This window comes from Drosophila virilis, chromosome 2 (genome assembly GCF_030788295.1).
Source record: "Drosophila virilis strain 15010-1051.87 chromosome 2, Dvir_AGI_RSII-ME, whole genome shotgun sequence".
NCBI lineage: Eukaryota > Metazoa > Arthropoda > Insecta > Diptera > Drosophilidae > Drosophila > Drosophila virilis.
This window is the reverse complement of record NC_091544.1, coordinates 18,696,377-18,765,542: the sequence shown is the minus strand read 5'-3', so window position 1 is coordinate 18,765,542 and position 69,166 is coordinate 18,696,377. Positions and strand designations below refer to the sequence as shown.

Here is a 69,166-nt window from a genome sequence, read left to right as displayed (position 1 = left end):
GCACTTTATTATTTTAATGGCTGGCATTAATTATTTGTGGTACATTATGAGCAATTTGTTTAATTTACGAACACCACAGCAGCAACCACAGCAACAACATCATCAGCAACAACATGGGCAGCAGCGGCAATCAGTTCAGCATTTGCTGTTTCCTGTCTGATGTTTGCTTGCGTTTTGCTTCTGCTTTCGCCTGGCAAATTGTATAATGAAAATGTCAATCAATTTTTCCACGATTTGCCACCAAAGTATATGCCATGCTGATGTCCGCCGCCCAGCAGCCACACTCACACACAAGCACAAACACATACAGCTGCCTGTCACACTCAATGCCAATTGCAAATTGAGTTCATCTGCTGGCGGCAAATATTGACATGACAGACACATTTTTATTTTATTTTATTTGCATTTTTATTTCACTCTTTGCTTATGCTGTACTTTTTCCACCTCTCCTATATTTACCCATCTTTTTTTTTCAATTTTAGACGTAGTCTTTGCTTTAGCTTGCTGTTCAAGCTCAACCCCTCAGCATGTTGTTGCCATTTTTATTTCCTCATATCGTTTTGCCACTGCCTGCTCCTGACGTCTCTTTCAGTGACTTTCTACCCATGCTTGCGCCAGTCTCAGCATCCGCCTTTGTGCCTGGGTAGGTGACTCAAATGACATATTAATTTCCAAAGGGGAAACGAAATAATATATAAATGAAGTTGTCGCCCTGAGCTAAAGCTGGTAACGGGCAACCCACTTAGGCAGACAATCACATGCAAATAGCTGGCGAAATCTAAATAAATATGATCTGGTAAATCAACGCCTTTGTATTGGCCCGGGGGCGTGTCTACGTTGTAAGGGCTTACACATGCCATTACCCATACGCCGCGTATGCCAGATATTTGCGCAGCCATGCAATTTATTTGGCTAAGAAATTAATATACCTACACCCATATATTTTAGGGAATTTTGTGTATTTGATGAAGTTGCCGCCAGGCACAGATCTGGCGGAAGATAATGCTGTCAGCGCTCGACAAGACAAGGCAACCCAAGTGCCAGTCCCCATGCGCCTTCATCAATCATCCTTCGATAAGCGCGCCTCCACGTGGGCTCGCCAAGAAGCTAAAAAGCTGGCGAATTATGGACTAAGGGGCTGGCGGAATCGCCTTTAGTCAGCGGTACCTACGGTATGTACAGACCTCAATTGAAAAGCATTTTCAAAAGCATAATAACGATAAATATTTTATTGTAATGTGCTTTGCAATGTTTACAAGCAGGCTGGGTTTTCAGCACGTGCGAGGGCAGTTTGGAAAATTTCAGCTTAAAATTGTCTTCACACAAACCTGAGTTCTATTGTTTACCATTTTTGGTTCCATTTCCTCTCAAGTTTCCCATGTTGCTCCTGTAACTGCTTAAACAGCATGTATTGCCATTATATTCCACGGCTGTGGCAGATTCTCCTGCTGCTTTTGCTACAGCATCTGGGTTACAATGCAGGGCGCTCAATTTGCAGTCGCAGTCAACTGCGACTGCGACAGCAACTGCGGCAGCAGCATCAGCGGCGGCGTCGCTTTCACGCTGTTGCGCGCGCTTACGGGCAACACTTAATCGGCTTCCGGGGATATTTGGGATTTGGGGCGGAAACACATTTTGTGTCAAGACTCAGCGAAAGATGCCACTTTTCCTTCTTTTTCTTCTTATGCTTTTCTATTTTAGTAACGGTTTTGTTAGCTGCTTTTCATTTTAGGCATTTTTCTTTGGCAGCCCCTTGTCCTTTGTTTTGCGACAATTTGCAGCTTGTTTTTTTCTTATCCGTACTTAAAATTTACAACAAAAGCAGGCATCCTAAAATGAACTACTTAGTTTTAGCTGTTGTTTTTCATTTTCTGTTTCAATTTTTTTTCTGCCTACAGCTGCTTGAGGCAAGCATTGCTACAATGAAGCCAATTCGTAGAGCCCACAGCCAGCGGCCAGGCCAGCCGCACACATAAATATGTATATATTTTCCTTTCATTCCTTTAGCTGCCAGGAAGTACGTGCTAATGGCTCAAAAGCAAATGACACAAAACACGAGCATGAAATACGCCAAAAGTCAGCCATGAGAGAGCTCACCAGCATTCTCATAAACACATATAAATATTTGTGTGTGTGAGTTTGTAAGTGCCACGCCCTATACTAATAAACGCCGCAGGCTGTTGCTTACTTACACACAAACATACAGATACATGTGTGCCCATTGAAAAATGTCGAGTATCTGGCACAGTTCACAAAAGGAACAGCAGGCTCCATACTTGTGTGCCTTTATCTGGTAATTCGCTGCTAATGGCTCTTTTGTGTGCACTCCCACAATTGCCGTTAGCTTAGTAAGAATACCAACGACAGTCGACCAGCCCTTAACCCCCCGGTCAGTGCCATATTTCTAGTCATTTTTTCTAATATTTATGATTTTTGAAATGCCAAAGCGCACTTGGCACTCGGCATATTTAATACCCTCAATAAGTATTTGGATACTTTGGAAATGGATGCAAAATTTGCAGAAATATTTACAAAGATTACTGAACATTTTTCTAAAATCTAGAATAAAGAAAATTTATAGTCCCATGATAAAATGGATAAGTATTATATATGTTAAATATTGATAAGTTTTTGTGCTGCATCCAAATATTGTTTTTTTTTTTACTATGTTATTTAACATAAGATTATTCTAATTAAGATTCGCATAATAATTATTTGACCGCCTGCATCTCCTTCGTATACACCATATAGAGTATTTCTTCTTCGGCCTGCCCAACTCTGTGTGTTCCTTTGTATTGTCTATTATTGTTATTGGCATATTTTTAGTAAGATCTCAAAATATTGATTGAACAAAAAATGCTCCATTTCCAATATATATATATAAATATTTATATATAGATAAATATATATTGATAAATATTTCTTCAAGCTCCTTTTACTAGAATCGTTCACTGCATGCACAATCGCCACCCAATCAAGAAATGCCTTGCAATGTTCTGATATAATCACAGATAGACCACGTGGAACTAGTCGCTGCATCAGGCTGGCAAGAGTTTAATAACCCACGTAACAATTAATAATCTCATAAATTAAACGAAAGCGTCCTTTTAAAAGGGCGCATTCATCATATTGGTATTATCGTATGTGCATGGGACATTAATTAATCAGCGCATCGAAATGAAATAATTTATGGCATAACGCAGATAAATAGCTGCCAGAATTCTGATTGTTCACTTTGTGAATCGAATTGAAAAAGAAAGCCTTCAGAGTAGACTATAAAGATAATTTAATATTTGAACAGATCAAAACATTTAAATGCTCTTCAATAACAATTTTAATGTACAAAACTGGAATTTGTTACGCTAAATAATTTTAATCTAATAGCAAAAGAGCCATTTAACATTCTTTTGAGAGCCTAAGTCTCTAGTTATGTTTTTAAAGGGTAGGTACAAAACTTTTGTAAATAAGATAACAAATGTTAAACAGTTGAGCTGCAATAAATTGCATGTACTCCTGCCATGCTCTACGCAATGTTAAGCCTACAAAATGCTGAAACTCGACGTACATTTTTATTTTGTATGCAATTTACAAATGTAATTTAAATGGCACCATGGAGCAAGGGGGTAACAGGGTGGTGGATAGGAACGCAAGCCGTTGAAATGATGGCGCTTATCGATGCACATGAAGCGAATGCAAAGTACTTTTAAATAATCAACAGGAAAGGGCAACACAAATATTCGCAATCAGGTCCATGAGTGTGTGCGTGCATTGGAGGACGTGCCGACGGGAAAAACTTTTGAAAAAATAAATTTGATTATTAAAGGGTAATCAAAAATTAACTTAATTAACGACACAAAAATGGCGTTGAAAATTTGATTGAAAATTGTTTTGTTTTGCTGGCACCTCCCTGTTGGCAAAATGGTAATAAAAATCAAAAATAACGTATACGTAATATGTATGCGCCACAGACACGGCAATCAAGGCCATTCAACGAGAAGTGCACGCACCACATGTGTGTGTGTGTGTGTTTGTTATCTGTGTGCGTCTCATGCATAAAAATTACATATTACAAGATATTAGTGTGAAAATTGATATAAAAATCAATGTAGCAACGGGAACGACAACGACAACGATGGCGACAACTTTAAAGGGTCACAGACGCAGTGTTGTAAAACGACCTGGCGTGTGTATTGTCAGTGTTGACATAAACATTAAATTTGATGGCCGGCCGTATGCCGCTGTTGTTGTGTTGATGCTGGTATTTCGCTGTAGGTCGTGCCGCATACTTCCACTTTAGTTTTCATGTCGTGAATTAACGAGCAGGTTGCTACGCCCACGCCTACACGCTCAATATAAATTAGTTGCGATTCGCCACCTACACGCAGAACGACAGCAGAGTGAGTGCGTGGACATGTCTTGAGGCAGATCCTCTGGGGAAATAAAACGTATTTTTATGATGCTGCCATACAAGTGGCACACTTTGCATGCAACAGAGCCAAGGATGGCGACCCATAAAGGGAGTCAGCTCTACGACAAATAGCGCTACTAAATGGGCACGGATTATAATGACACACAAAAAACACATACACACACAAACACACACCCAGAGACGTCGTCAGGCCGTTAAAAGTAAGCAAAACTAGCCGTGAAGTAGGCAGAGCCAAAGGCAACCAAAGTCAACGTCAGCCGCACCAATAAATGTTAGTTTTTATGATCCTGACGTCGGCGTCAAGCAGAAGTTGTACAGATATAAGCGAGAGGACCTTCAGCTATGTGGTACGTCTGTCAGACTTTCTGGTTAGTTGGTTGACTTTCGCTAGGTCCAGCTGGGGCATTGAAATAGTTTTTGGTCTGGCACACATCAATGTCAATTGATTACAACCCTTTTAACCCGCCATCTGCCCACCAAAGGCACCACAGCACCATCAGAATTGCAGGCTAAGTGTTTTGTGTTTGACCAGCATCGTCGCTGTTGCTCCCATTTCATTTGAAAACAAGTCGAGCGTGCTGCACAGGCTCTGATTTTTTTTTACACTCTTAGCGAGGGTATCGTAGCTATGATAAGTATTTGTACTATTAACTTAAAGAACTTTTAGCTAAAAATACTATAATGCCTTAAAGCGCCAAGAACTAAAATATATTTTGCTAATTTGAATAAATGAGGACAATTGACATTCTTAAAATTCTGCAAGAATTGAATTTGAGCCTCACCACGGATTGCTTGTTGAGCAATTTCCAGTTTCCAGAAGCTTAGAAAATAAATGCAGAAACTTACAATGTTTGCAAATATAACGCAATAATAACGTAGGTATCAACGCTTAGCCTTGTTATTTGCTCAACCTTTTTTCGATTTTGTCAAAATTACTTTTTACAGCACGAGATACCGATGTTTTTAACAAATCGAGCAATGTCTATCGAAATATCAAAAATGAATATTTCGGTTCCGATATACTTTTATATAACTTATTTGATGCATCTTAACAAATATTCATATATGAAATTCCAAAAGCCATTGAATGAATTAGGAAAACAATATTGTAAACATGCCAATTATTTGTAAGGGTAATCCTGCTTCGATATTCTGACGAAACATGTTTGTTCTCGTGCTTTTTGTTTGTTGCATTGCGCCACGGGATGCCTAAATAATTGAGCAGTTAATCGCACCAAATTGCTTGAATAAAATTCTCTAGCTTTGGTCCGTTCTCGTTTATTTTTATTTTATTTAATTTTTTTTCGTGTAGCTCACGAGTCGACTTACAGCGCGTGCTATTGATTTGTGTGCTTATTGAATTATGTAAATGTTTTAGAAATTGCCAATGCAGAATTGTCCTGCATAAGCCAAAAAAAGGGGCAAGTGAGTAGCTCATTCAAGGCCTCAAGTGTGTCCAAATTATCTAAAGTGAAAGTCAATTGATTGGCTTACATTCAGCAGTTTTCTTTCACATAGTTCAATCAATTTTAGGGGCTTCTTTATCTTCTAAAGCCGATTAGTCAACACATTTAACTATGACAGTTACTGGCCTGAAATTCGATGGGATTTCACTTGTCAAACATGGATTCTAGGATTTGCCAAGAACATTCAAGTATGTGCTCTCATGATGTGCTTGATTTTATTTTATTGAACTGCCTGTGCATTTGCTTAGCAATTGAGTGGAAGTAACCGCCAAAAGTTGCTTGGCTTTAAAAATGATTCAATTTGCTTGGTAAATATTCGATGTAGCTGCATATTTCATAGTATAAAGGTTCTGGGGCAAGAAGCAGTGAACCGAAGTCGACTATCGGAAACCCTATACCACTGACATCAAGTATAAAGTTTTACCTCAGATTATAAATTTATTCGGTTAAATGCGATAAGGGGAATTTTATATATTACTTCAAAAGAATCCGGTTCGACACTGATGTTAAAGATTTGACGGATGAGGGACAGCTTTGAAAATTGAATCTGAATTTGGATTTAAGTTTGGAAACTATCTTTTAACGATTCATACATAAGCGGGCATTTCCCGGCCATGCTCTAGGCAAGCATGGTACTTTATATTGGATGTATAACTTTCTCACCCCTACTATCTGAAAGTGCCATCGTATAAATTTTCAAGAGTTGGACTCAACGGATTCCAGCAATATAGTCCTGTAGTAAGAATTTTGAAGCCGACTCTTGAAGCTACAAAATGTTTGACCCCCATTTAATCCAAGGAGAAATGGATTTCCTGAAGAGCGTGAAACAACCCCCAATTGAATTTGAATTTAAAGATCTTAGAAAATGTGATTCATCTCCCAATTTCATGTATAGAGTTATATGATTTAATTTAGCAGAAATCAGAACATTTATATAAATGGGTAGACATATGAGGAGCACAGCCTCTTTCAATGCTCACTGAAAAATTTCATGATGCAGGGTATAACAAATATGTTCAATATGTTTACTCCATCACAGAGTCAGGTTTCGATACGATAAGCTTCCCCGCTGCATTACACGCACATTTGAAGTGTGTGGGTGCAAGTTCAACCCGATCCAGTGGCTCATCACCTGCTCAGTTTACGCACTCAGCAAAGCCAATCACGTTCTATGTGCCAAATCCCAAATATAGCCTGATGCTCTTCTGTGCAGCAGCTACGGCAATTCAATTGAAGTTGAAAATCCAACGCGTATTTGTTTTTCAATGATGGCTGATTATTGAAAATCTAAATTCCGATGGCTGCTAGCTATAATGATGATGACGTTCATGCTGACGAGTTTGCAGGCGGGCGCTGCAGCTGTGGGCATGTTGATCCTGTGGGGTGCCGCTTTTCGGTCATAAAGTTAAGCTTAGCTCAAATGCGTGGCGGGGATTTTATTTGAGGAGTCAATGAAGTTGGTTGATTGGAAAATACCTGCAGGTGATTGCTTCGCATTCTTATTTATGAACTATACTTATGCATTGCCATCTATTGAGAGCATTTCACTGAGCAAATGACACAAACATGCACATGCACGAGATGCACTTTCCTTATGCCATTTTAATTAAAAACTCTGCACGCTGCCAAGTACGCCAAGTACAAGTACATTTTTTGCTTCGGCTTTTCCTTTCGCTGATCTGTTGAATGCTGTGACAGGCTGATTAGATTTCCGTTTAAATTGCCTTCAGAATCAACTGCGCGATTCGACTAGAAATGAACAGCTATATGGCTTTGTTATTATTTCCTTCAGCGTTGAGCGTAAAGAAAACTTCAGCTCCGGCACATAATTTGAAATTCGTGTCATTTATGAGGCAGGCAACGAGCGTGCGTTGAGCTCTCACCGCCTAAGTTGAGTTGTAAAGCGCTCGAGATGTTGCATTTTAACATTTATACACATACAGCCCAATAAGATTACGGCAACAGCCACATTACACTGGAAACAAAAAACGTGTACAATTATTGAGATACAATAAATAAATGCTTAACATTTTTTTTTACAAATCTTTTAACATGATTTTGAGATAGTTAAAAAATATTGTACAGGTGGTAGCAAATCAGATTTCAGTTAACTTTTTGAATTACTTGCAATATTTATTCATTACCAAGTGGAAGCAAAATAGGGCAAATTGAACTTAATATAAGAGAAATTATACTTTATAACAAATAAACCTACAACTTCACATAGTTCCAATTTGCTTCTAATATCGCTTATGGCATTTGGTAAATTTCTTTCAACTATCAACGAAAATTGATCAGTGTATGAATGTTGTCAGCGCTCGCTTCGGTCGCTCTCTTCCGCTGCTCATATGTGGCCATGATGAACTGCACGAGACAATGTTGGAATTTTTATTAACCATCAAAAATCCGCGTGCTGTCTCTCCCTTTCCATATTTCCCTTTCTTTGGGTCCTGCTCTCTGTGATTATACCGCACCTACGCCCTTACCAAGAGTCGCACAACGCAAGTTAAGTTAAGTTCCGGCCACGATGGTTGGTTGGCGTGCAGCACGCACATTGCAAGAGATTATCTCATGCAACGCGCATTCCAAACACACACACAGACATACACACCCACACACTGACAAAGAAGCAGCTTCAGCTGCAGCTCAGAGGCGCCGCAGCAATCAACGTGCCTTGGCAGTCATCATAATGGCAACAAAGCGCGGCCAGGACATTACAAGGCGAAGGGAGATGGGAGCTGAGCTTGGAGGTGGAAGGATGCAGGCACTTGTGGTCTTAATATAAAAATCACTTTGTGTGTTGTGTTTGCCGCGCTGCTGCGTTGTGCGCTGCTTTGCATTTCTAAGCAGCCCCGCCTGTCAGGCAGGGGAATCAGGCAGACAGGCAGGCAAGCAGGCCGCCCGCCAGGCAGTGAACAACATTGTTGACGTTGTGGCAAATGTGTAAGGGATGCGGATACAAGAGACGGGGCAAAAAGTGCATTGCAATTGCTTTTGTTTTGTGCCGCAACGGAAGCGGAAGTGGCATACAGCTACAACTAGCTGCAACAGCTACAACAACAACAACAATAACAACTACGATAGAAACATGTTCATCAGGCTCTTGGCTGCCTGCATACGTTCGGGTTTGGGCCGCTTGCACATTATACAAAAGCCTCACTAAATTGAGAGAGGTGCACCACTCGCCCTCTGACAATACCAAAGGTCAACGAAGCGAATGCGTAATGTCATAAACAGCTGCCGCAATCAGAATCACAGCAGCAGTCCGAAAGTCGACCGAGATATTTTAAGGCCCAGTGCAGTCAAGCAAAAATGTCGCCAAGCCACAGACAATATAAAAACTCGCACTCACCCCTCTAACTTGCGTTTTCTCTTTATCTATCACGCTGTCTATGTACTGGCAGCCTTTTCTTTTACTTTGCCATTTGTTCGTCGCCGCCTTCCAGCCTTTCAGCCTTCTTGCCTGCCTGCGCTGATGGCTTGAATGGATAAAAGTTAAGTAGCTTTGAAGTTGGCCAGATTAGCGCGAATATCGCGTTGACTTACATCCACAAAAAGAGCTTAAGAAACATAGAAAAAACCAAATTATGTCTTTAGAGAAATAAAAAATACCCTAAAATTATGATTGTATACAAATATACTATAGAGATTTATCATCATGCATCGATTTCTGAGATATTTTATAGAATAAAAAACACAACTATATAAATACATTCAAATGATATACTGTAAATAACATGTATATATGTAAATCTCTAAGTTTGCTTAAAACGAATATTCCTAATATGAAATATATGAAAATTTCGATAGATAACAATCAATATATTATGCAATCTTTTTTAACATATACACAACTTCAATTTAAATTAATAAAATACAAATTCCTAAAGAATATTTCGTTAAAAGTTATTAAAAAATAACAAAAATTATTTAAATATAACAATTTTCCAATATTGCCAGCTTTACCACCCATCACAGTTGGCTCTAGTACTGTATAACATTGTTCAGCTAACAAGCAGAGAAAACTTATGTGCTTATATTTTCTACCAATACACAGACATAAATATGAAATATTTTTTTCCAGAAGCCAACAATAAAACGTTGCTATACTTTAAAACAACTAAGTCAAGTGGGCGACATTCAACTTCAGGCACTCAGTAACTTGGTTGATGTTCTTGTTTTCCCATGTGGATTTTTTTGATTCACAGTTTTTTCATGTTTTCGTCAGCTTTTAAAATCTGCTGGTCAAACAATACAGAATGCCATTTCGCATTGTGCGATTCAGTAAGACCTAACTGAGTTTTTAATTATTCGTTATTTCCACACAATAAAATGACAACGAAACCCCATAAAAGGTTTTCAGATGAAAGAAAAAACGCAAGTGGAACGGCTGCTGCTGCAAAGGAAATGTGAAAAAATAAAAGTTTTCAGCCGTCCAATGTGGCGTATACGTTACAGGTAATGTTCAGCCATTTTCATCGATAACAATTATAATTTAATACAAATGTGTGTCAACCATGTTTGCTTATTTCATAAGCCATTCTTTTATAAATTTTATTGCATCTTTTTTAAGCCATTACTTGACAATATCCGCTTATAAAAAATTATAAGCTGATTCATTTTATAAACGCACCCCAAGCAAAATACAAAAAAACACGATGAGAAAAAACAGCCATTTATTTGTCGAAATCCTTTTGAATTTTTTAACACCTTTTACAAAGCGTTGCCGGGCTTTACGCCTGAAACCCTTCACACATATCAGTTCATTCGGTTTCCCTCTGGCGTATGGCAGCCATAACCATTAATGTCATGCTAAGCCGCAACCCATTTTCATTTTCTTCAACCATCTCTCTCTCTCCCATTCTCTCACTCTCTCCCTCCCTCTCTCTCGCTCTCTCTCTCTCTCTCGCTCTCTTAAGCTCCTGCTGTGCACGAGGCTTTGTTTGTTGCCGCTGCTTGCTGCTGGCTGCAATGATTTGGCACAAATTAGTAACAATTTATTTATGTGTGCAATTAGGCGACCATTGAAAGTGCAAAATGTGCGTTGACAAGGCGACAAAACAATGACAAAATACGCAGATTTATATGCCAAATCATCTATTGTTTAGCGTACAAGTTAAGTAGCATAAGGTATTGTTAGTGTTTCGGATAAACACATATATTACATTTAATATGGAATTCAAAGGGTTTCAAAAATGTTTACCTTTCGGCATTTTACCGGGCCAGAACTTCGAGCCTCAGTAAAATTAACTGAATTTTTATAAACTTACCCCAGATCATATTTATCTATCTAATATTTTACCGAGCAGTTGCCATATGTATATGTACATAAAAAGGTATTTGTGTAAATCAAGTCCAACATAAATATATAATAACTTATATCTGTCAGTAAATGTGCAATATTAATAATTAATTAATAGGTGTTTTCTTAATTTTTTAAATGTGTGTCATTTGTGTACGCTCCAATACAACACAAGTAACTTTACTTATCATTTGTATACGTTTGTGAAAATGTGCGTATTTTTTAATTAATAACGCTATTATATTTAATTGTTTTTCCAATTGCAGAAATTTAACATAAGCAATAAACAATTGCATTAAAATTTGTATTGTTTGATATCTTATCAAGCTATAACATTCGATTCGAAAATATCTTTCCGATATCGCTTTACCAAGTTGCTAGAAGAAAACTAAAATATTATGTTTTCAATTTGTTTAAATGTTTTGCCACCTGTTAATTGCTTTAATTCATTAGGCCACACACCTTTGACCTGACACACACACACAGGCTACAGGGCGCTCTTAATGAAGCTGGCCTACAAAGCAGCTCGAATTAGCCAACATTTTGTGGATTTGGTTGACGTTTTTATGCCACATAGCTGTTGTTCGTCTTTTGCTTTTTGGCAGCTTTATAATTGCACTCAAAACTGGAACACCTGCTGTGTGTTGCGTGTGTGTGTGTGTGTGCCATTAAAAACGTGAATATCACACGAGAGCGGAAGTAAATATTTTATATTTGCATATTCGACACTAGTTTTTCATAGCGGCAACAAATTTGCATATTTTCTACTTGTTTTTTTCTGCCAGACTTGCTTCATTTCGCTTTTATTTTGCGCGCTTAATGAAGTCGACAAAGCAAAAAGAGAAAGTGTAAATAAAATACAAAAAAAAGAGAGAAAAAACAATAAAAAAATATGTATATATATACGTAAATTGTAACGGAAATGTTTAAGCCAAGCCGCAGTCGGAATGAGCCCCGGGCTGGTGCCTGCTGCTGTATTTTGTCCCAGTTATATGGCCGGCAGCTAAATATTTGTTATAAATGATGTTCTTAATTAAGAGACTTTGTGAACACAAGCACACGTGAGCTGCTCTAAGCTAAGCACCTCGGGCAGCAGCACCGCCAGCCATTTTATTTGTGGCAGCGGGAAACGCGAGCTGGGTGCGGTGCGACGAAGCAGCAGGACAGTCAACGCACGTGAAGGTAGGCAAACGCATGACAATCGTACAAAGCGTCGTGAAACGGAAATAAAAACTGCGACCTGACAGTTGTTCCAGTTGTTATGGTTGTTTACCACAAAAGTAGGCAACACTTTTCGTGATATGTGACCAAAACTGACTTTATACTGCCTGCTGCTGTTGAATTGGGTGACAGTGACTTCACAAGATCAGAAACAAATTAAACGATCTATGAAAGAGTGACCTAAAATAACATGTTTCTCAAACGGTCTTTCGCTTGTGCAAAAAGTAGTGGAAAAAGTGTGATTGCAATGATCGATCGACTTAAATCAAATTTGTCAGGTACAAATGAAAGCTAAAAAAATTATTACAATTTTCTCAAGAGCGGAAAATACATAAATAAGTCCTGTTGAAAATTTCAAGACAAATAGGTAACTTTATTTTTTATGTACTGCCGTTAAAGCTCATCAAAATTACAGGGTCATTGCAAAACTGTCCGCTATCCCTAGATTATTTTAAAAAATAATTCCTTCGAACTTGTCTTCACTGCTAAACTTTCTTTTTAAGCAATCGATCAACGACGGCCAATCTTCTTGAATTTACGTTTGACTCTATTTTACTCCTTAAACTTGACCGTTTAGCTTTCCCTCTGCCTATTATGCATTGGATTTCTTCCTATTTAAAAGATAGGACCATGGTATATGGTGGTATGCTTATGACCTTTAATCGCACTACACCTTATCTTATCAGTAATACGATAGACAATACTCCATTGCAATGTATTCTTTATGTAGAATTAAGAATCTAGGAAATCCAATATTCCTGAGTTAGTATTCGCCGACTTATTTATAAATAAAAATATTAATTGTTAAAATCTCTATACATTTTATCCAACAAAACAGTCTACTATTATTAAGTAAGTTAAGCATGTCTTGACATTTTCACTTCAGCTTTAATTTAGAGCATCAGAGCATCGGCACTTTGAAGGCCTTGCCATTTCACAACGTGCTTTAATTACTGTAGTTGTCGTTGAGTTCTTTGGGTTCACTGTGCAGGTAACCTCCAATTAAGCTCATCAGTTTAATGTGCTATCCATCGCTGTGGCTCCGTCCGTCGTCACCCCTCGTTGGGTGAGCATTAATGTGAGTCACCCTTGGCCGGGAGCAGGAACTGTGCCAAGCAGCCAGCCAGGTAACAAGCATGTCGACGTGACCGAATACGTGCTTGTAAAATTTGGCAGGGTACAGGAGACACAAGCAGACGCACACACATAGCATATTTGTTTGTGTATATGTTTGTGGCATAGCGTGGTGGAGTGGCTTAAATTTCAGTGCTGGACTTGGACTTGCAGTTGTGCTACTATTGACACATTTCGTTGTAAGCTTGGCAGCGTTCAAAAGCCAACACATGGAACAAGCATAATCCTAGCACATCTTTGCGCACACATTTGCTTATGACTCACATGCATGTGAACACACACACTCATCCACATTTACACACACACACACACTGAATGGACCAGCAGTTGCTGAGGCCATCGACAGCTTAACTGCGGTGCGGCTTACGTAGCGTATGTGTTATGCCAGCTACGCCCGTCGCCTGGACGCTCATTTCAAGCTCCTGCTTCTACTGAAGCTGAGGCTGGTGCTCTTGCTTCTGCTCGCCTGGCTGTTTATTTGCTGTCATTTTAGTTGCTTTAAATTTGCAGCTTAATGGCAATTCCACGCTTGGCCACACACAGCCCTCCACCCTCCACCATCCACCTGCCACCCAGCATCGCATCTCCTCTTGCTTCACTGCAGTAAGTGGCTGCTGACCGTTACGCTTGTTGGCTTTGACATTTGTCTGGGCTAATACTGCCGGCCGTTTGTGAGTGTGCATAAAAGGATGTTACTTTAAATGGCAAAACCATCGCAGAGCACAAGTAAAAACGCATTGCCAATATATATTGACAATATTAGTGAAACTTAAAAAAAATTTAATTTTAATCCAAGTATTTAAATGACACACTCTTCATCTACGTTCTCTCAATTAAACAAGTAAGCAAATTTAACAATGCCGTTTAGGTGTGAACTAAATTGCAAATGAGCACAACAAAAAATTCCAAAAGAGTATTTTTATTTTTCTGAATAAAATAATTATCATTTGATTACTTTAATAACATTACAATAAGATTATCTATAAGCATTTACGTTGAAATGAAATCCGGAAAACGTACTCTGCTTCGATCTCTGTTGGACAAAGGTGTATCTGGATTCATTAAGCGTTGGTGCATCAGGCTTGTACGCCCTATCCTTGAATATCGCTCATATATCGAATTGAATCAGTTAAGAAACAATTTCTGCTCTTTGCTTTACGGGGCTTAAGCTGTTTATCTTCCGTTGACATCATACTCCAGCATGTTCTTAATCTTCCATTGTAAACCAACCGTAGAACAAGTCTCGGTGTTGTATAGATTTTGCTTTTCTTTAGGGACGTCTTTAATACTGCTTCTTCAGACCTACCAGAAATTACCGCCCTTTATTTTTACCTTCCTGCACAACGCAATGCACAACTATTATTTAATGCATAAGCTGGCTGCAATAGCTCGTTCCACGTTTTCTTCTACTCCTAATAAAATCTCACTGGGAAGAACCTCATCAGGTCAGTGATTTCTTATCATTTGCCCTACCCTATCTACCTTTATCTCTACTGCGAAGAGTAAACTCTAGTGATTCTTTCTCTCTCCATTATCTAATTTGCTTATTACCAGTATTTCAAAATTTTATTAACTTTTTACTTTCTTGAGTAACCCCTTCATTCTTAGATAAAGAGTCTACGAACGTTTCTAACAAAATTTGCTGTAAAGACAGGCACAGCTCACCGAACAGGCAAATAAAATATTCCCATCATATGATGGTGATGTTATTAGAAATCGTTGTATTTTTGGCTTAGGTTGACACTGGATTTGTCAACCAGCAATAAAAAAATAAAAAATTATAATTGGTGTAGATAACCCTATTCTTTGTTGGTGCTGTTGATTTTAAAAACATACTAAAATTATAAAAAATATTTCTTAAAGACTGTTTTTCAAATGCATATGTAAGAGCAAGGTTAACTGAGTGAATTCAGTTTACACAAGCATTTGCAATGGACGGGATGTTTATATTTTTATACCCTGAACCCATTAAAAATTGTGTATTTGTGCAAAATCCAAATGTATGTAACAGACAGAAGGAAGCATCTCCGACCTCATAAAGTATAAATATTATTGATCAGCATCAATAGCCGAGTAGATTTAGCCATGTCCGTCTGTCCGTCTTTCCGTCCGTCCGTATGTATGTACGCAAGGATCTCAGAACCTATAAGAGCTAGAGACTTGAAATGTATATGAATTTAGATGTAGGTGCTCCTAGTGCTTGCGCAGATCGAGTTTGTTTCCGATAATCGATAACTTACTCCGTTTCCCAGCAATCGATAAAAATCGATATCGATATCCTATTTTTTTGGACAATTTTGGTAAATAATAAGAGCTAGAGTCCCCAAACTTAACATTTAGCTTCTAAAATAGAATATATACATGCATTTGATGTTGGAAGAAGAGGGTTCAGGGTATCCTCTAGTCCGGAGCTCCCGACTAGAACCCCTTAATTGTTTTTTCGCTGTTTAGCTTCTCACTCTACTGATCCTGATAATTGTTCGCATAATTATCGATTGGCTGGGAATGGCCATAGGGCAAGGGGCACATAGCTTTAAAGTTTTTATTTGTTAGAAAATGAGTATCATTTGTTAAACAACTCGAAGCCTTTGTCTAGCCTAATCCATAGCCGAAAGCGTTGGCAAGTTGGCTTTAGGCGACCGCAACAAGCTGTGCCTGCTATGTAATGGACCACAATTGAAAAATTTTCGGAGAACATGGCACAAACTATTTACACAGAGAAGCACCAACCTCGTAACGGATCAAAACACTTGAGTTCATGTGATTTGTGGGAGGCGGGGCATTAAGGGTTAGCAGGCGCTGCCTGGCTAAGGGATAAGCAACTATCGCACATTATCGCTTTGACTTTATTTGGGCTTGTGCCGAGAATAAATACGCTTTTGCCCCGACAAAGGCAACGCAAGCAGCTCGCAAACGTTTACGAACTGTCCCCAGTGACAATTGTAGCCTGTGTTCTGTCCCAGGACGACAAGGACAAAAGCACGTTCGCCTTTAAAGCCGCGTAATTTGTTTACCCACTGAGCGTCCCCTTTGTGGCCGTGCTCTTATCTGTCTGAGTGTTTGCCGTAGGGTATGTCTCTCTGTATGGTTATGTGTATGTGTGTGTGTGTATCTGTGTGTATCTGTGTCTGTTTTGTATCTGTGTGTCTCTTTGGACAACAAACTGCGCCAGCGATTGGCAATTAAAGTCAGGGCCATTGACATTAGCTCTGGCGCACTGCGCTCTGGCTCTTTAACCTAATTAAACCAGCAAAGAGCGCTGGCATCGAAAAACAGCAGCTGAACACGCAGACGTCTCATTGTAATTTACTAAAAATTGGTTTATAAATTTCTAAAATATTATCACTTTTGCTGCATAACTTTTGACAAGGCTGAAATTTTAAATTTACCGAAAATTAGAATTTATGCTCCATATTTGTGTACTTCAGAATTTCTCGTGTTGCCTCAGCTATAAAATTGTGCGGCATTTTCATGTCGTTGTTGATTTTCTCTTGTTTTTTTTTTCCTGGTGCTAGCCGTAATTGTTATCTATGTTTTCGTCTTTGTAGCGTGGCGATGGAAATTTTCTGCGTCCTGCAAAAGCATTTGCGTTTGCCTGTGTTTTATTAGAATTTCAAATATGCTTCTCGTTGAAATTTCGAATGAAATTTTAATGAATTTAATGCGGGTTTGCGAGGCGAGTCAGATTTTTAAGGGTTTACCCTTGTCGTATAAAATGTATATGTATAATTATAGAAAGGGCTGCCGTTTGGGTCCGAAATCTTAAGCATTTTGAGGGAAACGGCAATTATATTTGCAATTTGCTAATTGGCGGAAATTCTAAAGACATTGCATGAGAATCGTATTATTTTTTCTGTCGTTTTGGAACGTCATATCTGCCCGCGGAGCTATTACCCATCATACCGCGCGGAGTTTTGTCGTTTTGGAACGTCATATCTGCATCATACCGCGTGGAGTTATGTTGTTTTGGAACGTCATATCTCCCCGCGGAGCTATTATCCATCATACCGCGCGGAGTTATGTCGTTTTGGAACGTCATATCTCCCCGCGGAGCTATTTCCATCCAAGCGGAGGGAGTTATGTCGTTTTGGAACGTCATATCTCCCCGCGGAGCTATTACCCATCATACCGCGTGGAGTTATGTCGTTTTGGAACGTCATATCTCCCCGCGGAGCTATTACCCATCATACCGCGTGGAGTTATGTTGTTTTGGAACGTCATATCTCCCCGCGGACCTATTTCCATCCGAGCGGAGGGAGTTATGTCGTTTTGGAACGTCATATCTCCCCGCGGAGCTAATTCCATCCGAGCGGAGGAAGTTATGTCGTTTTGGAACGTCATATCTCCCCGCGAAGCTATTTAAATCCGAGCGGAGGGAGTTATGTCGTTTTGGAACGTCATATCTCCCCGCGGAGCTAGTACCCATCATACCGCGCGGAGCTATCTCGTTTTGGAACGTCATATCTGCCCGCGGAGCTATTACCCTTCATACCGCGCGGAGTTTTGTCGTTTTGGAACGTCATATCTCCCCGCGGAGCTATTTAAATCCGAGCGGAGGGAGTTATGTCGTTTTGGAACGTCATATCTCCCCGCGGAGCTAGTACCCATCATACCGCCTGGAGTTATGTCGTTTTGGAACGTCATATCTCCCCGCGGAGCTATTACCCATCATACCGCTCGGAGTTATGTCGTTTTGGAACGTCATATCTCCCCGCGGAGCTATTTCCATCCGAGCGGAGGGAGTTATGTCGTTTTGGAACGTCATATCTCCCCGCGGAGCTAGTACCCATCATACCGCCTGGAGTTATGTCGTTTTGGAACGTCATATCTCCCCGCGGAGCTAGTACCCATCATACCGCGCGGAGCTATGTCGTTTTGGAACGTCATATCTGCCCGCGGAGCTATTACCCTTCATACCGCGCGGAGGTTTTGGAACGTCATATCTCCCCGCGGAGCTAGTACCCATCAAACCGCGCGGAGTTATCTCGTTTTGGAACGCCATATCTCCCCGCGGAGCTAGTACCCATCATACCGCGCGAAGCTATGTCGTTTTGGAACGTCATATCTCCCCGCGGAGCTATTTCCATCCGAGCGGAGGGAGTTATGTCGTTTTGGAATGTCATATCAACTCATATCAAACTCATCACAAATGCAACAAAAAAAAGTTCAAAAGATTTGAGAAATCAGAAATCTCAAAAGCCACAAAAAATGCTATATTAAATGTAGTATTTATTGAAGTGTTAAGATAAATATTAATTTACTCCAAGTTGCCTTTTATATAGTTCTCAATTAGAAAACTTTTTGTAATATTAAGCGCGCATTTAGACAACAGCAATTACTTCAATTATATGCATTTCCAATTCAATAAGCACAATTAAGCATTTATGCACTTAATTTTCACCCCTGCCAAAGGCGTTGAAAGTGCGAACAGCCCCAATCACAAGCGCCACATGCCATATGCCGCACCGCCCGCGGCAACCATTTATGGCATCGCAACAATTTCAAGTAGTTGCCTGCGATGCGACGCCCAAGTTTGTTGGATCCTGTAAACACATTCCGGTAATAAAGACAAAGCTATGGAAAAATTTAAAAGAAACGAATACAGAAAAGTTATAAAACGCCTAACAGCCAAATTGGCACGGCTAAATGATACCCTATGTTAAAGAATATGTGAACATATTAAAATATTTCTTTTTAAAATTTTCTAAATATTTAGTTCAAGATACCTGCTCTTGAATTACATAAAGATTTGTACAGCGAAACGCAAAGGTATTGTCTTTTGGCAGTGCTTGCGCCCACATACGTATACGTATACGTATTTTAGGCCTCTTGCTTACAGCCCATCACCCACGCTGTGTTGTCTAAATATTTTCATTTGCTTGAAACTCCCGTCTCTTCCACCACCTGTCCTTTGACTATGAGGTTGACTACGAGCATGGCACATCTGCGTTTTCTAATCGAGCCAAAACGGAACCAGCAACCGGAACCCAAAGGGTGGTGCCTGGGAACTAGTCTTCTCAGCGACCTTACACACACAAACACATTAACAGACAGACACACGCACAGACAAAGGTTCCAAGTGCGAAAAAAAGTAAATTAGTGTTTTGGCACTTTCGGCAAACAAAGCGCTGCCAAGCCCGCCAAGCCCGACAAACGCCTCCGATCCCTCCCACTGACCCAACCAGGTGGCAGTTTATGCTGTCGGGCTAGGGCTCCACAGCTGGCTGAGTTATCGTCCTGGCGTCTGTTCAGTTAGTTAGTTTTGTGTCCTTCAGCTTCCATTTTTTTTTTGTTTGTTTTTGGTTTTTTGTTTTGCTCTTTGCCGTGTCCACTGTTTATTTTGTGCTGTACACTTTGTTGTACTTTTTGCGCCTTCTGCTCTTTCCTCTTGTTTTGTATTTGCCTTTTGGCGCCCTTATTATTTTGTTGCACTTTCCCAGAAAACGACAAAAGCGAACGACACCAACAACAGAAACAGCTACCACACTCAAGTTAAATCATTTTTCAAATTTGTCAAAGGTAAACTAGGCACGCACACAGGCCTAATGCTAAAGTTATGAATTCATACCTAATACCCATTAGTGCCCTTCCCCCTCCCACACACTCGCTGTGCCTGCTGCTCTGCTGCTCTGCATAAATTAATTAGCCAGATAAAGAAAACTCAGTCCGCGGGCAGACAAGGGCAGAAATTAATTTCGAATTAGGCAGCCGCCGAAAAGCAAAACCAAACCAGGATTCAAGAGCTGAAAACAGAATAATGAAAGCTGAGACTAAGGCCGAGACCGAGGCTAAGACTGAGGCGTTGCCGAGTGCATAATTTTTAAGGACCGCAAGTCGAGCAATTAACATGAAAGGACATTAGAACTTTGTGCACCCTGCGTATGCCACAATTAGCGATAAGCCACGACCCCAAAAATAAGGTTATTGTTGCGGTTCCCCAAAGGAAACAGCTGCTGAAATTCGAATCCCTGAGCGCGTTCGCTAAATCATACGCTATGTTGCTGTATCTGTGGTAAAGAGCATCATGATTTGCTTGTGTGGTTTGGTGCTAGGGGCAACTGCTTAGTGGAATGGAAGTTCTAATAATAGTAATTAATAATAGATAGTGTGGCAAGAACGAACAGATGTCAGTGAGATATGATCAACAATTTGAATTATTTAGTTAAGCTCAAGAAATATTTTTTTATATTTAGACAAATTACTTTAATGTGGTGTCTATTTAAATTTTCTCTTCAGTTTTCAAAAAAAAAAACTAAATTTTAAATAGAAGTGCAATTGATTGCAGTGATTCGCTGCATTTGTTTAAATTGTGTTTTAATTAAATATGCGGCACAATGAGGCCGTCGGGCCTGGTTGATGGCCACACATAGACACAGGACCGACCGCTTGACAAATGCCTTTTTAATCCATTTGCAAACAATTATATGTAGCTGCCAGCTGGATGCTAGGGGGTGAAAAAAAAGGGGGGGAGGTAGCGAGTGTCACCAAAAACTATGCACAAACATAAACATAAATCCATGCATGACAAATCTGTGCGCCACAAAACCGTCAGCCGGCCAGTGTGTGTGTGTGTGTGTGTGTGCGCGAGAATGTGTGTGATAAGCAAATGGCACACATTTAAGTTGCCGGCGCCATTTTCCTTTTTTTTTTGTTTTGCCTATATGACAACGTCACAGCTGCAGCTTCACAACATGCTTGCCTATAAGTATATGTATGTCTATCTATATATTTGTATAGAGTATATAGTATATCTATGCATAAATGGTGTGGTTTTGGTGACTGCATGAAAGACTGTTAAAATGTCAAAATGACACATTTGCCTAGCGTGTCATTAATATGCGACAGTTCCAGCCCCAACAACAACATCAACACTTTTCATTTGTTGGCAAGGGGCGTCGGCAGCCGCATCGGCAGCCGCGGTGGTCGCGACAAACAGCCGACGACCGACAACCGAGCGTCAACCGTCGCGCACATTGCCTGCTAACCGACTGACACAGAAACCAGAAGCAGGAAACGACGCTGCCCAATTACGGCGAATTGTGTCGGCAATACGCGCGCTCTCCAACTCTCTCTCTCTCTCTCTCTCTCTCAGAAAATTTCCCTGTATTTTTGCACTCAATGTGCCGCTATGTGAAGCGAGTGCAACTCATATAACTCGACTCGCTGCAATCGGTTTAAGCATTTAATTTCCAGTGCCCGCCTAGAACCATGCCGCGAATATATTCTTTGAAAAGTATTTAAGCCTTTTCCATTGCATACTTCCAGGAGCTATCTTTAAAAAAGATACTTTTATCATATGCCTTATGCCGCGCTCTTATTTTAAAATGCAGCCAATTTTCATTCAAATTGCAAATGATGACAGAAACATGGCAAAGGAGTCTGCGTGTGCGCGCATTTTGTTAAAATTCAATTAAGTTAATGACGTCATCAAAATATTCATTTATTTCTGTCAAAAATATGTACATTTTTGTGCGTGATATGCCACAGCAAGTAGCAAAACTTTTCTGCATTGTGCGCTACAATTTGCACGCAAACAAAGGGACTGTTCCAGTTGTTGTTAAACTTTCAAAATAATTTCGAATATTACTGCAAATGTTATTATTAATGTACGCAATGAATATTGAGTCGAATTCAAAAACTCACAAATGGAATTGCTACAATGCAATGAAAATTAGATAAATATACCAGTTTAAATAATAAAGCTTTAGATATTCGTGAACTAGAAATGGTAAACTTTCTGGATATAGTATCAAAGGTCTCTTAATATCTTACAAAACCTTTCAAAACTTCATATATTCCATACATATGTTTATTGTTTGTAGCGCATTTGTCGGCGCAATCAACTGAAAACATAATAGCCAAAAACTTTCATTTCTCACAGCCATAATTCTTAACAAAGCGCAAAAACACATTTGGCTGGTTGCGCGGTAGCTCGGTTGCTCGGTTGTTTGGTTGCTCGCTTTTTGTTGGCGCAATTTAGGAAAACAGCCGACTGGCAACATTTTTCATTTGGTCTTTTGAGCGCTAATAATTCATTTTTAGCGCAATTTGCTTAGTACGGCTCCCTCAACCTGACTCGACAGTCGCAGCCGACCTTTGATCTGAGTGCGGCACAAAACGAGATTATCCTGCACGAACTGCCGTCTGCAAAGTTTTCATATTACAGGTGAACTCGATTCAGAGTTCATGAAATTTTCAAAAAAGTAAAACAAAACAACCAAAAACAAAACAAAACAATTGCCAAGCGAGTTTTTAAGTGCGTAAGTAACATAAAGCTTAAGAAAAACGCGCGGCATAAGTGTCAGGGTCACGAAAGAAATAGGGTGCGAGAGAGACAGAGTGTGAGCGAAAGAGAGAGAAAGAGAAAATGCCAGAATGAGACAGAGACTATTAAAAATTACTTTTGCTGTAGCTTCTCTTTTGGTTCGCTGTGCTGCATTAGAATTTTCAGCACAATGCCCGTCATTATTATGATTATTTTTCAAAATCACACCGACACAGATAAATACATGTAGGAGTTGGAAACAGAACTAGGAGTGGTCGAACTTACAATCAGTTAAATTAAACAGGCGAGTATAATGTTGGCATTATACTCATTTGGTAATATAAAATCACTTATCATATGCAACCCTGCTATGGATATTTAATCAACGATAGATTTATCGATAAAAATACAAGAAGGAGAAGCTCAGTTGTAAGCTAGAAGAGTCAATGAAAAGATGTGTTCGCTGTTGCTCGTTGTCTTTGAAATACATGTCGGAAAATGTACAATAATCATAAGTTTACGCTTGTTCACCAATTTCTCTAAATAAATAATATGAACATAAAGAACTCAAGTGCTTGTGAAGGCCATCGAATGGTCATCCCTACAAATTTGGTGTCAGAAGTGGGATAGACAGAAATTGTGAAATTCGTAAATTGATTAACGAGTACAAACGTATGCAAGACTATTAATCGGAGCATAAAACGAAGCGGGTGCATGAAAATTCATTAAAATTCGTATGCCCTGGAAAAAATGGAAAAAGTCAAGAATCGTCTAGGATTAATGGCGACAGCGGCGAAGTATGCCTAGAGAGCTCTAGTAAGAGCGAGACAAACAGTCGTGTATTGCGTGACAGTGGTCGATAAGCGCAAGCGAGAAGGCGATGTTTTAAATTCTGCGTAGCAAAGGCTGGATAGCGCAAAATTTTCACTTCGTGATGAAATAAGAAGTTGCAGATCAAAGAGGCGAAGAGCGAAGAGCGCGGAATCTTTCAATAAAAGAGCGTGTGACTGGAACGTGCTTCAACACGACAACGATGATCACAGGGTGTATCAAGTTACAGATCAACAACCGAGTATGTTATTTCGTCATTATATGAAAATAATTAACTAGTTGTTGAGTAAAGAGTGTTAAATCAGTAAAAAATTTTCAAAGAATCAAATTATAACAAAGAAGAAATTAAGTGTAAGCAAACACAAAGTGAAAGTATAAGTTAAGACAGACGAATATAATAATTTAATAATTTCTAAAGTTGCTGAAAAAAAAAACTAAAATTTGATTCATAAGAGTTTAATTACTTATACCATTAAGTTAAGTACATTGAATTGTTTATTTGTAAGATTCAATTTTAAGCATTGTGAAAAGCGAGCAACGACGATAACAAAATGAACAGAGACGAAATTTTGGCGTTAAGAGTTAACGAATTAAAAGAAAAGTTATCGGCACTTAGTTTGGTAACAACAGGTAGAAAGCAAACTTTGCAAGACCGACTTTTAGAATATTATGGGTTGCAGGTTGACGATAATGAATCTGAGTATGACGATGCTGGGTCGGCTCATACCCGTCAAAGCTCACCAATGCAGATAGTCCGAACAACGTTTACATTACGCGACATTGAAGATTCACTCTCGCAATTCAATGGGTCAAATCAACCAGCTGTTGAAAAATGGATTCATGAATTTGAAGATAACGCTTTGGCAGTGCAGTGGAACGACCTTCAGAAATTTATTTACTCAAAGCAATTACTAAAAGGTGCAGCAAAATTATTCGTGCGCAGTCAGCATGGAATTTCAGATTGGATATCTTTAAAGCAAGCGCTATTGGAAGAATTTGGGACGGTAGTTTCATCAATAGACGTCCACCGCATGTTGCGGAATAGGCGTAAGCGTCAAGGTGAAGATTATATAGAATATCTGTATAGCCTTATGGAAATTGGCGGACCTCTTAACCTGGATGACTCAAGCCTGATAGAATATTTTATTGAGGGAATACCTGACTCGAGGAGTAACAAAAGTAATCTGTATCAGGCCAAGACTCTGCAGCAACTAAAAGAACAAATCAAGGTATATGAGAAAATCCGTAGTAGTCGCCCTCAAGCGTCTAATACGGGTAGGATGCATAACGATACCGAAGAAAAGAAACCTGACTTGAATAAAGAACGAATTAAGAAATGTTTCAAATGCGGCGATCCATCACATCTAGCCAGAGAATGTAGACAGCCAATAAAATGTTACAAGTGTGCTCAACCAGGGCATAAGGCAGCTAACTGTTCAGGATCGCGTGCAGTGGAGAAGAAAGAAGGCCAAAATGCGAACACGATGATAAACAAGGCCAACAGTAGTGGAAAATGCATTTTTAAGGAGTTGTCTTGTAAGAACATATGCTTCTCTGCATTAATCGATACAGGCTGTGACCTCTGTCTGATACGCGATGATATCCTTAAAGAGCTAGGAAAAGTTGAACTGAATAATGAAAAACAGTGTCTTGTTGGTATCTGTAATAGTGAGCTAAATACACTGGGAAGCTTTGTCACTCAAGTCGAAGTTGATGGTATCTTACTGGATATAACCTTTCATGTTACGAGCAGAGACGACATCCAATACTCAGCTGTAATAGGAAACAGCGTATTGAAGCAAGCGGACTTAATAGTATCGGAAAATTTCGTAGAATTTCGACCCAAAGTGAAGGACAATGCAAACGAGAGAGTAATTGACAAGACATCAACAATAACAGAAGATACTGTCGAAAATAAGAAGCCAGACATAGAGCTTTTACAAGAATTCAAAGATGTATGCTTTTTTGCAGAAAATCAGGAGGCTGAGATCGATCTACATCACTTAGAAAAACCTGTTGCAGACGCAGTTCAAGCAATAATTAAAAACTATTCACCTGAAATGAAGAAGAAATGTCCAATTGAAATGAAAATTTTGTTAAATGATGAGCGTCCAGTTTTCGAACGCCCAAGGCGCATATCACATGCGGACAAGTCTATTGTCGATTCGCAAATCAAAACTTGGCTAGAAGAAAAGATCATACAGCCAAGTACATCGGAGTATGCATCTCCTGTTGTCCTCGTTCCGAAAAAAGATGGTACCAAAAGATTGTGCTGTGACTACAGGCGTTTAAACGAAAAGATCGCGAGGGACAATTTTCCAATGCCCTTAATAGACGATGTGATTGAGAGATTGCAGGGCCAAAGTGTGTTTACTACACTTGATCTCGCAAACGGATTTTTTCATGTTCCAATTGAGCCAAATTCGAGAAAATTTACATCATTTGTAACAAGTGCAGGGCAATATGAATTCCTGTTCGTCCCTTTTGGAATATCGAACTCCCCAGCTGTATTTTCCAGATTCATTCATGCAATTCTTGTAGATCTGGTACAGGATGGTACAGTCGTAACTTATATGGATGATCTTATAATTCCCTCCAAGGATATAGATGAAGGTATCCAAAAGTTAAAGCGCGTACTGGACAGAGCAGCAGAGTTTAACTTGCGTATTAAGTGGAGCAAGTGCCAGTTTCTCATGAAGGAAGTTGACTTTTTAGGGTACGTTATACAGGGAGGCACAATAAGACCATCTGCAAGAAAAACCCAGGCAGTTCAAAATTTTCCTATACCGCATGACCGAAAGAGTTTGCAGCGTTTTCTCGGATTAACATCGTACTTTAGGCGCTTTGTAGAAGACTATGCGCTGATAGCCAAACCGCTCTCCGATTTGTTACGGAAAGACGTGCAATTTAAAGTTGATGAAGAACAACTAGTCGCATTCAGGCAATTAAAATCAGCATTAGTTAGTACTCCAGTATTGCGATTATATAATCCGAAAGCCAAGACTGAAGTGCATACGGACGCCTCAATGAATGGTTATGGTGGTGTACTCTTGCAAAAAGACTCGGACGATCAATTGTTGCATCCAATTCAATATTTAAGTCGGAAAACAAAACCCTCAGAAGAGAAGTATCATTCTTATGAGCTTGAGGTGCTGGCTATAGTCGAGGCCTTGAAAAAGTGGCGCGTTTACTTACTTGGCATAAAATTTAAGATTGTGACCGACTGTAACGCTTTCGCTTTGACCATGAAAAAACGTGGAGATATTCCATTGAGAGTCTCGCGTTGGGCACTCTTCCTTCAAGATTTTGACTACAGTATTGAGCATCGAAATGGCAGCAAAATGAGGCATGTTGATGCTTTAAGCCGCGTATCCTGTCTTATGCTTGAAGACTCACTGCAGCACAGATTGCAGCAAGCACAAGCGAGAGATGATTGGGTCCGAGCGGTGCTAACTGTTTTGGATTGTAGCACATACGAAGATTTTTATGTTAGGCATGGTATTTTATACAAGGATCCCATCAAGGAACTTATAGTAGTACCATCGCTGATGGAAGACGAAATCATAAGAATTGCACACAAGCAAGGGCATTTCTCAGCGAAACGAACTCAAGAAGCAATCGAGAAGACATTCTATATTCCGCAGCTATCGTCAAAAGTGCCAAAAATTGTAAAAAGTTGCGTAGAATGCATAATATCTGAGAGCAAATCAGGCAAGAAAGAAGGGTTTTTGGCACCAATTGACAAAGAAGACAAGCCCTTAGGCACGTACCATGTGGATCATGTCGGTCCAATAGAACAGACAAGTAAAAACTATAACTATATTCTAGTGATAGTCGATGCGTTTTCAAAATTTGTTTGGCTCTATCCAACAAAAAATACCACCGCAGAAGGAGTTGTAGATCGACTAAGACGGCAGGCAGCAGTGTTTGGAAATCCTAAGCGCATAATATCAGATAGGGGTGCAGCTTTCGTTTCAAACCTGTTCAAGGAGTACTGTGAAACAGAAGGTATACAGCATCTTACGATAGCTACAGGAGTTCCAAGAGGAAACGGCCAGGTAGAACGTATACACAAAATCGTAATACCAATGTTGTCTAAACTATGTCGTGAAAATCCTTGTAGCTGGTATAAGCATATTGATATCGTTCAACAAACAATCAACAGTACGCCGCCAAGAAGCACTAAAGTTTCACCGTTTAGATTGTTGACTGGTGTGGAGATGAAACTTAAAAGAATATCGGACTTGCAAGAACTATTAGAAGAAGCTGCTATAGAGGAGCTAAGTAACGAAAGAGAAGAAGTTCGTAAAGAAGCGCGGCAAAATATAGCAAAAATACAGCAGGAAAACCGAAAATCTTTTAATAAACATCGCAAAAAAGAGTCCAATTATAAAATAAACGAACTTGTAGCCATTAAGAGAACACAGTATGGTACTGGTTTAAAATTGAAACCTAAATTCTTTGGTCCATATAAAATAGTAAAGATTCAAAACCATGGTAGATATGACGTAGAAAAGGTAGGCGACCACGAAGGTCCAGGGAAAACTACAACTGTAGCAGAATACATGAAAAAATGGGAGCCAAATGCTAATTTAACAGAAGAGTCGTCATTCGGGTCGAATGAAGAGTCAGGATGGCCGAGTGTAGGAGTTGGAAACAGAACTAGGAGTGGTCGAACTTACAATCAGTTAAATTAAACAGGCGAGTATAATGTTGGCATTATACTCATTTGGTAATATAAAATCACTTATCATATGCAACCCTGCTATGGATATTTAATCAACGATAGATTTATCGATAAAAATACAAGAAGGAGAAGCTCAGTTGTAAGCTAGAAGAGTCAATGAAAAGATGTGTTCGCTGTTGCTCGTTGTCTTTGAAATACATGTCGGAAAATGTACAATAATCATAAGTTTACGCTTGTTCACCAATTTCTCTAAATAAATAATATGAACATAAAGAACTCAAGTGCTTGTGAAGGCCATCGAATGGTCATCCCTACATACATACACACACTCACACTCACACTCTCACCCACACATACAGTGAAGCAGTTACCCCCATTTTGAACGCTAGGTGCTGTTGTCTTTATCGTTGACGGCACTAATCAACAATTTAAATCCATTTTCCGGGCAGGTAGCTGCCTGCTTCTTGTCGGCGCTGGTTATTTGCTTGGCTGCCCATCATTCTCACACACACGCATGCATACACATACATACCTTCACTCGCACACACATGCGAGCTCTTTGCGCAACCGGATACGCCGTTTTAATGGTTCCAAAAGGAAGTCACGCGTATTTTGTTTATAACCTGAGCCCAGGCTCTCGCTGGCAACCAAGTCTAATGTTTAAACATAATGCCTTTAGCCAGGCTATTGTTGTTGCTACAACTGCTGCTGCTGATGCTGTCATTCCCTGAGGCGGATGTGTAGGGTAACATCCAGCAACAACTCCTGGCGCGTAAATCACGAGCGGATGCGCCTACGTGCCAGCCGAGATGCGAGGCGAGAGTGCTCCGCACTCGCTCTATTGGGCATAATTAGTTTCAAATATTTTCGCTAAAGCAAATTTAATTTCTCCTACGCACTTCACGTTCCAACTTCTTGCTAACCGAAGAGGCCAAAAGAAACGTGCATAATGAGAACATCATTGTAATGTGTTCGTGTGTGAGTGTGTGTACTCTTGTACTCTTGGAGAATTTTCAATTAAATTTAGTAACTCTTGACAATTTAAAGTCAATCAATTGAACGACTTTCATGCATCGTTCAACTGACTCTCAAGGCAAATATTCAAAGATAGTATTTTAATTTTAAAATTGCAATGAATACCTTATTAAAACATTATGATGCATCTATCATTCGAGATACAAACGTTTTATCGGATGTACACAGAGAAGAGGAAGGCGTTTCATCTGGTGCCTTTCGTCTAGCCGATAGGCTTGCGTTATTTAACATTGAGGGTATTCCGTAGTTCTAGCAGCGCTCGCATGTAGAAGCCGTAGTATGAAATATTAACAAATGTACTATGTGTGCCCGGCCTGTGAAAAATGTATTAACCAATATTGTCGTACCTGAGATATGTTACATATATGTTTGACGCTTTCCAATACTACTAAATTGTGGGATTCTTTTATGTGTATAGTATTATGTACTTGATTAAGTCTAGCTTGTTCTCATGATATCAGTCTAACTAATTCCATTACACTTATATACTCTTATATATTCAATATTTATAATCAATTAGTCTGGTTTAAATGCATTAATGGGAACTACTTAATGCCCCCGTAAGAAACAAAACTAATGGTAAATACGAAACTTCTTCATTTAGTTTCATATACAAATTTATGACATTTAATTTTATAAATATTAAAATTTAAAGGATAACAAATCAAGGAAGAAAAAGGCGTTTTTTTTTTAATATGCTCTCTAGAGTTTTTAGCCAGCTTGACAATTGTCATTCACTTTATTTACCAAGAAAACACTCGTTATTCAAATGTTCACATAAACTTCTGAATGTTCCGAAAGAAAAGTCTCTGATCCCTCCCGCAGAGAAGTAGCCAAGAATATCGTATAAATATTCAATCAGAACGAGAGAACCACAGATATAAAACTTGGTTCTAGTTGCCATTGCGTTGGCGAACTGCAAACAACAATAAAAACTCTATTAAATACGCATAAATTAAGGCAAGAAGGGGCTTAATCTGAGGCACACAGCCATCTTCTACCTCACCTGGACTTACAGTTAGATTTCACACAATCTGCCAACCACCGACAACTAGCCCGTAAAGTTCATGTGCAAACTTTTATGCCGTTTTGTGGCTCTGGCAATGTCCTGTGACCGCCTCATTCACATTCAAATCAAATGAACACATTCACGTCTCCAGCCACAAAATGCAATGAATTCAATGCACAAGTTTTGGGAGTGTTGAGCTGTCGGTTGGGAGAAGGGAGAGGGGTCTTGCCACACGTGGACAGAGCCGCAGCAGCAATCTGAGGGTCTCGTCTATGTCTCGGGTTACTAAGGCCGCTCGTCTTAGTTGCATAAAAGTTCAGACAAATTATGCATTAGACAGTTAGTTAGCTGTTAAGGGCCAAGTTGGCTCTTAAATTTTGTGCCTGCGGCTCAAAACCACATTTTTCGGCCAAGTTCTCAAAAAGCACACCACCTGGAACGGGCCAAGAGGTACTCTAGCTGCAAACCAAGACATTATTCAAGTGCACAAGTGTCGAGGGCTGACTGAAATTGTCAGCTTCCAGTTAGTTGCTCTCCGAATAAGTGACAATTAATTCTTTGAGTGCGTGGATGTGTGTGTGTTTGCACGTGTGTGCAGGGTTTTGTAAATATTTTCCAAGCAAATTTATAAAAACATCTGGTAAAATTTGTGGCTTGGAAACTACCTTTGTATCACAATGTACGGCAGATTCAATTAGAGCAAAGTTAAGCAGCTCGAAATTGCTTCCTTCTATTTGTATCTGTACGTACGAGAAAATCTGTAGTCGAATTTGGGATTGAATTAGCACCAGATTTTAAACTGAAGGCATGCAAAGAACAAAGCATTTATCTTACAGAATATTAGTTTATTTTAGTTAAAGTGGAATTAAGCCCGTAATGTATTTTGCAAGGCTACCAAAAATTTGTATCTATAGCTAATTTAACAAAAGTTTTTAATTCCATACGCATGAACCACACAAATTTCGTTAATTTCGTTAATGAACTGCTTTATTACGTTGTGAACTTTATCTCGTTCTTGCATATATATGTTGGTAAAGTATATAGAAACATTATTAACAAAAAATAAGACAATGAATGAGTTAATGCTTAAATATTCTCTTAATTTTGTGGAGGTCAGTTGAAATTAATTTACTCTGGAAATCTTTGAATCTCGTCTAGGATAAATGCAACTAGTATAGGAAGCAGGTTGGGTTAATAAGTTGTGGGCTGTCTTCAAGTGTTGACCCAAGGCAAAGAGCTGACAAACTTAATAACAACAGTTCTGAATGCTTAGCCAGTGAATTCACTCACTTACTCACTTTTATGCTCGTAGCGATATAAAAGGCACTGCTATGAGTTTAAAATAATTGTAAATAAATTCAACTTAAAAAGCATTTAATTTTTATAGAAAATTTCCAGTTCAACGCTTTTTGCCAGTAAGCCTAACTCAGCGCAATACTTCAAATGCATAAAATTAAAAAAAATCTGCATAAATACTGCAATAAATTATTTGATAAACTTATAGCAATATCACTGCTACATGTCTGTGTTGTGACACGACCAAGCTTAAGCTGCTCTTCAAAATAGAGACATGAAATATCAAACTGAAAACTAACATAAGACATAATAAATACATGCGTTGCTCACTTGATGAATCTCACTGTCAACCAAAACTTGTCGAAATAAAAATCTAAAGAACTCATAAAATATTAAATGGTTCCCAACTTGTTTCAATACCACTCAGTCAGATGGAGGAAGCCGGGTGTGTTTGCGTTTGTCAGCCGGAAATTGCACTATTAGCAGCCATCAGTCAAATCACGTATCATAACCGGTATGAATTTGTTGGTGTTAGGCTTTGGGTTAGGGTTATGGTTAGGAAAGTGACAGCAAATAACAAGTGATATAAATTTTAATTTTTCCTAAGACCCTCGAGCGCACAACTACAAAATATTAGACACTAAAAAGTTATCAAGAAATTGTGTGCCATTGAGAGGATTTATTGCTCTTGTCCTTTTAACAAATTTTGCGCATTATTTACGGGTTTTTTACCAGCAAAAACCGCACACACACATTCACCCAGTCACCCTGCCATTTATTCATGCCCCCACTCAGATTTTCATTTGAGTTTTTGTGCAGCTTAAACATTTTTTAAAAGTCACCAACACTCACGCATTTGTCAATCTCTATGAAAAGGGGATTGCGGCTGCAAAAAAGCAAAAAAAAAAAATAAAAGAAGTTTAAAAAAAAAAACAACCCAAAAGCTGAGCCGTGAACTCAGCCCAGACCAGCTCAGCCCGCATGCTGCCTGCCAATCCTTATTGACAGCAGCACTTCCGCTTTGGCAGCCAAAATAGCTGCGAGCGCCATAAATTAAACTCATGTGCCACAAATTTATTTCACCCAACGTGTGTGTACGTCAGGATGTGTGTGTGTGTGTGTGTATGTGCTTGCGAAAGAGTATGTGTCGAAAACTTCAAAGTGAAAAGGGACTATTATATCGAATCGAAAGGGCAGGCGCCATTTCCAGGACGCACTTGGCGTAAGCGCTCTTACAGTTTAGTATACGGTAATTGACATGTAATGCGGTTACGATTGACAACAACAACAACAACAACAAGAACAACAACAACGACAGCTACTGCTTGGACTTGCGACTGGCAACAATGTTGCCCACATCCGGACGCCATTTTGACTTGCCCTTGCGACAGGGCTGTTGTGTGACAAATTCCCAGGCATTCGCAGAGCCGGAGACGACTAAGGCTTACGCCCCGTAAAAGTTAGCTCAAACTTGGGTGCACAGTGTTGTAACTTTCTAAAAATTAAGCGAACAATTTTCAAAGAAAATAAATTTCAAATAATAAAAAGAATAATTCCATGATATTTGAAATGGTGAGGTATTTATGGCCAATATTGGTTGGATTTCGTATTTCATTCCATTCTCTGATCGAAGGTGACTTGAATTATTTTAAACCAAAAATATATACTTTCCTGGCTTTGCTCGGTCTGAGATTTTTCTATCCCACATTTTCGGCTTTTAAAAATAATAAATTTATGAATTTGAAGATAATTGAATTAGGAACTAACCTATTCTATCCATTTAAGTCCCATGAAGCTGAAAGCCATAGTAAAAACATCAATCGTGCAGCATTTTTCTACGCTACACTTCTACACTTGTGAATGGAACTTTTCGAAAACTCAGTCTTAACGTGCACCTCTACCACATGAGGTAGCTATTGTAAAAATTTCAGCTATTCAGCACTTTTAATTCGGGCAATCAATCTGTCGGTCAGTTAGGACAAACCATTTATTTGACTTATTTTTTTTAGGCTTTTCACCTGCTTAACATATTGGTTGGCTCCACTGTATAGCCTAACCGTGCGACTGCTGTGGCTGGCTATAAAAAGCAACTCAAATGAAATGAACCCCATGAAAAATTGCCAAGTGTTTGCCAAGAAATGTTTGGTTTTTGGTTTTTGCCGGCCAGCCACCTGACCAGTGAGGCGTGCACTTGGGCATGGCAATCGAACGTCGGCGCGAGAACAGCAGCATCGAGCAGCAAGTACAGAAGCAGCGTCGGGATGTCAGCATAAATCAAATGGTAGCTAAAAACTGGGCTAGAGTAAAGAGAAACCATAAGAAATCATTTCTAATCCCAAAAGTTTTGTAAGCGCTGCCCAGACATCGTCGTCCGTGGCAGCTATCAGCAGGCTGGCTATGAGAAATGTTGCTTACTTGTTACCAATTCGCAACGGGTGCTGGCCAATATCACTACCAACATTTCACAGGCACTCTTTCATTTGGAGCAGCTTCGGTCTGACCTCGCTTCGTCTCGTGTCGTCTGGCGTCTGCCCGGGGGAACGCATAAATTGGGCAACCAATTTAAGGCCTAAAAACCACTTTTACCGTTTATATTCATGCGCTCGAACTTTTTTGTGCAACTTAAATGCCAGGACATTGGCCCGACATCAGCGGCTGCTAGGGATTTGTGTGCTCCTCCTGCTGCTGCTGCGTGTTGCTCGTGTTGTTGTCTCTGCGCCTCTGGTTTATGGCGCCAGGTAAGCACGTGCAAACATTTGTCGTGGTTATTTCGTTTGGATTTGAATTGCTCTCCCTCGTAGCTTACAACCTGCTGATGGGCCCGCACTGTCGCTGATAATGCCCGGCAGTCAGCAGCATTGGCCACGCGTTCGCTCACTTGGTCTTAACTTGGCTTTTTGGATTGTCGCGTTAATAGTCCGCACGATAAGATTTGCTGCGCACTGACAGTCTACCTTCTTTATTGGAATGGAGCTGTAGATCCTGCAAGACCATAACGTTGTACAGCAACGTTATAAATATTTTGTGTGTGCCTTACCTTAGTTTCAGATTTAAATTTAAGTTAATAGAAGAGTATAAGCAAAATACAAAAAAAAGTTTATATAAATATATTTTATTAATACATTTTTATGAGTTCAATACTTATTATAAATGGATCAAGAAGATTCAATATGCTGGCTGTAAAAAACGGAATCTGGTGCCAGAGTTTCAGTGAATATATAGTATCCCAAATATAACTTTTACTATGATATAATTTAATTTACTATGAATAAATTAAATTACACGAGCTTAAAGCAAGTTGGCACCGATACCGAGGTCATGTATGTGAATAAGATCAAGTGCTGCCAAATCCATTTAACCCTGTGACCTCACATTAAGCCAAGAGGACCCTACAAGATAGTTGCCAAAGCAACGTCTTACGAACTGGCTGGTCTATGTCTGTGCGCAACAATTTTCAGAACATAAATCTGTAAAAGGCCGCACGTTAAGCAACTGATGTTTTATGGCATCCTGGAAAGGCCATCGAACTGGCTGCTGAAGTAAATTGCATTTCATGTTTTTTTTTTTTTAATTTTGATTTCTTCTCTTATTTTCTTGCCTTCTCAACTTTGGTAGTTGGAATTTCAAATTTTCCTTTGGTACTAATGCGTTGTCTCAAGTCGGGATCTATGCAGGGCCTTGCTAAGTTTATTCGTATTCATGTATGCCCCGAAAACGGTGCCTTAATTTGAGCATAATAAGTGCTGCTGTTCGGTCACGCTGGCGTATGATGAATATTCATTATTCATGAGCCGCAGCAGCAGCTTCTTTCTGGCAGCCCAGCTCAGAAGTTTGAACAAACAAATGAAAAATGAATTTCCTGCTTATGTTTATGCTTGGCATATGTTGAATGCTTCACTCGACTTGCTTGCACTTCGTAGAAGTCTGGCTGTGTATGTGTGTGTTTGGGAGCGTGTGTGTGTTACAAGGCGGACAAAAGCAGAGCGTGAATAAATATTACTCAAACGAGCTGTTGTGCAACATTTCAGAAAATGCCAGAGGCAAGTATTTACACCTACAATGCAGCTTGCCACATATAGCACAATCAAATGTTACATAAATGTATAAAAAATGCATAATATGTATAAATATGAGTGAAAGAAGGTTTGTGTGTATGTATGTGTGTGCGTGCGTTTGCTTGTATAGTCTGCAACAAAATGGCTGCTGACATAACAACAGCAGCAACAACAACAACAAATACAACAATGGCATCAGCTAGTGCCGTCTGCAAATACACTCATAATGATTATCCATTGAAATGGAAATATCAGCCAAGGATTTAATATAATTCCCAATGTGTAAAGTGCGCTGTGAAAATTTCACACTGCAGCAGCCGCAGCAGAAGAAGAAGAAGCTGCAGAAGCAGGAGCATCGTCTGATTCAGACTAGAATGCATATCTGCAGCATGAATTGCCAGCCGAAGAATAGAATTCAATTTAAATAGATTTCCGCTTAGAGGAAATTTAAAAGTGCAGCAAAAGGCAATTGTTAACGCAAACTGAAGCTACTCTTCTTTCTACTGAGTGAGCGTCTGTGCGTGTGTGCGTGTAAGAGTGTGAGTGTGTGAGTGTGGCACGTTGATTGAAAAACTGCTAACTACATACACTTAGTACACACAAACACACACAGGCCAAGGGTATGTGAAGGTATTGCAACAGTCATGCATTGAAATGAGAGGGATCCGGAAAAGATGAAGAAAAAAACTGATGTCTTACACTTGCCTTATAAAGGCGAAATACAGATTCCCTTACAATGTTGACTTGCTGAATGTAAATTAAGTGGACATACAACTTGTTAGTTGCTGCATGCAAGTAAATCAGGGCAATATATTAATTTTATTGAAATATTTATTATTTTAAAATTAATTTTAATATAGATACACAAAGTGAAATTAGTTAAAGCCCATTGTGCATAAAAATCTTCAATTAAAGCTCGTAATCAAAGATTAAATTCTTTAACTGAAGCCAGAATTCAATTGTGTATCGATAAGCCCAATTACCCACCTCTTGCTTTCCTGCTTAGCGTTTCCTGTAAGAAGCGTGTAGAAAGGCGCCTGTTGCTGGGCTAGCATTGGCTGGCAAACGGAAAGTCTCGCACAAAGGTAAAATGCTAAGCAAACGTGCGTGCGAAAAAGGTAATTGAAAAATAGTTTTCGTTTCCCGTTGCCATTGCCTTTGCCAATCCCTTTCCTCAAGCACCTCTTCGGCAATTGCAATTGCATACTCTGTCAGTTGCCAATTGGAATTGAAATGCAATTTAAGAAGCTGCAAGTGTCCAAACTTAATTTTATATGCAATTTTCTACTCCGAATTGTAATTAAAGTCGGGTCGCCTAAAATCAATCTTAATTTACAGGAAATTGTTTGGTTAGAATGGTATATCCAATAAGTAGCTGCTACAGCACCATTTCAATTATTGTAAATTTAATTATGCCTTGATGGCAATGAATTGGTCATAAGTTTGCGGCAAGCTCTTGGCCACATGCTGAGCTCATATTTCTGTGTCGGCCAATCACGGCTAACAGAAATACAAATCTTTCACCGTCTAGAGCAATAAAACATAATAATTAACATTTGCGATGTCCGTCCAAGTTTGATAAATGGCAAATAGGGCGTTTCATTAAAGTGTTGCATACTTTCGAGCGTTACGCTAATGGCCCAGCGAAAACGAATCGGGGCACAGAAACGGAAGCGGAAATAAACATGAAAATGAAAATGAAAACTCAACCGCAGACTTGCATGGCAACTTTTAATTACATTTTGCAAGTGTGTGACGTGCGTAGGTGTGTATATGCGTGCGTGTCTGCTGCATTTGCATGTGTATGACAAGCAGAAACAGAATGACAAAGGGGAAGAAAGGGTAACAGAGCGCGCGGAGCGGAGCTAGCAAAATGTAAGTAATGACTAAATGCGCACTCTGACAGTTTAACATGACAAAAATGTTCCCTTTTTTGCTGAGCTTGATATATGATACGCGCGACAAGTACAACAACTGCGACAGCAACAAGAACAAGAAGAAGAAAAGCAGCTACAACAAATGCAAAGTTGACAGCGTGTCCCCAAAAACTTGCTGGACTACACTTTGTCGCTGGGCACAGCTTTTTGTGCTACACTTTCACTGCGGCTTCAATTTTTTACTGCCTACCCAGCCTTGTGGGCAAACATTTGAGTGAATAAAAAGGATTTCCGGCATAAATATGCCAACACCTCGAAACACAAATGCACAATGAATATGAATAAGACTATGAATGCGCAAAGGCAAAAGGTCAAGTGAAAAGGGAAAGCCCAGACGATGCAGCCAAGCTCTGAATGAAATAAAATGGAATGGTCCTACAGAAAGGAAACGGGCAGAAAAATATGTAAAAAAAAAATATAACAAAAATTGTATATAAGGGCGAGATTATTATTTATGACTCTTTGGCCGAGGCTTTTTATAAGATTGAACATTATGCTCATGCCAGTACCTTGACACGGAGCTTCAAAAGAAACTATCTCCGTACGCTGCACTCTTTAGGAGGAGCTGAAAAAAAATAATTATCTATCTGGACTCATAGTAATTTTGTTTATTTCTTTTATATTATTAGTATTTTCTAATAAAAATGTCAAATTTTTAATACACAAATTCGAATTACATATTTTGCAAGTGTGCCGCAATTAATAAAGTGAATTTACATTTTAATAGACTCAAAATATAAGCTGTATGTATTTTATCATAACGATAATAAAACTCAGCTGATTCCTTTAGACATGCTAAGTATTTGTCTTTGCAATATACCTAATTAAAGCTTCTGCGAAAAAAAATATATTAGGTAATGCAATCCAATATAATTAAGTGAAGCCCTTATATAAATTGTTATAAGAATGAGCAACCATTTTCAAGAGTATACAACCTTAACTAAACTAGCAGACCACATGCAGTCGCAAGTAATCTTTAAATAATTAAAGAAGGTCTTATAGTAAAAATTTCTTCCATTTTTCCAAGAACATATATATGCTTTTAATACTTGAGGTTCTTGGCTATTTGGTGTAATTTTGGAAATACTCTTAAGTGTTTGAGACAATAAGCCAGAAAGCAAAGGCCCATTTCGTGGCACATTCACTTAACGTAGCGCGTAATTAATTAACCATTGTTTTTAGTCACACAAAAAGGACACAAGGCAACAAAATTAATATGCTCAGATTTTTGTACCGGTCCCTTTCACATTGTTGAAGAATTTTAAATATTTAAAACACAGCAAATGAAATTCTTATTAAGCCGGCAACAAGGCAAACCCAGAGCAGCAGCAACAGACCAAAAGGACCTGGCAAAATCCGAGATGAAGTCACTGCAGGCGTTGGCCACTGACCGCTGACTGTGCAAATTGCAAGTTTCATTGATTTTCGTCACACACGGGGGCTTTGGCATTCTTCTCTGCATCCTTGGCACGACAGCATTCCACGGATGAATTTTTAGTCCGCATTGCAGTCAGCCGGGTCAACCAACTATTTAATAAAAAACTGTTAAATACTTATATTTTGTATGCGACCGGACTAGGGATGAACGATTCGATTAAATAAAGGTTATAAACTGTTTTTATCTTAAGTCTAAACGTTTTTAATTAGAAAACAGATACGTGCGATAAGATAATTAGAATCAAATAAATAATCGGCGATAGGTATCTTAATATTTTCAGTCAGTACAACCGTATTATTACCCTGAAAAATGGTTTAAAAAGACTATATTATATTTGTGCAAAAACTAAATGTATGTAACAGGCGGAAGAACGCATCTCCGACCGCATAAAGTATACATTTTCCTGATCAGCATCAATAGCCGAGTCGATCTAACCATGTCCATCTGTCCGTAGAGACTTGAAGTTTTAGATTTTAAATAAATAAATATAAATATTATCAACAGCTACTGGTCTTGAACGGGCGACATCTGACAGCTCAGACACCAAACTCACACAGTTTCTATTGTGCCAATGGATTGCTTAAGATGTTTAGCGTGGCGAATATATCCAAACACCATCTTAGTGCTCCATTTCGACGCTCTTGAAGCTCTGTCGGCGTTGGTCTCCGTACAGACTATTTTATGCATATATGATGAAAAACTGATTCTTAAAAAGCTTACATTCTGCAAAACCTAAATTTCGTTTCAATGATAAAGCAATTTTTAAGACGTCGACAATGATTTGAATGATTCTGCATTTGCTTGACAGACGGCCAATTAAGCATTTGTCTTAACCAATTTCTTACGTGCCATCAGCGCACTGTTAGCAGCACGCATAGTAAAGTAGTAGACAAACTCGATGGCGCTCAGGACGCTGGCGCCAAGAAAAAGACCCAGTATGCCACCAATGGATACAACGACATCCAGTTTGGTGCGAAGCACCTGACGGCGATATTGATCCGTGGGCCACACTGGCATCACAATTGTTACATTGGTATCCCTGACATTGGCAATAAAGCTACCAGCGATTGAAGCCCGTTAAAGATGTGTACTTAGAATTAAGGATTCACAATTTACCTGTTTTGATCTTCAAAGATGGCTTTCAAGTCGCCCTCCGTGCAGGAGGGCAGGCAATGGCAATGCAGTGTCGATGAACTACCGCTGAGCAGTTTTTTGATATTCTGGGTGATCATGGAAAGCTTTTCCAGACACTTATAACCCGTAAAGTCACAGTCAGGATGATGTTCATCTTCGTATGGAGCCAAATTGTAGATGGAGCAGTTGCATAGCTCATATTGATACAGTCTCAAGCAGTCGCTGACGCAGGCACTAAAACTGTACGCCTTGTATATGCTCCACGGCATAACCTCGTCGGGAAAGTAGCAATCGCGGGCGGCCACTGGAATATCCTTCATATTGGGATCATTTACCATGGCTTCCTTGTGAATCTGTAATGTCTTATTCTGTCCCTCCCTAACAACGACATTTACCGTTGGCAGCGGCGGGGCAATGATATCCTCCTCATTGAGCACGCTAATGATAGCAGCGCGTGTCAGATGCAGTTTCATTTCCGGTCGGCTACCCCGATCCAAAATGGCCGGGAGCCAATGTTTCGATTCGGGCTTGTTGTTCTGAAGCGAGTTGAGCAGAAAACAGCGTCCGTACGGCATGATCATCGGCAAAAAGTAGTTGCAGCAGTCGAAGGTGTTATCCGACAATTTGCAACTGATAAACAGATCCGAGCAATTGAAACCAAACTGAGAAATAAAACAATACACATTTTAAAATTGACCTCTTCAGGCATAGTACACCTCTTCTCAATATACCCTTGTGGCAATCTTTCGAAAATCTTTCTTGGGGCACTTGGCGCATTTTTCACAATCTTCGAATTGTTGACAGCGGCCAAATATGCCCGTCACATACTGAAATGGAAACAATATGACTGATATATACGTCTCCACCACCCAGTTGTAGGGCCCATTCAAGTCTGTACCCAAGCTGTAAGAAACCTCCAGCCTGTACATAGCATATTTATATGATTGAACTGTTTCACATACCTGCGGATATAATCTTCCACATCTTTCGAAAAATCTGTATTATATCGCACTTCGCAAACGCTGATCGATGGGAATTTTAGCATCGAAAATGGCGATAGACTCTCGTGAACTATGCTGACAGCGCGAGAGGTGAAGTCGCGCTGATACTGACTGATCAGATTATAAACGCCTATGGTCGAAGCAATGATGCATAGCAGCCAAAAAATACGCTCCGTGAAATGTAAACTGTAGCCAAATACAATATCAAGTTCATGTGCATATTACTGCGTCTTCTTACCCTTACTTATGATTGGCTATGTAGGCAAAGCCTGCCAGACTACAATTTTGACAGTAATCCCTTAAAAAGGCCACAAATCTCCCACCTAATACACTCCAGGATTGATTGTGTTTTACCAGCTTCATATCCGCCCAATGGTTTCCTACGCCAATCGCCTGCTAACTGAGTAGAACTATCCTGCCATGTCATTTATATAAGCGGCACTTTTCCTACAATAGTCCATACTTTGAGCTTGTAGTTGGCCTATGGTAACTTAATTGCATGTGCGCCTGGTTGTACCAGCCATTGGCCTTGGAATCCTTTTCCATCGCTGCCTTTGTCTCTGTCTCGATAGTTCTCACACTGAGTCAACTCTTGCAGCAGACTGGTCGGTATGTTCGCTGCATGCAAAAAGCTCTTAATTGGTATTTGCTTTGTGCAGGTGTCGCAATAAGGGTTTAAATCGACCCCCAAAGCACACACTCGTTGCGTTAATCTATATGAATATATGTACACTCGAAGCAAAATGAATTGTTAATTTATATGTGTCTGAGTGGGTTACCAACAGGCGACAAATGCGTCAACTTTTCATTTAGCATTTAGCAGTAAATAATTTACAGAAGAGAAATGATATATGCCTATGAATTATGTTAATATAAGTTGAATGCAAACTGTTTAGCAAACCGAACGTTCATAAACACAACATTTAATATAAATAAATATTAAAAGAAAATCAATTAATCATAATTTTAATATTATTAACTGATTTAGCTCGTATCTATTATACTATGGAGTAAATGAACAACATAACATAATTTTAACAATTGATAAATTGTCCATTTTATAATTATAAAAAGTATACATTAATATATTAGTTACAAATTGAATAGGTTTATTTTTGTAATGAAAATACTTAAAATACTTACATTCACAAAACACAAATTTAGGACAACCGATTTGACTAAAAATTAGTTTTTAAATGTTTCTTAAATTGGAGTAATAATAATATTAAAATATTTGTATGCTCTACATACAGTACTAAATATCAATTACAATGTCCTCTTAAATTCCTAACAATCAAATCCATATTTTTCCACAAATTTTAAGTTAAAATGCACACGAATTTGTTGGCACCTGTGCCAGGTTTCAAAGCCATAATTCGTAAAGTTTTTAGCGGTGCTACCGACACAGTACTCCTGCCCAATTACAGCCGCCAGGCAGGTGGGCTGACAGTCAGGCAGGCGCGATAGCAGTAGCAGCAGCAAATGCAGTAAGTTATTAGACAAAATGACTGAATAAGCGACCCATTCGCACCAAACAGCCAGACACACACCCACACCCATAGCCACCAGCACACACGTGTAAAACTCAACTCAAAACTCAAACACTCAACGTGGCATGCATTAAATGTAGTCAACATGTTTTTGGTGCTTAGAACTCGGCGCTAAATTAGAATTATGCAATTACGACTCATTTACGTTGTTTGCTGCCTGGTGAAAAACACTTAAAAACAATTAGAGTGCTTATTGAAATTTGAACGTTGCCTGCATGACAGCGTGCAACATGCATCATGGCCCATGCAACACTATTGCGAGCTTTTTAATTATTTATCCGCCCAAACATGCAGTTAAGTTCTTTTGGTTGTAAGAGTCCAACAATAATAATTTAACAAACGCATTGTTAACAACACCCACAAACCATTTTATTTCATCAATTGAACGTTTTTGCTTTGCCTTTATATTAAAATAAATAAGTAAAATTAATTTGTTCCATTCGCGCGAAAGTATTTAAGGTATTTTGTGTTCCGTTGCAGTTGGAAAGGCTTTAATATATTTCCGTAAGTGCTAAGAATTTTTATAATTATTGGCAAAATTGTAAAAATTGGGTTAAAAATTGTAAAATTATTTGCTGTTGAACAAATTTAAAATTTTATAAGTCTACCCATATTGTATTTAATTAAAATTTGTTTTTGGGCTGGACTCACATTTAACGTGTTTTTTTTTTCTACCTTGAGTTCTTTTTATGAAAAATTAACGATATTAATAAGTTTAGCCTCATTAATGCTTTCCTTATATGGACTATTACAAAAAAATTTTTGAGGTATAATGATTTTAACTTAATTCATTTCTTTAGTAACACCTCCCACCACATTTTTTGATCTTCACGCAAATCTGCGATTCACCGATAAAACATTCCAACTCAATAATTTCGCTTACCACATATGTGGGCTTTACCCGCACCCAATGAAACAACAACACTTATCATTGAAACGCCCTACTCTGTATACCCATATGTCATAAACTTATTTGTGTATCTGGTTTTTTGTCTGGCAGTGTGACACAAGTTGCGTTGAATGTCCAATAAAGTTGTTAAATATTTTTTGCACATTGTTGAAGTCGCCAAATCGGAAAACAAGACATTTAAATGAAACCAAATGCAAAATATTTATGTTAAAATAAATTAAAGGGAAATCAATAAACAGCAACAAGTTGTGAAGTACTATGTATTTAAATGATTTCCTTTGTCGACGTTTCAAATTAAGCACGACAACATTTTCAATAGCCTGAAGTTAATTTATATTTGTACATTTACGTTTGCAAAAGAAACAATGTTGAAAAATTATGAAAAAGTAAAAAGAAAAAGGATCTCAGAACATATAAGACTTGAAATTTTAGACGTAGGTGCTCCTAGTGATAATCGATAACTTTCCGTTTACAAGCAATCGATAGAAATCGATATCGATATACTGCTTTTTGGGCAATTTTGGTAAATAATAAGAGCTAGAGTCCCCAAACTTGACATATAGCTTCTAAAATAGAATATATATATGCATTTGATCGTGAAAGAAGAGGGTTCAGGGTATCCCCGAGTCGAGAGCTGTCGACTAGAACCTCTTACTTGTTTTTTGTTTTTTGCCATTGTTTTACTTATTGTTGTTTTAGCCGCCTACGCAGCCAGACGAGAGTCGAAAGTTTTAGCTGCTTTCCGTTGTGGTGGGGACACATTTTTGGCTGTTGTTTTGAAGTCAGATTTGTTGTTTACTTGCATATGGAAGCTCGATGAGTAGCAGCAACAATTTTGCAGGTGTATCGATAAAATGTCAAGCGCAATAACAGCCACAGCAGCATTGACAACAGCAAACGACATGGCAATTTAAATACTACCATGTGCATGAATAGAGCTAGCTAACGGTCAACTGTGCTTCGTTAGAGGGAGTGTTGGGGGGCTGCGGTTGTTGCTGATGTCGACACACAATTAACTTGAAAATACTTCAAGCCATGTTAAGTGTCAATTAGTTGGCATCAGCTCAGTGCTATGCATACGAAAGTAACCAACTGTAATCAATATACAGAATTTACCATTTGCAGAACAACACAAGATATTTGACGATGAGGTAAGATTTTTGTGATAGAATATCAATTAAATCATATGGTGGAATATTAGTTAAACGGAAGATTAAAGCGTTGCATCGCTACGGTAACAAATTTGTAACAATTACTGGTACTTTTATTATTCAAGTAAGAGGTTTTAGTCGGGAGCTCCCGAATACCCTGAACCTTCTTATTCCAACACCGCGCGACGCGCTCACATGATGTAATAAAGATATATTTAAAAAAAGGTTAAAAAGAGTTAATTACATTAAAATTGTGGCTTAAATTAGTAGGGAATATAAGTTGGGTCTTAACATGATTTGTAGCAATGAGGTGGCAGCGGGGTTGTAGCCATAGGTACAAAATGAAAGATACTTGATATATATATATATAGATAATATTCTAAAAGCAACATATCAAGTTTAGTGACTCTAGCTCTTAATATTTGACCAATTCGCGGACAGACAGTTAGACGGACATGGCTAGATTGACTCGTCTAATTATGGTGATCAAGAATATATATATATACTTTATGGGGTCGGAGATGCTTCCTTCTGCTTGTTACGTACATTTTCACAAAAACATTATACCCCTTTTACCCATTTTTAATGGGTTCACTTTATAAAAAGTTGTGCAAAATACTGTCAGTGATTAAAACCAATGTTGGTTATGTGCCCCTCGGCGCTGAACTCACATAATTTGCAAACATTTCAACTAATAAATGAAATTGATTTTGACCAGCGAAACTAGCCAAAATGGAGAGCCGCAATAAACCAAATTGAGAATCAATAAAAGTAAAAATGCAATAGGTAAAACATGAATGTCCAAATATAATATGCAGCCACAAATAATAAACGTGTCCATAAAAACATACACAAAAAAAAAAAAACAACGACAAAAAATCGTGTTCAAGTACCACGTTTCGTCGCCTGATCGACGGGGCGGCAGTGGCTGCAAGCTGTCGTTCAGCTAGGGCCATGCCCTTTGCCATTCTACCACCCCCATGCCTACCTCAAATGACTGCCACGCTTGTGCAAACAAAATGTTGTTGTTGCTTGTTTTTTTTTTTTTTTTTTTTTTGCATATTTTTTTGCATTGCTGACAATATTGCAACAATGTCTCACAACGTTGAAAGAACAACAAACAAATGCCCACCCACCCATAAAAAAAAAACACGGCAACAAAACTTAAAAAACTACGATGAACATTTGGCAGGGACTGATGTCAACGGCACGTAAACGATTGTCAGCCCAAATAGGCGCTAGTTGTGGTCCGGGGCTTGAACTCCGCACTACAAACTAGTCACTAGGATCCAGTTTGCATGCAGCTCAGCCAATCGGCCTTTAAGCATTAAAGTAGTCAGATAAAGACAAGAAAGCAGTGCAGAAGCAATAAAATGCCAATAACAATGCAATAATCATAACAATAACAACTGCAAACCAAAGGCTGCCCACAAATGTTTCTGCTGCAACAGTGGCAACAGTTGCTGGCAATATCAGCGATAAAAGTTGTAACAATTATCATTTGAAAGTGCATTGTTACAGTTGTCAGAAGCGGCGCTCAAGTGGCTGCTACGGCAGCAGCAGCAGCTAGCAACGACAATGCGAGCCACGACAGCAACCTCAGCTCGTGCCGGCAGCAGCCACAACAACAACAACGACAACAACAACGACAACAAACAACTTGTCTACGTCAGCGCAGTGAAAATTAATATGCAGAAACTGCTGCAATTGCAATTTGTTGTAAGCGCTTGAAGAAACAATGAGGATGACGCCGCCAACGCCGCCGACGAAGAAATATTTTACATATTGTGGCATAAATTTCCATGATTATCGCTGAAGAATATCAATTAGCTGCGCGCATTTCTATGGCTTGCTTTGGGGCTTTGCTTAAGCCATTGTCTAATGTGGAGCAGGCGCACATAATGAGTTATAGAATTGTCATTCACATGCGATTATATTGAATGAATTATCGCTAAGCTAACGATGCATTTCAACATTGCGGTTTGAATAACTAATGTGCATTAGCACATTCGATGGCCAAGTGATGGATGAGGAGAGCTTCCATGAACAGAAAGTTAAGAAGATATATAAAAAAGTGACTTGTTAATGATTTGCTTGGCTTATTAAAAATTTTTAAAATGATCGAACAAACGCAAAGATTATTAATAATGTTTGCAACATTAATCTCTGCACACTTTTTTATAAAAGATCCTATTAATGGGTCTGCTTCAAGTCCAATGAAAATGGATGAACAGGCGGTTTAATGCTTGTGCTTGTATCAGACAGAAATAAAGCATCTCAGCCTCAACTGCCAAGTCATTGCCAGCCATACCCATTTCCTTTATCCGTTTGTCGATCTGAGAGACTTCATAACCTACAGACTTAAAATTTGAAATATATACAAAGCGATTTGATTATTATTTTCTTGATATATTTTACGTTTTTCGTTATATCAATACATCTCAATTTTGTGACTACCTTTTTTTTTTAGCATAAGTCGAATAATATAAGACCTAGATGCACCTAACAAGGTTGCCGGTATGTCGCAAATGAATTCGTCGAGAGTAAATATTTGCTTCCTGTTTATTTATATATTTTATTATGTTTGTTATGTATATATATATCATATTCATTGTTAAATTATACAATACACTCTGCAAGTGTATACAAAAATTAAGTTTTTTATTAATTGTTCCCTTAGTGTACCCTTACAAAAATTATCATTAAGTACGTTACGGATAGAACGCTTTCTAAAAAACCAATTCCTGTTATAGTTGCTCTTGTTAATATTCCTCCTTGCCTCAATTGGATAAAGAAAAAAATTTAAAGTACATTTGATTGAAAGGCGCCCTTATTGTTCGATTATTCCAAAACTAAGTTTTACTCTTCTGCTCACTTTCTTACTTTATATTAAATTAATTTGTCGCGTTGGTTTTGCCTGAGCTGTCATAGCAACTAAAGCAATTAGCTTGATATTGAAATCCGAAAACGTAGTGCGTTTTAATATTGCATCCACATAAATCTTTTCATTAAAGTTCAATTAATCAAAAGCTTCCTGTCATAGCGCATAAATCTCTTAATGCACAAAGTGCAGCTACAGCTACACATAGAAACACAATAAGCATTGCAGTAAAGGGCGCGTACACACACACACACACACACACACACACGTTCAAGTTATTTGTCGTCATTTTGGGGGCTAAGCAAATGTGCAATGTGTTGTACTTACAACGATATTTGCCACGCCTACAGCTTATAGCGCAGCAAAGCCCACCACCCACAACCAGCCCAGGCAGGTATTAACAGCGTCTGGCAGCAAATATTTGCTTTGGAGATGAGCGCGTGCATTGCCAGTTCATTTGTATAATTGTAGAACAGTAAAATCACGCATATATCGAGTACATGACCTCGTGTCACGTGCTCGGGCACATCTCTAGCTCGCAGAAAATGCAGATAACCCGTGCAGCTGCAAAGTGTGGTCAGTCGTCTGACCACCAAGCGTTTTCCACTTTGATTACATTTCCAGCAATGACAACAAAACTCCAAGGGGCCGACCAAGTCTGTGGTCAGGTGCAGTGCATGGCATAGGCGTGGCTGTGGGCGGGTTGTGGAACGTGGCTTGGGGCGTAAAAGTCGTGTTTGTGTATTCTGCTAGGCAATTAACAAGCAATAAAAGCAAGCAGTAGCGAGCGTTGATAAATGTTTTATCATTAAACAAAAGTGCCAAGCATGCAATTAAGAAAAATAAATTTCACCACGCCCAATTGAATTTAGGCTTATCCAAAATTGTGAGCCTGATTGGTCGGGAGAGTTAATTCGTAAGACACGCGCAAGTCTTTTGGTTGAACTTTTGCCAAAAATAAGTTTTATTCGCTTGCACTTTGCATGCCAAATGCGGCAGCCAACACCTGAGCGAAATGTTCGACTTTATGAATGGAAGCTGAGTCAGCAGCAGGCAGCAGCCGTAAACCGCGTGGGTGGTCGCCAACTCAAAATGCAAATTAAAAATCCAAAGCCGAATGCAAGTGCAAAAAAGTGTTACACGACTTACGAGCGCATTCATTGACTGCAAATCGAAACGTGCGCCGGCCACGCCAACGCCAAAGAGCCAACTGTGACGGCGACTGCGACTGCAAGAACGACATCAACGTCAACGTCAACGCCAACGCCATTGACAATTACCAGCTGCTGGCTGCCTGGGCGCATGGTTGACTTAACGTTGGCAAGGTTATGGCCCAGAGCCACACAAATATTTGGCATGCCAAACAAAAAAGAAACACCATTGAATTACGCATACGCAACGTACGCCCAGGCAAATTCAAACAAAGGAAATTACTGAGTGTAAAAAATAAATTGAAATATACAGACCAAGCGGCTTACTTTTGACGACTCCATATCGCACAGTGGTAATCAAATAAAGATTTTCAAAATTTTATAAAAATAAATATAAAAGCTAATGGAAGATTATTTATTCTAAAAAATCTAAAAGCCTGCTAAGCTTGCTCTTAAAACATAAAATTTTAAATTAAATTTTTTGAATTATAAATTTTGTATGAAACCTTTTTAGACATATTCTTAAACTTTAAAAAATCCTCAGAATTAACTTTAAAATGTTTCAAACAATGTAATAAGTAGTATTTGTCGCCCACGGTGCATAAGTGGCGACGGCATTTTGTTAACAGACACCATACAGTTTAAAATAATTGCTACTGGGTGGCAACGCCACACCACAGCTTCGTAGCACCCCATTAATGTTGTGCTCCAGTGCACCCCAATGGGAATCAAGAATGGCCATCGCCGCTAAATGTCACATGCATATAAGCGGAATTATGACAAGCATTTTAACGACTGCTGCTGATACGCGCCTCTGGGCTGGGCGATATGGCAACGCTACGGCTGCCCGTAAGCCCATAAAAAGCAACGCGAAATTGAAACCCAAACAACGCAGCCTTCGCCAACCGCTATCGAAATGAAAACGCGACAAACGCATGGCCGATGTACGTGAGATTGCGCCTCTGTTAATTGGCAAAAATTGGCCAAACTTTACCAAAGCGATGGAATGAGTGGTGCGGAGAGGAGTGAGGGGGTAACCGGGCAACCTCTCAGCCATGTACATAAGTATTTATGCGATAATGCGTAAATTTTAATGAAAGGCAAAAGGAAAAAAGCAAAACATTTGCTTTGCGGCTCGTAAAGTATGCCGCCGCCCGAGCAGGGGCATCCTTAGAGCGTCTGTGCAATCGCCTGAAAGTTGATTTAATGAGGATTTCACAAAATGGCGTCGCCGTCAAGTGTCTGACATGTGGAAATCTGCGAATTTATGTGGTGCGCACGTGCGTTGCGGCCTAGTCATGTGGTTGCGCGTTCCGGTGGTGCTTTAATTGAGTTAATCTGACGCAAAATTAAAGCCGAAGAGAAGTGAAATCAATTATAAAAGAAAAGAAAAGATTGCATATATATTAATTTATATTTTCTCAGCAGCTTTGATTTATTAGCTATTTGTCACCGGCGTTGTTCTGGCTTCCCTATTAATATACAGCTTCAATTTCTCTGGAGGATTAAAGATTGTTCTGTAAAATAAAAATTCAAAGAAACACCCTTGCAGACACATGCCATTATATTATTTCAAAGGTGTTAAGTACAATGTGCTCATTTTAAAGGCATCAGTCTCAGAACCTAAAACAAAAGTTCGCTGTTTCGGTATACGGATGAAACCAGATCCTCACCTCAAGGCTCGTAAGCCTAGTATTTGGTTCAAGCATTCGATGGTTTAGATAAAGAAGAAATTGGATATTTGAAATTGAAACGATTCGGTTGAAAGACGGTTCGCATCCACGACATAAAGGCAAAGTGATGCTTAGTTAGGTAGAAATAGTATAAAATAGAAATACTCATAGAAATCCCTCGCAGTTACCGCAAATAGGCGAGTACTTGCTAGCGTCGGAAGATTCATGAGTGCCAATAAAAAAGCTTAAGGTTATAGACACACAACTCACCCGATAGGCAATTGCTACAGGCGCGTCCAATTTCGATGCGCTTGTTGTGGCAATAGCAAAGAGCGCGCAGATCCATCGGCGATTGCTTGGGGTAATTCAAGTGATACACTCTCTGTGTCGACGCTAGGAACTGGCAAAGCACGTTCATGCACAAGCCCTCAAAGGCGCTGGTGTCAAAGTAAAAGCCGAAGGCGCACACATCGATGAGCATGCCTATTTTGTCAGCGGCATAAAAGACATGCATCTGCGAGTCAGAGGTGTTGAAAATGTTGAATGGATAAATAATATTCCTGTTAGCGACTGTCCATTAGATTCCAAGCTCTGCCCGCTGCGCATTGTACAGGACGATAAAAAAGTCGACTACTTTGGTGAAGAGCTCGTCATCACGCTTAGCCTAGCTCTGTTTGGTACCATTATCTACGATAATGACCAGAACGTCCTTGCCGATTCGTCCTGCATAGGTCTAATCCTTCTTATAAACCTAGTATGAAAAAAAGATGCGAAAAAATGTTTAAAGGTAATTATTGATCTGTATGTGAAATAAGAACAAAAATATACTTTGATTAAACAGAGATAACAGACTCCAATACTATCTATGTTATCTTCAATCATAAAAACAGCCCATTTAGTCACAATCTTGATAATGTTTCTTTGCATATGTTGACGACCATTGAATGAAACACCTCATCTACATATGCACAGAATCACAATGAACAATGCATTGTTGCAACATGGCCACACACAAGCATTTTCGCGCCAAGACATGCCACAACAAACACCCGAAACAACAGCAACAAACAAACAGCAAGGCAAACGAACAACAAATAGTATTGCATAATTATGCTAAATGTTTAACAATTGCTTGTGCTGCCAGCCGAGCAGCGCCGAAATCTTTTTGGCGATTTAACGGCTGATTTGGCTTTTTTCTCGATTGCCTTAAATCCTTTTTTAGGCAAATTAAGCGCGAGAGAAAAAAAAATTATGAACAGCGAAAACACAAGACAAGACAACACGATGCAAAATTATGAACGTGATTAATTCATAGATGGTGGCGCTTAGCCATTGTTTTGGTCATGTTAAATGCATTGCACGAACCACGACGCGGGGTCCAACCCCGAGGGGCCAACCATCTCGAGCTGGCCCGTTGTTGACATCCACCAACTGAACTCTGGCCAAAAGCTAAATATGATTATGTGCGCTCGATTTAATCTCAGTCGATTTATAAGCACCGCCTCCCCCTCCAGGCCAGACCAGGCTCAAGACGTTGCCATACTCGTCGGAAAAACTTTTTTTTTATAATTTTTTATTGATTTTTACAAACGACAACGCAATAGCCCAGTCAGCGAACATATGTGACCAGTTGCTGTGGCTGCCAAGCACATTAAAAATGAAGAGATTTTCCTTGAAAATTATGCCACCATACATATATGTGGCGTGTGTGTGTTTGTGTATGTATTATTTTGGTCAAAACGACTTTGTGCTCAAAATTGGAAACCAAAATCGTAAAAAAATGCCACGCAGCAACAGCGTGAGTAAGTCAGACAGACACCCACTTTTATGATACTCGCACTCGCACTTCTGGCGGCAGCTGCAAGTAGTTGGCGGATTACGAGTAGCCACTGAGCCACTACAGACAGACAGACTGATAAAGAGCCAACGACAACAACAACACTAACATTAACGATGACAAAAAATTGTCTACTTAATTTGGTAATAACAATAATTACGCTTGACTGACTAAACGCTGACCAGCGGCATCATTGCCTGCCTGGCCAAGACCAGCTCCAGCTTCGGCAAAAAAAAAAAAAAAAACGCCAATTTGATATGGCCAATTGACGGTTCATTGAATGCCCTGAGTATAGGCAGTATGGGAAGTGCGCAGGGGCTTCAAGTGCCTTGTGTGCTACAAAGTAACATTTACCTAATATGGGATAGTTTTAATTGGGTGTGGTACGTAGTGAAATTAATTTAGACTTGAGAATACATACCGATGTTAGTATTAAATAAAAAATACTTTCAGACTTCCAATAGGGGGTTTACTAAAAGGATTTCCAGTAAAATCGAAATGGGCTTAAAAGGTGCTCTTAATAAGAGCAGACTATTGTGAAGGATGTGACAGCCCACGGAACTACTGGAAAACGTAAAGAAAACTATGTTATTTAAGTAAATATATTATAAATTTTATTATAATTTCAATTCTAATAACCCACTATTACCATACGTATGTCTATTCCATAATCCAAGCTCATTCCATCAGACAATTAGTTAAGACGTATTTAAATTTAGGTATTCGGTAATCCTAGAGCATTGCAAAGTCAACTAGCCTGTTGCTAATTTTGTACAGCTTAGTGTGCGCCGCGCTTTTCAATTAAAACGTTTAAAGATAATCAATTAATAATTTTTAAGCCACTGTGACAGCGCCAGTGCTGCTGCTACGGCTGACTCAGCGCCACGCTCAATTAGGTGCAAAGACATTTTGAGCCGCCATCGGGTTGTTGCGAAGATTTACAGTAGATTTATTGGCCAGACATTTTGGCCAATGCGACCAGCAAGTAGTTAGCAGTGTCTGGCCTAATTGGCGGCTCGACTGGGGCACGGAGCTCGGCGCTTGAATATTGATACTGTTGCTGGACTGAAAAACTACTTGACTACTTACTACTCACACATGCACATCCAGAGCAATCGAGTCAACACCAACGGGTCCAATCGACATATAGACTGCACATTGGCTCTGTCTGATATTTATCGAATTTAATTTTGTTGCCGATCGCAGACGACGCTGACTATTTTTGGCAACTTTTTCACATTCGAGACTCATAATTCGTGCGATAATTTACACAAAATTAGGCAAGTGTCTCGCCAGCGATCCTTTTAAAGCACTCGGTTCAAAAAATTCAATTTCAATAAAAAATCATACAAAAAAAAACACAATAATAACACAGCACTCGTTGCGTTTCCCACGCCAATTAGAATTATAGTCGTATGAGCGATATTTTCTTTGCAACTGCAAAATAATTGGTCTGTGCCACAAAAAAAGAAAATTTCGAGAAAAAAAATGTGTTTTTAAAATTCAATTTATGCTGTGCAAATTGCCCCCCAACGCTTATAATTTTCATCACAAAAGTTAGCCAACCTGCCAGATAGCACGCAAACGCATAGATTGGCAACGGTGCTGCGTATAATTTGTTCTAACAAAACTTTTGCCATAAAATGTGCGTGTGAAAGCCATAAAAAAGAGCAGCCGCCAACGCTACACAGCAATTTTCATTGCGGATAAAATATAATTAATGTGCGGCAAGTTTATCCTGTGTATTTTTTTTCCTATGACTGTGTCCAGATTGCTCTCTAATCTGCAGCTATCGAAAAGTAAGTATTTTAAATGAAAAGCCGCCGCACCGTCGCGCCCTAACAAAGAAAACAATTCAAAGTCCAATTAGAATATCATTAAGCCAGGGCTGGGCCTGCGACTGCGGTCGCGGCGGTCAATAATTAAGAAGTGATAAACGCCAAAGGTGCGCCCAAATATTAAACACATAAATTAACGATAAATTTTGTTAATAGCATAAAGATTAACAAAGGTTTATTAATGAACTTATAAATTAAAAGAAAAGAAAGCAATATTAAACAAGTCAGGCTGAAAAGGCGATAAATATTATACACTTAAATAGGGTCAAACTTATTTAAATGGCGGTGTTGTAAGCTCCTTAATTTGAATGTCATCCCTTACCGAAAATACATTCAGTTGTCCTAGCAACTGTCGTATGGAGCAGGTGGCGGCATATACGTTCACTTATGATTAGAGCTCCACGTTCAATTATAAAAAGGATTGTGAAAATTGATAACTGCGGATAAAGCTGAACCAGGGGCAACTCTCTTGTTAGGCTGACGCTCAGATAGGTTAGCCACACGGGCTCGTGAGATCGAAACCTAAAAATATAGAAATTCGATGTTTGTAATGTTCCTGCTACAAGATAAAAGTGTATATATATGGGTCTCCAGACAAATTTATTTCAACGAATAAGGGATATTTTTAAAAGCAGAACTATTTAGTGTCTATTTATATATAGCAATGGCAACAGCTAAATAAATTGGTTCCTAATTAGTTGTGAAAATATTCGTTTTGAGTCTGATTAAATTGTTTATAATCCTGATTTGAATTGAGAACACTGTCTTTTCCATTCCTTATTTTTTGCTGTCAGATTAACAAAATATATGTATTTGAAATTATTCGTATTTGGTGAATTATAATAAAAATAATCGAAATTTTGTGTGTAATAAAATGACAACTTACTTCTACTATCCGACTAAGGAAGTGCAGGATGAATTGTCTTGCACTGCCAAAGCGCTTGTAGCTCCCGGCAAGGGGGTCATCACCGCAGACGAATCGGCATCGACTATGGGCAAGCGATTCCAATTGATTGGCGTGGAGAATACTGAAGAGAATCGTCGTCTGTACCGTCAGCTTCTTTTTACAACAGATCCGAAAATTTCGGAAAACGTATCTGGTGTAATCATGTTCCACGAGACGCTTTATCAAAAGACCGACGGTGGTGTGCCCTTTGCTGAGGTGCTGCGAAAAAAGGGCATCATTCCGGGAATTAAGGTAGACAAGAATTCGGTGCCGCTTTTCTGCTCAATGGACGAGTACACCACCCAGGGCTTGGATGACCTTCATTTGCGCTGCGCTCAGTACAAAAAGGACGGCTGCGACTTTGCGAAATGGCGCTGTGTAATTAAAATTGACAAAAACACGCCCTCCTACCAGGCCCTCATGGAGAACGCCAATGTGCTGGCCCGCTATGCGGCCATCTGTCAGTCACAGCGCATGGTGCCTATTATAGAGCCCGAGGTGCTAGTGAACGGTGACCATGATCTAGATCGCTGTCAAAAGGTTACCGAAGCCCTGCTGGCCGCTGTCTTTAAGTCGCTAAATGATCATCATATCTACTTAGAGGGCATACTGCTCAGACCCAACATGGTCACGGCGGGTCAAAACAGCAACAAGAACAATACGCCCGCCGAAATTGGCATGGCTACCATTTTGGCCCTGCGCCGCACTGTGCCACCTGCTGTGCCCGGTAAGAGCTCAGCTAAGAGCTCCAGAAATGTGAACTGTTTCATCCGTGTTTAACCTGCAGGCATTATGTTCTTGTCGGGTGGCATGTCGGAGGAGGAGGCTACTGTTAACTTGAATGCCACAAACAATGTGCCACTGTGCAAGCCGTGGGCTCTGACCTTTTCTTTTGGACGTGCTATGCAGGCCTCTGCCATGCGGTCCTGGGGCGGCAAGAAGGACAACGTTTTAACAGCTCAGAGTGAGCTTATTAAGCGCGCCAAGGTAGGTCTCCATAAAATGATTACATTGTGGGCTAATAACATAAAGGGGAAAACACAATTATTCTAAACTTTTTCAAAAATTCAATCGCAGATATTTTTTATACCCTGAACCCATTGAAATTTTTTATAATCGGATGTATTATATGAAATTCAAGCTCTTTATGAATTATTATTCAATAATGAATGATTATTCTATCATGAAGATCAGTCATAAATTACCTAAGTGCATAATTCGTTCAAGCTTACAAAACCTTTCTTTTACCTATTCAACAGGCTAACAGTTTGGCCAGCATTGGCAAATACGTACCTGGCTCAGTTGAGGGCTCGGCGGGAGCCGAAAAACTGATAGTCGATGCATATGAAATGTGAATTGCTGCCCGGATATAAGTTACTGAGAAACAAGTGCCGCGTGAAGCACCCGATCCTGTGGAAGTTAAAATTTATAATCGACATACACACATAGTAAATACATGTGCATTAAACAGCATTTCACTTAATTCACTGGTCAACTGCCCCACTGTGGCATAGTGGCTGCCACTTGGCCGCAGGCCGCATGTTCGGTGCTCGCATCAGCGTGCAACAGCTCGAAATATTGTTAACAAGCGTGCAAAAGAGCAATGAGTAGTAGCAGTAGTAGTAGTTGTAGCAGCGACAACAGCAGCAGGAGCAGCAGCGGTGGTGGCGGCATAACACGACTTCTGTTAACTGCAAAGTGTCGCATTAATCCGCGGAGATTACCAGATGGCCACATGGCCAACACGCAGCCAGCGTCATGCGGCGCTGCTGCACTGCAGCTTAATTAACACGAACGCATGCCAAAAGCCAAGCTGAATCGAGCCGATCCGCCAAACCAAATGGCTATGAGCATGTAAAGCAGCTGGCCAAGTATTCAACTTAATCAGGCTCTTCACTATGGCTGGCATCTATATATGTTTGTGTGCTTGTGTTTGGTAGCTCGACTCTGCACTCTGGCGTCAGTGTCATGTTGTTGGCAAATTAGTCAGACCCACTTGCCCCCTTTGGGCTGGATGGATAATTAAAATTAAAGCACTGACTAAGTTATGGCCAACTTGCACTGCGGCCCACCTTCCCATGGTAGTCGCATAACAGGCACGCACAATTTTCATCATTCACTGCACATCGGAAAGGGTATCAACGACACAAGTAGCTCAGGTAGCATATCCAGAATATGTCGCATGATTTTATATTTATTTTTAGTTTAATCATTTTTAATTTGAATTTTTCCACGAATCTGTCAATATGTTTTAGATCCAGGTTTATTTTTAGGAGCCTTTTAAGCAATGATGAGTTTTGTATGGCACCAGAATGCAATTTTTTTCAATTCTGCAACAGTTCTGTTCAATCTGTTTGTCGTGACTGACTTGGTCGCCATTTAATTGTGATTTGCAAATATCGAAACATCAGACTTACATGAGTTAAGTCGGCATTAGTGTCCAATTGCTTATATTAATTAATATGAACATAAATTGAAAAACGGCAAACGAAAAGTGAATGGGAACACACAACAGTAATTTACATAATAATATAGCTAAGAAAATATAATTTTGGCTTCATGATAGTTTTTTTCAACATTAATCCTGTTCTGTGTATATATTTGGATTAGTGTAAAGGGCATTACATAGTCGTTTATCGTTCTTACTTTCTTGCTTCTTTTCACCTGCTGCTTGCCGCTTGTGCGACAACAGAGTTTTGTGGTTAATCCAATCGTCGTGGCCCAATCAGGCCAACGTGAGCAGCATGTCATGTTAATTGCGTCGCTCTATATGTGTGTATGTGTGTATGTGTGTGTGTGTGCGCGCGCCCGTGTGTATGAGAGAGTGTGAATTGCCATTATGCTCATGTTTGCTTAATATGTGGCACACAGCTCACCGAACAGCGAGCAGCACGCAACGCGTCAAGCCAATTAAAGCCAAATTATAGCAGCGCTTTTTAACGATATGCAACGTTCTCAACCGCCGCCCACTGCCTAGGCCCCTCTCCCTAAACCACACTCTATCACTCAGCTCGTCAGCGCATTCAATTTAGCATTGAAGATTTATGGGCGTGCCGCCTGCTAATGTGCTAAACACAATCCCCAATTCCAGTGGAATGATCAAGCCCACAGCTTGGCTGGCGGCACGCGTTTAAAGACAAAGTTGCGAGTAGATCAAAGCAAGTTGCCGGCAACTGCGACTTCGACCCGGTTAACGAGCTAAGACTCTTGGCTGCTGGCCATAAGCGTCCATGTTTCAAATGCAAACAAATCGAACGACAAGTGGGCGTGTGGCCATGCCTCAAACTCTTAGATTGTGACTTGAACATAATTAGAAATTTCCGGCTGGACGCTGGCGCCACAATTCCGTTGCAAAGTCGCGGCAATTGGGCGGCACAAATCACTCAGCTGTCAAACGCTCGTTGATTAATTTGGTGTTAATAACTCTTGGCCGCAAATCCTGTCCCAATCACCGTCCAACTAACTGTCCCAGTCCCAGGCCAGTTCCAGCAATTAATGCTTCCAGTGCATTGGCCAACTGTCGCGACCAAACTGCCGGGCCAAACTTGGTCATGGAGCGTGAAAACGTTTTGCGGCAGCTGAGGATGCGCCTTGTGTTAATTGAAAGTTTGACTGTCCATATAAGTGAGGTAGCCAAAACTGACTCCCGCCGCACGCAGACACAAACACAAACACGCAGACTTGAGTTCGATTTGGTTGTCTGCTGATAGCCAAAAAACTTGCTGCCAACAGCCATAAAAGGCCACACACGCGTCGCCAACTTACCTGCCTGGGAAACTGCCAACAGCAGCAGAAGCAGAGGCAGCAGAAGAAGCAGCAGCAGCAGCTGACGCTAGCCGAGGCGCTGCTGCAGCATTTGCTTTCCATGTGCCATATCATTTGCCCAAAGTAAGAGGTGTTTAAAATGCTAATTTGGACAATAGCAAATGGCGGGCCACCAACTGAACTCAGTGCAGCTGTCGTTTTTCGATATGAGCCAAGTTTTGTTTTTGTTTTCGCTTGGCATAATAAAGTAAGGCAAGAGAACTTAAAGCTTACCTCTAGCTGAACTGAACTATTTGGGAAGTGTGACCCAAAGTCAAAATCATTATACTAGACCTTTCTTTTTTGGTATGCAAAGCTTATACACTTGAACAGCTGCTGGAATCATGTCCAAAACTTGTAAAGTTTTCTTCACTTGACCCACAATTTCTCATTCCAAGAAATAAGCAGTTTCAGCTTGTTCATACTTTATTATTAATATCAATATTAATATTTTGATTATTATATAAAACAATAAATTTCTCACAAACGTGGTTGAGAAGTGGCATAATAGTAAAGTTTAAAAAACTCGATTTGCTAGAAACTGAGCTGAAATGACACGAAGATATTTTATCTTGATAAAACGTTTGCTTTAATAGTCATAAAAAGCATGGCAGTCTTTAAATTATTTTTAATATGCCAACTGATGTTGGATGTATGCAAATAATTCTTACTGGCATCTGCTGCCATTTCATCAACGCGCTTGGTCAGCTGTCACCACAGCCGCTTCCTGGCCAGGCCCAGGCACAACTGCAGAAATGTCAAAATGTCAATTCGAAACCGTTTAGGTAAAATCATTTGACTGACCCGCCTGGCTGTCGGCCAAATGTTTCTTTTTTGTTGATTCAGAAACAAAAAATAAATAAAAAACGGCGGCTATTGACTGGCAGGGAATAGGCAGGCGTGTCTTTATCTACCAGGCAGTCGCTCAGTCAGTCTGTTGTTGCGGTAGGAGGTGGGCACAGTCATAGTCTCGGTTTGTTTGGTCAGGTGTAGGCTCGTTTGTCTGTCACTCGCTACATTCGCTTACTTTTCCTTTATGCAAATGCCAATGAGCTTTCAACTTTTTTACTTTTATTTTGTAAATAAATTGTGCAATGCGCCGAAAGTGGGGCGAGGCATTCGCAGATAGGCTTTAATAATTCGCAGCACAAATCTTTCATCTCTGTTGAGCTGAGCTACAGCTGTCACGGGAGCAGTTTGTGGAAAGACCTCACCCGTAGCGATTGCCTCAAGATGCGTTCGCTTGACAATCGCACGACATTTCTGACAAATGCTGCTGACAAAAACTTCCTTTTAAATGTATTTTTTTCTGCTGACAAAACTCTCAGACGTTGGATAGGCAAAGCATGTTGACAGCCCAAGAAACCACACCGACATGCTGCATTTTTATGCAATTTTTGCAGCAGTATTGTATATGTGTTACCCAAAAAAAAAAAAAAACAAAAAACAAAAAAAACCCCCACTGCATAGGCAGACGAAAAAAAAAGTAAAATAAAATAAATTATAGTCGCACAGCTTTACGACAAATTCAATGAAATATTTGCAATTTAAATAATGTTAACTGGCATTTTTTTAATGTAAATTTGGCTTAAAATCAAACATTTTGGACAGCTGCTGCAGTTGCATCACATCCCCTAAAGGCCTCCCCGCATAATTAGCCCGCCGATGGGGCGTATATTGAATATCAGACGTAAAACGAAACAAATGATAATGATATTTGTACACCATCGTTTTTTTTTTGGTAAGGCTTGCAATATTTTAAAACATTATTGAACATCATTGCAACAAATTGAAATAAATATGCTTGTCAACGCATATAATTAAAAAATGTTTCTAGTTTTATTTTTCCTATTTAAAGAGTTAATTTAGAATAATAAAAACTCCATTTTCATATATGTGCTAGATGTGTTTTTCAGTCGATCCCTATGTCAATGCTTTCTTTTGTAAATGTATTTATATTTGCATAAGTTCAAATTCAACTTTTCGAGTGGGCAGGGCATGAAAATTGTGAAAATTAAAATATAAATAAAAGAAAAGTCTGCACGTACGCTGAAATGAAACACAGACCTCGACTGGGGGAGGCTTAAGACCCGCACTCATATATACAGACACCCAGCAATATACTTCACCCGCAGCAAATAAATTCAATTTACAATGAAAAATGGCAGCGATGATGAAGATGGCGAGGCCAGGCGCTGCGAACAGGTGCGGGAAAAACTTTATTAACATTTTTCGCATGCTGCACGTGCACATTGACAACGTGGGCCGCGTATTTTGCGCTTTTTAATGAAGTTTCATAAATTGTGAGAATCGAACGTTAATCAAATAAGGTGCGAGAGAAATCAAAAGCCTTGTCCGAGACGCCTTAAATGGGCGCCATGAAGCGACAAACTGCAGGGGCTGTCTCCACACTTGGCCAGCAGAATCTGTCAATAAATCAATTAGTGTAATATAAATCAAAATGGAAAAGAAGTGGCCGCTGGAGGGCAGCCAATGCGACATTGTGATGTTTCTATTTCTGCGACTTTAATTAATTGCAACAAATTTATGTTGGCCTGTCAAAAAACGTGGCCTACGGGCACAATTAGCCAAATGACAAAACCAACACGAAGCAACGGCCCATAACTCATGCCACACATCGTGTACGTCAAATGCTGCTACTCACTGTTGGCTGTTGTCAGTGGTGCAGCAGTGTACATTTTTGGCCCATTGCTCATAAATTCAACGCGTCCTTAGCAACTTCCGTCAAATGCATTGGCTAGCAAACGGCAGCGTGTGCAACGGGGCGTATGCAAAATGTCAATGAGCCAAAACGCACGAAAAGTCAAAGACAAATAGCAGGCAGAGTAGCATCGAGGTCAATTCGCTAAAAGTAACTTAAGCTTACAATCCAGTCTAAAATTTACCGATAGCACTGTGCTACATCCTATATAAATTGGGTGATTTCAAAGGAAACAGACAACATAATATAGTCCCTTAGCTCTGCTTATCATAGCTTCACTATATTAATTTGTTTATTTACCTTTATTCCATATAATATAGTTTTTAAGTTCTCTTGCCTCTCTCTATCCTGATTACTCTTACTTATGAATTTACATATCTTCTTTGAACGATATCCTTAAATGCTTGACCAAATTAAATAAAGCTGCTCGGAATTAAAGGTAAAAATTTAATTCAATGAATTCTTATTCACTTTCTCTGTTTCTTAGTATCTTGCGCCCTCTCTCTCTCTCTCTTCCTCTCTCTCTTTCTTTCTCTCTCTCTCGGTCTGTATTTGTGAATTTCATATTGTAGAGTTTCTGTTAGCTAGTGTAATTTTCGTAAGTTAAACTTCTTTTGAAATTGTTTTCCACCCCAAATAATTTTGACATTTGACTAATGCTCCGCATTAGTTCTGCCAAAAATTTCTTAATTTAGCTTTGCTGTTGCCATTGCTCCAATGGTACACGTTCCGGACAAGAAATTTCAGGGGGTTGAATGAGCCGGTTGTGGGGCACAGTTTGTATGGGTCGGTCTGAATGCCGAATTTTATTTTGGCCACAAACCCGAGCACAAGTTTTTGAGTTTTATCTGCTCAAAATTTGTCACAGCAAATAAAAAGTTTTGCCTTTTCATTTTGCGCTCCACCGTTCGCCTTACCGTTGCATTCACAGTTTTTTTGCCTTTTAATCCGCAGAGCAAGAAATAAAGATAAAACTTAAGCCAACATAAGTTTCTGTAAAAGTGTGCTAAAAAGCGAGTTACGGACGAAGGGCGAGCAGCGCCAACAACGAATTTGAAGTGCAGCAAAACTGCAGAAATAATGAAATAACAGCAATGCAATTAAAAGGAAGCTTCTGTTGATTTGCTGGATTAAGGTAGTACACACACACACACACACACACACACACACACACACACACGCAGGCATATATATACAGACACGCCAAGCATCCCACAATCGCACAGACACAATGTCCTACACAAGGCCAAGAGGTGCTGAATGTCGCGATAACCTTTGGGTAAGCAAACGTGTAAAAACTTTAAGTAGCTAAGGACTTTAAGACAACGGTGCCAAATTGCGTTAACGTTAACGTCAACCACTTACAGAGTTACGTAATTGCTTGTACAATGCACATTTGAGTTGCAACGCGCTGAACAGAAAATGTGAAGGGGTTTAAGGGAATTAAGGCAAGAATTGTTGCAATCAAATCAAAAATCAAAAAAGAATTGGAAATTTCGAAGAGATAAGTTAATGGAAAGATAGAGCTAATCTTCATATATACTTATAAAACTGTTTGTCCTGACTCAAAGTATAAAAGTATGCTCCGATCAGCTCAAATCTTATTTTCAAAGGCTTACATAAACAAGTCCCAAAATCTTCTACGTTCAAAATTTCCTGTCTCTCGAACTGTGGCACAATTTGACAGGCAGACTAGAGCATCCCGGCTATTGATGTAGTCAGTATAGTCAGTGAAGTCAGTATAGACAGTTTCAATGGGCTCAGGCTTATTGCACTTTTATAATATCTCCCAGCTCTAAGGTGGATATATGTATATATAAAAAAATAAGCGCACTTATTTAAGTATGTATGATAAGAATTTATATCCATGCGCACGGATTATTCTCTTTGTTTAATGTATTCAAATTAATGTGTTTGTTATGTGACTATGTTGATTTTTTGAACAATTAAACCACAATTTATCATTTTCCTAGTCAAGAGGCAGGTGATGGAGACGGATTAATTGCCAAAGCCCTGGCCCACACGCTTTGCTCATTTCCGCGCATATAAAATGAACTGCCACACATGCTCATCATATCGCTAAGCCAGCTAAAAAAGTTTATGAAATACATCCCTATAATTATATTCTATTAAATTAAAGATGAGAATTTTCAATCCAACAACGCAACAAAACTAAGAGCCTGTTATTCCCTGTGAGCTCTGTTGTACACAGCTGCACCAGCGTGCTACCAAAATGCTGATTAAAATACAACACCCAAGTGGCTTAAATTTGATATTTTCCACTTAGCGCAGGTTGTGCTAAATAATTCAATATTCATCAGCAGCCGCCACTAACAAAGCGTCCATTTCGCTGAAATGTCGCGAGCAGCGATTATTTTAGCAACCCAAACTTTCGTACGCACAGAAAACACATACACATACACTCGTTCAAATTGAGATACATGGTTTTTGCATTCATGAAACACATGTTCGCTTCGGATTTAGTTGTCGCTTTTGAGCGAAGTTTGGCCACAGCTCCGCCCGCCCATTGCACATCACATTAAAAGCATTTACGATAGATAGGCGAGACAGACAGAGTAAAATGTAAATGAGAAATGGAGACAGAAGTAGACAGAAAGAGTCAGCAGGAAAGAGACAAGTAGACACACAAAATTCCCTTGTTCTTACCCATCTTATCGCTCAGAAGTTTTTGTTTTTGCTCTAGCGGTAAAATTATAATATAATTTCAACTATTACTCGTGCAAAAAGCTCAAATTAAAGTTTTCGTGCCTGCGGGGCAAACACAAACACTCAGACACGAACACATGAGTACTGAGGAAAGCAGCCATCTTGTTTCAAGTTTTGGAAAATGTTGAACGCACTCTCAAAACAAGCACTCACACAGAGACAGACAAGAGCAGATATGCTAAAGTTTAAATGATTCAATGCAAACAATGGAATTTGTTCAAAAATGTTGTTGGCGACTAAAACGTATTGGTTAAAATTTCAAAATCTAAGCAAAATAAACATTTTCCAAACTAGAGCAGCAAATTATAGATTTGTAAGCGCGAAGAGTTCTTTACAATATGTACAATCCAAAATTTGTTTATTCTGTGACAAAACGAAATATTAAAAAATGCACTATTATAAAATTTTATTAAAGAACAAATATTTTGACTCTAAATTTGAATAGCTCAAAATTATTCGCGAAGAAAATTTTAATTGTATAGTTTTCAAAACAGAGTGAATATACTTGAAAAATAGGCAGGTAGTAAATGTATTTCATGTATTTTTAAAATCAATAAGTTTTCGAAACAGCATTAAGGCTGTATTAATGAATTAATCATTTATCCCTACTGCGGGTACAGCATTCCGTAATTATAAAATAAACTTGAGAGATGTCCTGAATCGGCATTAACGGAAATGCAAGGCATAGTAGTAATGTTGAATGAATTGCAGTTGCAAAGAAGTTTGCAACGTCAGCATCAATAAACTTTGACGCTGGACGAAATGCTTGAGTAGCCCAAGGAGCAGCCGCAACAGCAGCAACACAGCGGAAAACCCAGAAATTATGGCCACACTTTCGTTTTTGCAGCCAGCCGCAGGACAAAGCCGAGCGCGATAAGAAAACGCCATTGCAACATTCTTGAATTGCAGCCAACAAGAAGAGCAATGACAACAACAACATAAGCCAAGAAAACGAGTGAAAGAGAGTGCATTGTGGGCCATAAACTTGCGACAACGTCTTGTAAAAGTTTTGGCCAGCAGGAGCTGCGTTGGTGTTGGCTATCAGTTGGCCAGAACTTTACTGCTTACGTTCGTCATATTTACGCGTGAGTTGCATAGCAGCTAGGCAGGGGCGGCAGTGCGCTGGCCCTGGAAGCCGGGCAACGGCAGCAAGGAGCGGTTCCTATCTCGGCCAGGGCACACGAAAACATGCGGCTATTGAGGCAACTTCAGCCCCTCAACAGTTGCTGCCTGGCAAAAGGCGTTGCACGTGGCAGGATGAGGTTGTGGCAGTGGCAATGCCGTGGCAGCCACTTGTGACAGTTTTAAAATTGTCCAACTAGCCACCATGGACAGCACCGCAACAACTGACTGATAAATGTCGCTGGCCAGGCAGCAAATACTACTGCTGACAACATTTCCTTATTTCCTGCCTGCCTGCCAACATAGCACGGAAAACTTTTAGGCCAAAAGGAAACCCCCGAGCGGCGGAAGCGTTCGGGGGCCATTTTTATGCAAGTCATAGAAATTTACAAGCCCCAGTGACAAGAATGTTAGTTTATGGTGTCAGTAATGGCATCGAATTGGTTCTAGCTATATTTTAGCCAGAAGTATTTTGCTGTTCTTATATTCTCAAATATAGTAGATAAATTTATTAAAAATGTATAGAAAAATAAGTAAAAAATGTTATGTATTTGAGATTTTAAACTATACGCCTTTTTTGTTTTGGTATTCTTTGAGTACAAACATTTAGGGTGCATGAAATAATATCATATTCCGATTACATAATTTCTATCAGCGATTGTTTTTGGTTTTTATTTTTTATTGTACTTCTTTCATGAATTCATAGATGGTCGGAATTTTGTAATATTTTTGTACAGCTTTTTAAATAACATTTGTTTGGCTTAATTCGAGCTAAATAAGCTGAATCTCTATTTTATCTATCTTTTTTTAAGTTTGCTTGTCAGTACTGCTAGGTCGGGTGGACATTTTGCTTGGGAAAACTTTTGCATTGGCATATGCAATTGGGTTTGCTGCACATCCTGTCGACAGCTTGGACTTGGCAAACTTTTTCTACTGCTGTTGCTGTTAAATGTTGCAGGCGCTTTTTAGGCATTTCCAGTGGCCAAAGTAGCGGGGCAAAGTTTTTAATGAATTTTATAGCAGCCGCCGAACCACTGAACCGCAAACAACTCAACTGAGCCGTGTTGAACTACAGCAAAATCTTTGAGGCATTTGATTACGTAAGCTAAAGCGCTTCAATTGCACGTTGATAAGCGGGGTCCAGAGTGCAGGCAAACAATCGCGCCAATCACACCAGACTGATAGACATATGTACGGACAAAGAGACAAACCGCTTTGACTTTGATGCGCTGTCAACGTTGTTGCTGCTGCTGCTGCTGCTGCTTTTGGTGTCGGTGTCGCTGGTGTCGCTGTTGATATTGGTGTTGATGTTGATGTTGGTCTCCGTCTGGTCATTAAATGCAGCACATTAAAGCAGCAGGAGCTGATGTCGACGTCAACGTTGTCTGACAAGCGTTGAGTCAATTACATGGTAATAAACTAATGGCCAATGTCTGCCTGTCTGTATGTCCGTCTTTTGACCATCAGCAGTAGCCGTAGCCGTATCCGCGTGACACGTTCGTTAATCTGCGGCAATTTTTGAACTCTAGCCCAATGCACGCGCCCACCAGCGTCGAAATAATTGGCTCGACGGCATGAAATTTGTTATGAATTATTGATCGTGATTCCCTAATTTAAGATCTTCTTTTCTGCTTTGGATTTATTTGCCGTGATTATCTTTACCTTGGTCACAAAATATATAAGAATATTTTAAATATATATACACATATATCGGACACCTTAAGCATGCACACACTTGTTGATATTCAGCTGATAGGTCGAGCCGGGCGGGCAGGTGCCATGCACGGGCCGTTCCTTGACACACAGATTCGTCTCGCTGCTGAAGCCGGTCGGGCAGCTGGAGCCCCAGGCGGTACCGAGCAGTGCCAGAAGCAGCATCACAAGCCAAGCACAACTGCAGTTCATATTTGCCGAGTGTGTTTTCTACGAGGAGTAATTACAGTTTACGTTGGTTGAATACGTTTCACCTTAATCAAGTGCAGTTCCCACCTGTAGTAAATGCAAAATGCAACTACTCACGGATCTGCACTCAGCTGTGCGCTTATATAGAGCCGGCACGCGACTTATCAGCTGCAGCTGTTTACATTTCGGACTAAGAAAAGATCATCCCTAGTTCTAATGGGGTCGGCCGATCATTGGGTTAATGTCGGGCAAATTGATAATGAAATGTGTGCAAAATAAGACTATTCAGCGATTAATTAAATCAAAACAACGTCTATATGGATTTCAATTACATTTTATTCAATTTAGTTCAGCTCCAAACTATGCACCATAAACGCAGGCGTTGACGCCAATCTTATAGGTGGAGCCCGTGGGGCACTCGCCGCGAATAGTGCGCTGGCTAATGCATTGGCCGTTCTCACTCTTAAAATCTTTGGGGCATTTGCCAGCGGAAACAACACCAGCGAACAGGGCAAAGATAACCAGGCACAACCACGAGAAGTTCATTTTTTTATTAACTGCAAGCATAAACAAGTAAGAAGGTTTAGTTGGCATAAATATAGAACAGGTTAAAATAAAGTAATCATTTTTATAAAGATTCATTATTTAATCAATATATAAATGAATACATTCCCAAAATTATATGGTTTAATTTAAAGATTTGCAATATTTGTGAAAACCTTTTCTTCTGTTAAAGAAGAGTTAAGAATTAAAGAATTCCTATTTATAGAGTTATTTTATAACACAGCATAGTTTAAACGCATATATGCATGCTTGAAAGAATAAGCTGTCAGTAAAATAGCTATGAGGGTAAGCTAAGAGATCTATTAGTAAGTCGACAAACTGATTGAACAGTCGATCCGTGTGAACTCCTTGGAAACTGGGAATCTGTTAATACTATATCAAGAATAACTTGAGATACATTATTACCCGAAAAACTGAACAGTCGATTATGCATTCTTTGGAAACTGGCAATCTGTTTATATGCAACAATTTAGTTTATACTTAGTTGACGCCTTGCTTGCTTAATATCAAACATTTGCTGCATTTGACTTTATGCATTCTTAAACGACAAATTTAGTTTCACTTGTGTTGCATTTCTTGAACTTATGTTTCCATTTAAGTTCTTTGCACAGCTTTTGTCACTTACGTTTTGTCTCTGCTTAACAATTCTTGAAACTAAAATATTTCGTCTGCTGCTGGCATGTTTTATAGGAGGTTGGGCGTTGAAACCTTATCTCGTGGCTCGACCCTTTGACACAATCAGCGCCATTTAAGCTTAAATTGATAAGGCTTCCGAAAACCCAAAGAGCCAAAAAGTAAAACGAAGGCTTGACACACATGCAATGCCTGAACAATGCGCTGAATGGGGAACAATTGCCGAACTGGACAAAAGGCCTCAGCGCTTTGCATGGCCTCAGCGGTGGGCACTTGAGTGCCGAAGTAGGCGTCAAAATCAGCGAAATCTGCACCAGAAATTCCAACGAGCGGAACCAAATTGTCAAGTGTGTGCGGCACAGGTGAAATGCTGCGCCACATTGTCCAGTCGAAACAATGGACAGGTCGGGAATTGTGGATTGGCGCCTTTTGGCCCGGTAGCCTGTCACTGTCACATTGACAATGGACATGTGCCTCCACAGAACTGAGTCCACGCCTGCCCAAGCCTATTGGTC

The 69,166-nt window shown here is 39.5% G+C and overlaps 5 protein-coding genes across 9 annotated transcripts; 1 reads left to right on the top strand and 4 right to left on the bottom strand.

Annotated features, from left to right (window-relative positions):
* Positions 1–38,368: 38,368 nt before the first annotated feature.
* ppk15 (pickpocket 15) lies at positions 38,369–49,297 on the bottom strand. 4 transcript variants are annotated; one of them, XM_032436823.2, is made up of 6 exons: positions 49,211–49,297; positions 41,485–41,858; positions 41,202–41,426; positions 40,971–41,142; positions 40,222–40,901; positions 38,369–39,194 (listed from the first exon to the last, which is right to left on the bottom strand). In XM_032436823.2, the coding sequence occupies exons 2-6, from the start codon at positions 41,601–41,603 to the stop codon at positions 39,083–39,085; spliced, it is 1,308 nt and encodes a 435-aa protein (XP_032292714.1). In that variant the 5' UTR covers positions 41,604–41,858; positions 49,211–49,297; the 3' UTR covers positions 38,369–39,082. The 4 variants fall into 4 exon arrangements, with proteins under 4 accessions (XP_032292714.1, XP_032292717.1, XP_002053413.2 ...); XM_002053377.4 differs by lacking the exon at positions 38,369–39,194 and adding an exon at positions 39,317–40,162; XM_032436822.2 differs by lacking the exon at positions 38,369–39,194 and adding an exon at positions 39,317–40,162 and having other exon boundaries at positions 41,485–41,972; positions 49,211–49,270.
* Positions 49,298–50,429: 1,132 nt separating this feature from the next.
* Positions 50,430–51,347, bottom strand: LOC116651010 (general transcription factor IIH subunit 3-like). 2 transcript variants are annotated; one of them, XM_032436563.2, is made up of 2 exons: positions 50,827–51,347; positions 50,430–50,764 (listed from the first exon to the last, which is right to left on the bottom strand). In XM_032436563.2, exons 1-2 carry the CDS (start codon positions 51,068–51,070, stop codon positions 50,688–50,690), a joined length of 321 nt encoding a protein of 106 aa, XP_032292454.1. In that variant the 5' UTR covers positions 51,071–51,347; the 3' UTR covers positions 50,430–50,687. The 2 variants fall into 2 exon arrangements, with proteins under 2 accessions (XP_032292454.1, XP_032292461.1); XM_032436570.2 differs by having other exon boundaries at positions 50,435–50,572.
* A 3,688-nt stretch (positions 51,348–55,035) lies between these two features.
* On the top strand, positions 55,036–56,650 carry Ald2 (Aldolase 2). The gene is made up of 3 exons (XM_002053379.4): positions 55,036–55,904; positions 55,965–56,164; positions 56,437–56,650. Exons 1-3 carry the CDS (start codon positions 55,106–55,108, stop codon positions 56,530–56,532), a joined length of 1,095 nt encoding a protein of 364 aa, XP_002053415.1. The 5' UTR covers positions 55,036–55,105; the 3' UTR covers positions 56,533–56,650.
* Positions 56,651–67,164: 10,514 nt separating this feature from the next.
* Positions 67,165–67,563, bottom strand: LOC6630257 (uncharacterized). The gene is made up of 2 exons (XM_002053380.4): positions 67,542–67,563; positions 67,165–67,475 (listed from the first exon to the last, which is right to left on the bottom strand). The coding sequence occupies exon 2, from the start codon at positions 67,455–67,457 to the stop codon at positions 67,272–67,274; it is 186 nt and encodes a 61-aa protein (XP_002053416.1). The 5' UTR covers positions 67,458–67,475; positions 67,542–67,563; the 3' UTR covers positions 67,165–67,271.
* Positions 67,564–67,772: 209 nt separating this feature from the next.
* On the bottom strand, positions 67,773–68,771 carry LOC116650677 (uncharacterized). The gene is made up of 2 exons (XM_032435019.2): positions 68,644–68,771; positions 67,773–68,011 (listed from the first exon to the last, which is right to left on the bottom strand). The coding sequence occupies exon 2, from the start codon at positions 67,998–68,000 to the stop codon at positions 67,815–67,817; it is 186 nt and encodes a 61-aa protein (XP_032290910.1). The 5' UTR covers positions 68,001–68,011; positions 68,644–68,771; the 3' UTR covers positions 67,773–67,814.
* Between the last annotated feature and the right edge of the window lie 395 nt (positions 68,772–69,166).

Excerpts from the sequence above, each read along its gene's own strand:
- ppk15 (XM_002053377.4), bottom strand. The coding sequence starts at position 41,603 with ATGAAGCTGGTAAAACACAATCAATCCTGGAGTGTATTAGGTGGGAGA. Across the intron at positions 41,427-41,484 it reads GCCTACATAGCCAATCATAA|TTTACATTTCACGGAGCGTA; the intron begins GTAAGGGTAAGA and ends ATTTGGCTACAG. Across the intron at positions 41,143-41,201 it reads GTGGAAGATTATATCCGCAG|CTTGGGTACAGACTTGAATG; the intron begins GTATGTGAAACA and ends GGTTTCTTACAG.
- LOC116651010 (XM_032436563.2), bottom strand. The coding sequence starts at position 51,070 with ATGCATGTCTTTTATGCCGCTGACAAAATAGGCATGCTCATCGATGTG. Across the intron at positions 50,765-50,826 it reads CTGTAGCAATTGCCTATCGG|CAAGTACTCGCCTATTTGCG; the intron begins GTGAGTTGTGTG and ends TTCCGACGCTAG.
- Ald2 (XM_002053379.4), top strand. The coding sequence starts at position 55,106 with ATGACAACTTACTTCTACTATCCGACTAAGGAAGTGCAGGATGAATTG. Across the intron at positions 55,905-55,964 it reads TGTGCCACCTGCTGTGCCCG|GCATTATGTTCTTGTCGGGT; the intron begins GTAAGAGCTCAG and ends TTTAACCTGCAG. Across the intron at positions 56,165-56,436 it reads AGCTTATTAAGCGCGCCAAG|GCTAACAGTTTGGCCAGCAT; the intron begins GTAGGTCTCCAT and ends CCTATTCAACAG.
- LOC6630257 (XM_002053380.4), bottom strand. The coding sequence starts at position 67,457 with ATGAACTGCAGTTGTGCTTGGCTTGTGATGCTGCTTCTGGCACTGCTC.
- LOC116650677 (XM_032435019.2), bottom strand. The coding sequence starts at position 68,000 with ATGAACTTCTCGTGGTTGTGCCTGGTTATCTTTGCCCTGTTCGCTGGT.